This window comes from Aristolochia californica, unplaced genomic scaffold (assembly GCF_029961685.1).
Source record: "Aristolochia californica isolate CCGP_79_NKW_82.1479 unplaced genomic scaffold, dmAriCali1.0.hap1 SCAF_6, whole genome shotgun sequence".
Taxonomy (NCBI): domain Eukaryota; kingdom Viridiplantae; phylum Streptophyta; class Magnoliopsida; order Piperales; family Aristolochiaceae; genus Aristolochia; species Aristolochia californica.
The window spans coordinates 40,003,838-40,075,118 of record NW_027182257.1 but is presented as its reverse complement, the minus strand read 5'-3'; the positions used below and the strand labels follow the sequence as shown (position 1 = coordinate 40,075,118).

Below are 71,281 nucleotides of genomic sequence, written 5' to 3'. Positions count from 1 at the left end.
CCTCTACACGGTCCATACTTGATGGAACTCTTGGTGGACGACTTAGTGTGCTAACTTAAATGAACTCAAGTTATGTTTAACTTTTGATACATAGACTAGATTCTACATTTAAGCTCACACAAGGGCATTTCAACCATACTTCTTTAGCCAATCCATTCTTGCGAGTAGACCTTTCCCTAAACACAATAAGGGTTCGTATAGAAAAAATAAAAAAAATCAATAAGCATCATAGATGGATTCATTTCACATTTAATAAAGTAAAAAAAAAATTGGTTGAGAAAAACAACTCTACACCTTTTGTGAGAGTATCTTAGGTGAAGGACCAGTGAAGTAATAATACGGTTGTGGAAAAAGATTAGAGAAGCCTGAAGAAACACTGAAACCTAATTAGAAATAGAATGTTAGTTGGCATGCACAATGCTCTTATAGTTTGCAACTTGGAAAAAGCATGAAAAATAATACAAATCATAGTAAGGAAACCTATGAAATTGCATAATGAGAGAAGAATGTGTTTAGAAGTTATGTTAGTTTCTGCATCAATGAGCATTTATGAATGGTAATTTGCAAATATGACTCTCTAAGATTTTATGATTTCGATACAACTAGTGACATGGTGTATTACCAAATTTCCCCAAATTCTAAAAAAAAAAAAATCCTCATATGGAGAATAAAATCTTCTTCAAATCTTACTTAATTACTTTTCTATTGTCATCAAAAAAATTTGTTAGATCTTCTCTATCATATATTTTTCATTTCCATTTAAAAAAAAAAAAAAAACTTACCTATTTGTGATAGAAATTCTAGTAAAGAATCAAACTACATGTCTTCATAGAGCAACCTTCAATCATTGAGATGAAAAGAACATTTTGTTCCACTGTGTTTTCAAATGCTAAAAAGCATCTAAAGGATCCTCAAACTAAGAATAGTTGAACCCATAAAAAAAATTCAAAGTTCACCCCTAATGATGTAAGCAAGAATTGTTTGTTATCTTCTCATGAAGACAAGAATTTAAAGGCAAGCAAGACATAAATCTTTGTTACTTCTTTAGGTTTTGGGCCCTCATCCAAATTGCATTATGGAAAGAAATTTCATCAACTCAACATGTTTCTTAATTAATGCACATGAGAAAATCACTTATGTCTTAGAATCTAAGTCCCTAGAAGATGCTCTATCAACAAAAATCAAGCAAACTCAAAATCCTTAAGTGAACCATAAAGATGAATGAGTTCATCATCGAGAGAAAAGATGAATAATATCTAACTTTAGTTACCAATAAGTGCAACTATATTGTGAAGTCTAGAGAACCTTATGATGCAAGTGCTGTCAAAAAATGCAAAAAAGGTGAAACTATTAGGTTTTAATTAAAACTCAAAATTTTGCCAAAACAAAGTCAAATTTCGGTGTATATACTCATTCTCAATATACAAAATGATTATGTGAGCCCAATAAAATACTTCAATTCCTTTAGGATATTTATTAAATGGCTTATGAGCTTCCTCGATATGATCACTCATTGAATTAGAATTTTAAAAAATAGGTTAATAAGTCTTGGGTTTCTCTCGTATAATGCTTCTAAAATCTAGTTATATATGAAGACTATCTTTTTTAGGTCACAAAACTCTAGTATCTAATAATACCAAATCTCTATTAGAAGATAGGCAAGAGTGACTGTTGAAGAAGTATTAATGGCATACCTTGTATTTAACTTGTTACGTGGTATATCTTATAATTATTAAGTATTTTAGTTTCTTTTCCTTCATATCATGTATTTAAGTATTCTGCACATCGTTACAAATAAGAAGTATTAGGGGAGAGGGTGCTCCTCTTTGTGAAACGCTACTTCTCTCTCCCTTCTCATACCCTTGCTCTCCTTCTCTTAGCTTCTTATCTCTTTCTCCTCTTCTTCTCTTTCTTTCGGCCTCTTCTCTTCTACTCTAAATTCTTTTCGGCATAAAACCCTAGAATCTAACATGGTGTCTGAGGTGGTATTCTAAGGTTTTATCAAACCACTCTAAAGTTAAGTAAAGAGGTGTGGAAGGGGCATCTACAACAAGCCATTGAAGGAAGACAGTGGTGGAAAAAATTCCAATAAGACCCTTGATTAATTTAGGTTCTTAAGTCATCTTTACTTTGTGTTTTTAATTTTTCATTGTTAATTTCTACTGCCTTTAACACATAATTACAAGAGTCTTGTGGGGGTGAAGGAGAAAAGACCTACTCTTTCACCTTTTGTTGCCTTTAAAGATTCTGATTTCACTCCGGAGTAATTTGCAAGAACCGGAGAGAGATTGGGGTGGGCATCGGGTCGGGTATTGTGGGAAACCTACCAGATCTTGTCTTTTCTTCCCCATTTCATTCCTGTAGTTGATTTTTGGAAGATGACCTGCTGCCACAGAAAACCCTAATGGTTCTCTGTTTTGGCTTCCCCAAATCGCGATGCTTTGTTGCATAGGCGAAAGTCGGGTATGTGATTGTTAGGTTCGTATTTTTATTTTTCTCTCTCTTCGATTTTGTTCTAGGATTTTGAGTATGGGTAGACCAATTTACAAATGGGAACCCAAGGTTCCTTTTCAAGGGCGGGCCTTGAAGGGGAGCTTTATGGTTAGTTTCGGTGGTTTTCTTTATTGGTTTCTATTCCAAACGGATCGAATCTTCTTCTTCCTTTTTCTTTTTGATGCTTTGTTTGGAGTGTTCTTCTTTTTTCCTGTCTTTCTTCTCTTATTCTACTCAAATTTTGTTGTTGTGACTATTGAAACCGTTCATGTTTTTCAAACCATTCCAGTTGGACGAACCCGACCAGATTCGTTCTGCTTTTTTTCCCCATCCATTCTCCTACTGCTGCCACCAATTTGGAGCTGCTAAACCATCAAAATTTTGCCACAGGGATCTGATTTTGTGGCATGATCAAGATCGATTTAAGAAATTTTCATTTGCCTCCTTGCAACTTTGCAAAGTTTACCTCTCAAATTGTGACTCATTTGCTAGCCATTTTCTCTTTTAGTTAAAAAAAAAAAATCTCTCAAATAATCAAAGAATTTGGAAAGAATAGAAAAGAAATGGAAATGAGGAGATGATTTTATCAGGGTGATTTGTGATCTTGGACATTTCATCCTTCCCCTTTCTTCGTTGTGCCCTATATCCTCCTCAGGTATATCACCCTTGAACTAGAGTTTCTCGGATTTGACCCAGAACTTGTCGATGAAATCGTCGCGTTTCTTATAGGATGAATGTCCCTTTTTGCCACAGTAGATTCGGAGAGCTTGAAGGGTTTCCGCAATGGCCCCCCCTTGTGCAGTCGAAGGGGTTCTTGCTCAGCGCGAAAGCCATGAAGTCCACCCAATCTCAGACGAAGGATCCCAATGTCCCAATGTACCTCAACACAAAAGGATGGATCATCAAACAAAACCAAACCAACTCCCAAAGCACCGTCCAAACAAATGTCTGGGACGTACTTAACGCCTTGGATTTGAAACTCAGGCTCTGTTTGGACAGATTCGCAACACGATCCAATAAATTTATTATTAAAACCAGAAAGGAAGAAAAGATTACATGACAGAGGAACTGAAATAGAGTAAGGAGGAATGAGTGAACAAGGCGGAGAGATGCACCTGGAGAAGACGGAAATCTCGTGTCTCCCTTCTTGCTCGGCTAATCCTGGTAAGAACTTCGCGATGTAGTTAGGTGGGCTTCACGGTGCTTTGTGCAAGAATGGGACAGGAGTAGAACCATGTGATCAAGGGGTCGGGGATTGGTCCTGTCAGAATTATAGCTTGCTACTACTGGGTTAATTTTATGGACTCAAATCAAGTTATGAAAAAGTGTGCACTTATATACACAAGTTTATATTTAATTTTTTTATAATAAATATCTGAGAAAAGAGGGTTGCACCCAATAAATAAAATTTTATGAAGGTTATCTGAGATCTTGGATGGTGATCAGGTTTGATGTTTCGAGTTTCTTAGGGTTTGAGTTTTGAGATCCAGGATTGTGGTCATGTTCAGGTTTAATATTTTTATGTTTAGTACTTACTTTTTTAGGTTAGATTGAGGTATTTTATAATTAGAACCTCTAAATATTATTTTAGAATAATAATTATTATTACTATTATAATAAATTTATAAATATATTTTATAGATAATATTAATCTTAATTGATAAATAAAATTTTATTGATAATATTAATCTTAATTGATAAATAAATATTTATTGATAATATTTTAATAATTATAAATATTTTAGTTCTTAGGCTTGTATATATTTTAGTTCTTTTCTTGTGCATCCAAACAAGAGAAACCACATTTCTCTTTTGTTTTCTCTCTTATTTTCCATGGGCATCCAAAGAAGAAGAAAAAAAATCTCTTTTGTTTTTCTTTTCTTTTCTAGGGGTTCCAACTTCCAAGTATACCCTAAGGGCATGTTTGGAACTCATAGAAAAGAAAAGAAAATGGGAGAGAGTTATTTTCTGTTCCAAACACAACCTCCCCATCCAACCAAAATTCACATTTTCTCTCTCAACACTTGTAGGGTAGTTTGAAAGTGTTGGGTATGTTCTTCATGACCTTGGGAGTATATCAAGATATTATCTATAAATACCATGACAAACTCATCCAAATATAGTTAGAAATGCAGTTTTTGAGACATCCTCATTTCTAATTTTTAATTGATGGTATCCCGATCGTAAGTCAATCTTTGAGAATATTTGTGCCCCCTGTGCAACCGATCAAACAAATCATCAATTCTTGGTAATGGATATTTATTTTTCATTGTCACTCGATTGAGTTGTCGATAATCAATGCAAAACCTTATTGATCCGTCTTTCTTCTTTATAGACAATATTGGCGTGCTCTAGGGGGAGACATTAGGTTGAATAAATCCAAGCCGAATGGACCCAGCAACGCTCAAGGAGGGACATATTTCATCATTTTGTGAGATAAAAATTATTAACTAATCTTATTTTTTTCTCTCAATGATTTTCTGCTGCCAAATAACGAAAAATATTTTCTTTCATTTTCTTTTATGTAAGTTCCAAACATGCTCTAAAGATAGAGTTGGAGATTAGGCTTGGGGGTCAAACCCAAACCCAAACCCAAAGCAAACCCCACCTTTTTTTAGTATAAAAAATGTCTTATATTATAATTTTATAAAAGACGCATATACATATAAATTATATAATACAGAATACATTAATTGTAAACATTCTTACTTTCCCGGTTCGACGCCTGGTTCAATTTGAATAAAATTATGCAAGCAAACTGTTCATTCTGACGATTTGACTTTTATTTCGGGTAGGCTTCGGATCAACAATCCGAAGTTAATCCGCTTGTCCGGTTGAAGGAGTGAAAAGAAGTAAATTTTTATAAATAAACAAAATAGAAAATTCATGGATAAGAAGCTGGGAGCACGAGCTCGACCTCTTTGCGTGTCCCCTTTGGCCCTTACGGCTTCGCCTCTCGCCTACTCCGTCGTCCGTTGTTCCCTGGTCGTGATTGCCGACTCTGTGTGATCCTGGTTCAGGTTAGTCTCCTTTTTCTGCTTTGTTATTTGTTTATGTTTCGCTGTTCTCTCTCCTCGACTCTTGTTCTCTCAAATGTCTCTAGACTTCCTTGCTCCGTCAATCTCTGCTAGTGTTCCAGTGATTTTTAGGAATAATGTTGCTTGGTAGACATTTGGGTGGGGGTCATTTGGGGAAGGAGAGAGAAACTCCTTTGAAAAACTTGTTATGTGAGTATCCAAGTACTCTGCTCATTAACTCAAATTTCTAAGGCATCCTGCAGTAATGTAACAATGAACAAGCAAACCTGGTTGCAGAGTCTCTTGTTGATTATGGTCGTGCTCTTTCTTCTGGCCGGTGTCTAGTTTGGGAGTCTCTCATTCCATGGAACAAATTGAGAGACCTATCTTATCAATGGCGTAAGATGCCACAGATTATTTGAGATGACTAGTAGTGCTTGCACCGGCTGCGACCTACCTAGTTAAATTTTACAAATGGTACCTGCAAAACCTTTCTTACCATAAGATAGTAACATGACCCTAATCCCTCCTGCTGGTGACCCATTAATGGAAAGGGATTACTTAGATTTAGCTTAAATTTAATTGTTTTTTATACTTTTGAGCCATGGTTAGTGGATCATGATGAGAACATGCAAAAGAATGTCACTTAGTATTCCTAAGTATTGTTTTTGAAGTGTTTATTGATTAGGATGGTAGTGGGTATTCTATTTATGTAATAATACACTAGTTCCCTGAGTATGCATAACCACATCTCATAACCAAAATGGAGCTTTACCTGATGCATTTTGTAGTGTTAGTATTTATGAAAGTGTTTTTAAATCTCATGAGTACTAGGTGTGGTCAAGGAAGAAAAATTGATATGGTGTGGGCTCTCTCATAATTGATTTATCAGATGGGATTCCTAACTTTATTTCAAGAAGCAAATAAATTGGATAGGATATAACTATTTAAGAGAACACAAGTCTAAAATATATTACCTAGTTAAATGTAGTGAATTGAGTGAGTGTGTTTTAGCCATTTTTATTAGAATTCGTGTTATGCTAGGAAATATTTGCGTGTTTCATGGACCATTTACATGAATTTCTTGCATCGGGATGTTTTCCTTGAATATGCTCTCTGGAAAGGATGACAAAGATTATGCATTTAGTTGCTCCATGGTTATATTATTTTTTGCAACATATGAGAGATTACCATTGCCCTATACTTGTGCTTGTATGTTATTCTGGGACTAACTGCAGTGTCCAAAAGATTATATGTCTGATTCTTTAAATATAGACTTCCAATTAGTTTTGCCTCTTCTTGTTGATCACTGAAAAAAGGAAGAAAAGTTTTCAACTCAGTTGCAAGGTCTCACTTTCTGAAACAATACTTTAGTGCTGCCATGTATTTTGTTGTCAGCTTCTAATTGTTTTTTATGTATTTTTTTTCTGTGCAAAGGGCATGAGCTCTGCTCCTTATTAAAGTGTGACATTTTGAAGAAATTGGAGGCTGAGTTTGTGTTGATTTATGTGGTAAAAGTATTGGTGGTGGCCTTTCCAAGCTTTCAGAAATGTAAGCTTGAACCATATTTTGTTAATTTTTCAGTTGCATGCTAGATATTGTCCTTTGATGAGATTATAGAAAGTTCCCTCTTATTTGTATGAAGGGATCAAATTGTATGACCCTACTAGTGATTAGCACCTTGTTATAGGGCATAATTTGCCTCTCTAGCTTGTATTTTTCTGGAGGGTTTTTTCTTCCCTCCCTAATTTGTTCTTTCTTTTTTCTCCTTAATAAAATCGTCACCATTCAATATAAGTATATATATATGAGCTTGCTAGAATAGGATACATCATATCAGAGCTGCATCCTTGAAATAGATCCTGAATTTTCTTAAGTCATGTAGTAGTAAATTTTACATGAAATAAAGGAGTGCAGTCACCGGTAACTGATCTGCTTCTTCTAGTTCTTCTTATGCTGATCCTTGTTTTCAGTTTTTACTTTTTTATTGCTTTCACCAAACCCAACATAACCCACGTCTGAGATTTGGGCCCAAAATCTCTGGTTAAGAAACCCCAAATGTGGCCATTTATGGCTTTCTTTTGATTATCGTTATCCGCTTTCTGATGATGATTTAAGACATTAATTACATGATATTATTTATTTTGTCTTTGTGCATGATGAGCCAAGGAATTTGCCCATGTAGGCCTACCAAAGTTACTCCAACACTTATCTAAGAAGTGATTCGAAGGCCACAATGAATAAACTTTCTGTCACTTTTTTTTTTTTGAAATGGTGCTGATTTTTATTAAGACAAAGGCTCAAAAGAGCAAATTACAAAGGAAGGAAGCCTTCCCAAACAATGAGAGATTGTTGGGAAGTTCTAAATTTTGCCAATTTATCAGCCAAAGAGTTGGCTGATCTAGGAATGAGATTCCAATTACAATGGATAGATTACACTGTCAGCAATACAATTTTTTATGGGCCAGTAGTGCCAAGGGGGGGAGTTGTATTTGGAACACCAACTGATGACAGTCTTCGAGTCTCTTTCAATTATTAACTTGCCATGGAGACGTTACTTGAAAATTTGGATTCCGAATAGAAGAGCACTAACTTCAGCAGTATTAACATCATCAATGCCCACCAGTCCAGCATACGATAGAAGAGGGTCTCCATTGTGACCTCTGAAAACACTGCCTGCTCCAGCCGGCCCAGGACAGTCAATAGTACTACCATCAAAATTGAGTTTTATGCTGTCACAAGGGAGAGGATCCCAAATGGCCATAATCGGAGTCCTGCAGGGGGCAGTCATATGGGCGATCAAGCTCCAAGTTTTTCGAAGGGAAACACCCGATAGAGCGGCAAATTCCTTCCTTGTATGAAGCCAGCTCGAGATAAGGCCAACAACATGTGAAGCCGTGTTGTTCGGGGTGCAAGCTTTGGAGTTGAATCTCCGGTTATTTCGCTCGAGCCAAATGCACCATGGAACATGTGCAAGACAGGCCGTTTGTCACTTTTTACCATTTCCTCGGCCTTGTCCTCTTCCTAGACCTTCTTTGCCTCTACCTCTGATATTTCCACCGCAACCTCTAACTGACTCTAAGTGAATCAGGGTATTAAGTGTAGAACACCTTTAACCTCTTTACTTGCCTTGGATGTAAATGTTGTCTCTACTCGCATAACCATCTGAAAGGTAGTAGAAAGTTATGGGATGTCTTCTAAGACGAGTAATTGACGCCTGACTGCATCAAAGTCTTGTCCCAATCCATCCAAAAACTTAGCAACATGTGACTGCCCTATTGCTTCTGGAGTTCCTTTTCATTAGTGATGAAGGGATGAAAAATAGTGATTTCTTGCAGAATGCCTAGTAATTCACTGCACTAATCAGTAACTATGTTTTTTAGACCACATTTCATTGACAGTCGCACAAATCATAATCTGATTCATTGGCTTTGAATCAATACTATTGAGTGACCAGGTCATGACTCGGCTATCCTCTGCTTCCCAATCATCAGTAAGAAGAACTGGTGGATCATCCCTAATAAACTTTGACTTGTGTATGGTTTTGGACAAACATGAATTGATTTGGACCGACTAAGATAGTTTTGTCCATTCAGCCTTTTTTGTGGTAATCAAAATTGTATCTTTACCTTCAAAGCCTCCAAATTGCCTTGAGGGGGTGATAATTTTACCAGAATCTGCCATAGGTACAAATAACAACCAAACTAACCAACCAGAAGCTTCACCAAAACAAGATGCATGCACAGACAATGTGGGCCCGACTCCACAAAACTAAGGTTTGATAAAATATTCTCAGAGATATTAATAACATACGTTAAAGTATGAAGTATATAGAAATTCAGCCTTAAAACAGCAAGCAATTGCACAGAATAGGCTGATGTGAGCCTACCAAAATGTGACAAAGGCTCTAGACACAATATTGGGTTTGTGCACCTGGTAGATGGGAGAATCCCACGTCAAAACTCCCCCTTGGAGTTCTAATCAAACATAGGACTGATCAATAGGCAGTTGAAACCATCAACATGAGGATTATCGCAGAAAAGAATTCAAAAAATCAGACCTCAACTCCCAATCAATGTCAAAACCTGAAATTGCTTTTTTCTGAGAAGATGTTGTATTAAAAAAGGTAAGGAGAAGCACTTCACGGACTTGAAAATCAGGATTTTATTGTTCTAATACCATGTAAAGAGATAATAAATAAAAGATTGAGAGAAGAGAGGAAGAGGAAAGAAGGGAGAAAGGCTGCTGAAAGAGAGCGTGAGTAGTGCTCTCGTTAGGGATCAGAAATCGACCCCTAATGCTTCTTATTCACTTAAGTGAGTTTGAGGTACAATGACATATTACCTCTCTTACAGTTAACTACTTATAACTCCCAATCTACACCTCTAAATAACGTAAAAATTGGACCATAGAGATATCTAAACGTGTTCAGCAAGATGGTACTCTCACTGACATACTCAGACCATGTAAAAGACCAAACTGCCCCTTGTACTACTTTCTAACACTATGAATGCTACTCTGGAATTGCTGCCTGTTTCTTCCCATTGAGATGTAATTCTTTGAAGTATAGGAGAATGTGTGAGAGATACACTAGCTCCTTCTTTCAAAGTTAGGGCGTAAAAGAAGTAACTTTGTAATCCCCATGGTCTTTTGTCTTATATCTGTGGTGAAATTAAAAACTAAAAGTAATCTAGTTGACAATACACACTAGGGGTTGCCACTAAAGAGTCTGATATCTTGGCTAATGAGGATGTCTCACCGGTCAACTCTAGAAGTGGGGGAATCCTCCCTATTGTAGCTTGAGGACTTATATGTCCTCCTTAACCTTGCCCTCACTGTCAAACATATTAGATGTTGAATTGGCTGAGGAACACACATAAAAAATATTTGGAAGGCCTGATATATGATTTCAATCTATATGGAAAATATGATTCAGACTCCCAAGGGCATTACAGCAAGTGTGTCCATTTGGGATTCCAATACCCATTAAGAGTACAACAGCTTAAGCTTCTTTAGTGTTTCCTACCAGTAGGCAGAAAAGTTAGAATTGGTTTTGCTTTCAATAGATGGCTATTATGAAAAGATGGATGTCTATATAAAATCAATGCAATTTCAGTTTGCATTTCCATATTGTGGGTTGAACCAAAAACCGATATATTTGCAAATTTCCTATGTTCTTGAATTATAAAGAATTGCAGTAATTCTGGATGATGGCTTTTCATGTCAGTTTTCACAAAATGTGGAGTTGGAGCTTCAACAATTGTTTGTTTGTGTCAGTTGGTGGGAACTGAATATTTCATGATTATTGGAGATTGATCTTACTTTCAGTGACAATTTTTTTCTTCTTTTTCTTTTTTACTTTCAAATTTCAATCCTTGTTTGATTCCTGGTCAGAGTTTACCAATTTGATAAATCTTTCCTTCTATCGGTAAATTGAGCAATTTATTAGAGGATCACTTGTGGTATATGCAGTTTTTAAGCATTTCATTAGCAATGGGGGAATGATATAGAACATTATGGCACTGATAGCTTATCAGCCACGGGTATGAGATCCAAATTCTTGTTTATTTATCTTTTATTAATTCAAGTTGGGGGCCTTCCTTTTAAATGTGTCTTATTTTGTTTCAGGCTGCATGTGCAACTTCTTCCCCTAAGCCAGTTCAATGGAACAAATTATTGAAGTCGAGAGGTTGTGTGTCCTTTCGAAATTATACAAGAACAGAGGGGTGTATTTCTTTGCGGCGGCATGTGAGTTTGAGGTGAGAGATGGTTCCCTTGTGCCATCGTTTCTTATCCAAAAACCGAGCTGGCTCTTTTGCTTGTAATAGTATATATGATTGTTGCTGTGACTGCATTTTTCAGATCTGTATGAATGGAGTGATATAATAAGGTTTCTAAAAATATTTTTTTAAAATAAATAAATTATAAAAGTTAAATTTCTGAAAATGCTGAAGATTATTTGCAGTCTCTTCATTCCTTTTGAGATTTACATTTTCCAGACTACTAGAGCCTCCTGTAATTGCTGGTTGGTAGAAGAGTATGCAGCCCTACTTAAAAGTACTAAAGACAATATGATTACATTCTTTGGCTTTTTAAATTATGTAATGGATATGTCAGGTAAAAGTTGACTTGGAGCTTTTCTTTCCAAGTTGAAGTGATCTCTCCTTCTTTGGAAGAATAAAAAGGTTTCCTAGAATGAAAAAAATGTAATTTTTATGTATTAACCAATGTATTGTAGTAATATATTAATCAATGTTATCTGTGGAAAAAAATCTATGTGAACCCAGTATAACCTTCTTCAGTCTCTACCTAAATAAGATTACTAGAATTCAGCAAATAAAATTACTGAAGAGAACTCTAATTGCTCTTGCTTCAAAGAAAGAGGAAAGAGATAGGAAACTTGAATTCCTTGCATGAGGATACCCATTGGCCACTCAACTCAGTAGAATCATTGCCTTCTTCTACTGAGTCACTGGCAGGATCGCGAAATACCTGTCTTCTCAAGGGACTTCACCTGGTAGTTCATACTGTGGGATTGCTTCATACAGGTGCACGCCACTTTCAAATCTTTGTTGAGATGGTCAACGCCTTCCTTCTACCAGTTCTGAGCCATTGTTGTGGCCAAGGAGATACGCAAAGTCCTTCCTTGCATTTCCTGAAGTATCCCTTGGTGAATCAATTGGAATCAGGTCGTGCTCCCATTCATACACCTCTGCCATCCTGCTCATCACCAGTAGGCTACCTTTATTCTTTTGTATTCATATATGTAGAGGATGAAGCCTCCTCCTCGTACAGTTTAAGAAGGTCCTTTGCCTTTACTAAATGTGTCTGGTATTCTTCCATCCAAGGGTTCAGTGTAAGTGCTGTTTGACCACCTGTACCACTTGGGGTTCTCTTCCAAGAAGAAGATTGTTCCACCTAAGTTGAAAGACACCCATGAGCAAGCCAAAGCCAAATACCAACAAATGCAGGGCTGAAGTTTCTGGAGCATCACTGGGGAATATGATAGGAAACTTGAACTTCTTTGAGACTATTGCTGGACAACCGTGGAGATAGCATAGTGGGGGATCACCTGGAGCTGAATAAGCTGCTGTGTGGTCTGTCAGCGGGAAAATCCCAGCTCAAAGACTGCTGAGAAATGACATATTGGTGAATTGGCAAAAAGATGAGTGGTTTGGCCATTATTCCAGCAATTGAGCTACATGTCTCATTGTGTTAAAAAAAATCTCGACATTGTGGTAGATTGTTCCCTATTGCTGGAATAATGTCTCATTGTGGTAGATTGTTCCCTATTGCTGTCTCTTTCTTCATCTAGGAAGATTGCATTTCTTCTATGCACCGATTGGGCTTTTTCATTTCTAGTAGTCTCCAAATTTCAATAATTTTAAAAGGAAGACAGTTGTAAGGCCTATTCTCAAAGAAAAACAAAGATTTCAAGGTTATTCCCATATAATAGGCTTATTTCCTTGGAAGTACAAAGATTCCATGTTTACTATGGACTGATTGGGCTTGTTTTTTATACTTTAGGATTTTTCTTTTATAAAGTTGAGAAAGGGGATTCTGTGTAGAGAAACTCCTTAGTGAGAAAGAAGTTCAAGATAGTTTAGTTTACAAACATGAAGCGCAAAAATTAAAAGAGATGCATGTGCATAAAACCCCAATGATCAAAGGGGAAAAGAGCAGCCAATAGTGAGTCATTGCTGGATGCCCCTTCCATAGCCAATTTGTCAGCAATGTCGTTGGCAGGACCAGCAATGTGCTGCCATGAAGTTGATAATGTTCTAAAAATGACATTTATCTTGTCAAAGTACATAAAAAAACACCCCAGGTGAGAGGAAAATTTTCTAGCATATAGCTGGAAACCTTGGAGGAGGGCTTTTAGTTCTACAACCAATGGCTCGAAATGACCAAAAAGGGCAGAGAAAACAAAAAGAATATTATCCGCAGAGCCCCTTCTAATTCCTTTGCCAGCCAGTCGGGATTGCCCCACCAACTGCTGTTAAAGTTGAACTTAAGCCAATCCTTACTTCAGGATCTTAATTTTGGAAATAATAACTATTAGTGAGAATAATCCTACATGGGTTAAATCTAGGAATACTCCTGTAGTTATTTTGGGTCAAAAACCTTCAAATTTTGCTTGGTCATTTAGGGATGGGCCTAGACCCAACTTTAACGTGGTATCAGAGTCGGGTGTCTATTCTATGGGTTAGTTTGTTCCCGTTGAGTTCGTACCCTGTTTATGTTGTCTAAATTTTATATTATTATTCTTTTGTTTAGGTTTTGATGAGAGGGGGAATGTTAGTGAGAATAATCCTACATAGGTTAATGTGCAAAAAAAATCTGTTGGTTATTTCTTGGGAAAAAACCTCTATACTTAGTCTAGTCATTTTGGGATAGAACCCTGCTCCGATTTTTAGCAATAATAACATAATTCCAAATAAGTAAAATTTTATTTATTTTAAAAATCTTTCACCTAGTCATAAAATAAATATATTTTGTATTTTTTCATGCTGAATATTACTAGTTTACCTATTCATGGCTGGACGGTTTATGGAATAATACATTATATTAAAAGTTGCCCTTTTTCTGGAAGTGAGCTATATTTATGTGTTTTTTTTAATCTATTGAAGCTTGAAGCCCACATTTCAGGAAAGAAAATCCGATTTTATGATTTTCATTCTTTGTATGGTTGAGGATAGGTTAGGTGAAAAAAGGCATCCATTCATTGAAATAAAATGTTTTCAGGGATAAAATGCTGTGTAACTTTCTGTCCTTCGGGCACTCTGTTGACTTTGATATTATCCTGAAGTAGTCTCAGGAATCATAGATGCTCATAGTTCTTTAAGCTGTTGTTTTGGAAATCGTAGTTGTTCATAGATTTAATTAATTTCATGGAGCCCTTTGTGCCGTGATTGCTTTCACTCCAGTAGCTGTGTGTTTCCAACTTTTTCTACATTACATTTGATCTTGTGCCTGTAAGTATAGTATTGGATTCCAGTTTGAACTTTGTGAATTATCTTGTTAGAAAAACATGTAGGAAGATTTTCAGGAGAACTGCTCTGTTAAATAATTGCATTATTTTGACTATCATCATTGTCCGTTTCCAATTTCTTTCACATTAGTTTTAGCTTAGTTTGAATGTTGTGAATTACCTCATTAGCGAAAGACATTGGATGATGTCCAGGAGTACTGCTTGATTAAATTATTACTTTGTGCAGTGGTCAGGGGCAACTAAATCTTTCACTGAAGGCCAAACCTATTAAAATTCTTGCATTTAAAGGTGGCGTACAGAAAGAGGGATCTGAAGGTAGATCCAACAGCTCCAAATTCCCGAAAAACTCAAGTCAGTTCTCTTATGCAGCTCAGGAAAAAGAAGAAACTACAAGTTCTGAAGATGTAGCTAGAGTTCCTCTCTCCTATGCATCTAAAGAAAGTGGAGAAACTGTAACAGCATCTGTAGCAATACAAAATTTATTTAAGAAATGGTTGCTTAGGTTGCAGACACAGACACCTAGTCAGACTGAAAATGGGATGTTTGAGGGACAACCTGAGAATGAGATTTCACCGAGTCAACCTGCCTCGCTACAAAGGGGAGCAAGTAATCTCATAAAGGCTGCTGTGGCACACTTCTTTGGTCTTGATGCAGCAGTCAAATTTCCTCTGCTTATCTTGTAAGTCTAATATCCACCTATTACTACATTTTAATTGGAGTTGCTCTTTCATGAAGAGTAAGAACTAATCACTTGAATTGGTCAAGTTTCTTTGGAGCAATTCCGTGTCTCATTCATGATAAAATCTTTGGAGCAACAGATGTTCCACGTCTCTTTCATTGCATAGATGGACCTTTTATCACACTAGGTTGAACAAGTTTCAACCCTTCCAATTGGCCTACATACAAGTCATGGCCCATATTAGGTTCCAAAACAGTCAGATTTTATGCCATTCCATGTTGTTGTCATCTAGTAGATTTCCAACGTTGTCATGGTTGCAATGTCAACATGCTTCATTATTTGGTTTTATCTAAACATTTTGAAATTAAGATAGATTTGACTTGTTGCAGCATTCCTTGGTACTTGACGATCAATGTGGCTTATGGAGCAGAGGTTTCGAGGGAGTTGACCCCTTTGTGGGTTTTTGGACCATTAATTGTTGCTCTCTACATAAAATTGGTTCAGGGTCTCTGTGCTCTCTATGTCTTCACCTTCAAACAATTCATTAATCTAGTAAAAAGCCTACCAATTTTCTGTTTCTTGATACACAAGTACATATCTGAAGGAAAACTCAAAGAATTTATTCTTGCTCATGTATGGCAACCTGTGGAGAAGATCAAGAACTTGGATTACAAGGAATTGTCAATGAAGAAACTTGAACAACTGAAGGAATGGGCAGTAGAGAAGTATCTTGATTTTGTTGAATCAATATGGCCATACTACTGTAGGACGATCAGATTTTTGAAGAAAGCAAATCTTATTTAAACACAAGGCTAGCTGTAAGTGCAGACTAAGGCGAACCGAATTTTCTTTCATTGCTTCTCTGGAAGCAATTTTTCCACAGATGCTGTCCGGTTTCAAAACAACTCTCTGAAATTTGAGATATGGAGTATCAGGAATCGACATATGCAGCTTACGTCATTTGGGTCAGATTTTTGAGGAATCAGAAATGATACAGATCAGAGTTTTCAAGGCAATTGGTTCATTTTTTTACTGCAGAGGATTGTTTTTGAGTCTGTAGAATATTTAGTATTCTGCCCTTATGCCTGAGATGGTTTCTCTGTAGTGAATTTTTGCTTGGATGCAATTGTGGAAATTTGCATCACATTTCATCCTTCTTCTGTACTCGTACTAGCATCAATTATTGTGAACTGGCATTACTCAGATTTCTAGCTTGTCCATTTCATCTGATTAGATTATTTTTCTATTATCAAATAAAAGACAAAAGGGATTAACCGGTTAAAAGGGTCTACCGGTATTTTTTCAGAAGGTAAATATAATTATAGGGTTACCTGATAATTAACCATTAACAGTCCTATTTAGAAGCTTCATTGTGTAGGAATGCTTCAGAATGAGCTCGAATTATACGGTGACAGTGTCTTCACTCCTACGGCACCCTGTGTCTTTTACAACCAGCGCAGTGCTTTTTAATCCAATGTCTTATCAATTCCAGCGTAGTACTTCTCTCTCTTCTGCAATGAATTACTTTTCAGTATTTTGTTTTGTATAATGAATGAGAACTGTTCTCTCCGTAGCTATGATTTCAGTCAATTATTTTCATCCATTTATTTTCAGAGCAGCAGAAGAAAGAGTAAGAGACTTGGCTGTTTAGTGAGAACGACTGGACAAAGTGAAAACCAGTTTCCAATTGAAATCAAATGCTGCAAATAGAATGAAAATTAATAAACCTTTGGAGTTGTCTTAATATCATCATTACTGTCCGGTAAATTAGAGGCAAAGCTTTTCTATTTTAACCGTTTAAGCTGTATGAAGTAACTACCAAAATGAATCACTAGTCACCATCCATGTTCATGTCATGTCATGTATCCATGCATGGCGGGGGAAAAAAGTGAGATCCCATTAAACTAATCACATCAAAGCCTCCCTTACCTTAAAAATCTTCATCTCAAGCAAGAACTAGGGTTTGGTATCTCATTTTGCTAGCCCTAGAGATGTTAAGGGCACATGGGGACCTTAATTCTCAGGTCATATATTACCTTAAAAAAACGCTTTGAGCCAGCCTTGGCCACACCCGCAAGGAAAATTCTTCCATCTCAAGCAAGAACTAGGGTTTGGTATCTCACTTTGCTTGCCCTAGAGATGTTAAGGGCACATGGGGACCTTAATTCTCAACTGTGGGAGTAGGACCCGTTTAGTGAATGTGATTTGAATCTCATTCATGCTTCACTACGTGTTCAAACATGGGAGTCATGTTGTTAGTTTTTTTCAAAAGAAAGGAAAAGACTCTCCATTATTTTAAGTGGGGGAGGATTACAAAAGGAATGTACACAAATGAAAATCTTTATGGCTCTAGGGGGGAAGATGATGAGAAGATTGGGACCCTTGCCATCTTATCATTTGATGCATATGCATTGGGATTGACAGCTCTATTGATCCTATAAATGATGAGGATGTGAGTGTGTGATTTTTTTTCATTCCTCCCCACTTTCTTCAGCCAGCTAATGAGTTCTACAACAGCATATATTTTTATTTTTTTCTGTAAAGGTAGGTGGTCCCCTGGAGAGAGAAGGAGAAGAAGAAGAAGAAGCAGAAGAAGCAGTAGCAATTATAATTATTTTCTTTGATCTTTATGAAATAGTGGGGACGAAATGATATAAAATCCCTGTACATCACATAGAATGATTAGCTCCATATTCATTCTGTGATGTAGGAATATAATGCATGGAGAGAAGTACTGTGAATGGATTTATATTCTCAGAACCCACCAGAGAAATGATACTTTCAGATCCAAAAGGTTGACCTCCGAAATCTCTACAAACCTCCTCTTCTTGCTTCCTTAATTGATTATAAACAGCTTTTAAGAGAGTTAAGAAGACCCAGAACAGATTTCATCTCTTTTTCAAAGAAGATGAACAGAAACACGATATTTTCTGTTATTTTCAAACTCAAAAGCCCCCATATAAAATAGTTGGAAAGAGAGAGGTGATGGCGAGAGGGGTATCTCTTGGGATCCATAAAGAGGTAAAAGCCATGGAAGGGGGTGTAACTAAGCTTTTACGAATAAATCAAAGAATGATATTGCCCCATGTGACCAAGTTGTGATTGAGAGATAAAGACTCCTGCCCTTTCCAAAGGTGGTGCCTAATCACTTCCTTTTTCCCAAGTGATTCACACACCATCTGACCATCTGACCACCTGACCATCACCCACCTTCTCGTCCTTCAAAATAAGGTCTCCCCCTCCCTTCGTTTCCAGCCCACCCTTAACAACACAACCAGGCGCCCGACATGTAGAACCCTTTTGTCACTTTTTTGAGTTATCTAAGATGGTTAATAGGAAACCTTGCCCATGTGGGTCTGCTCCATCTTCACCATGTCCACATACCATGCATTAACGTGGCCAAGTTGGTGGGGGGATGCAATTTGAGGTCCACAGGAGAGAAAAAAGAGGGAGGGTTATAATGGTAGAGTTTGATTGCTTGATGTGGACGGCTGGATAACCCTAGCAATGGGCCCCTTTCTTCTTTTTTACAAATATCTGAAGTATATTTTTTATCCCTTCCCTACCCTATACCTGCCTGCCACCTTTAAATATTGAGGTTTATTAAAATGGGGTCCATTAAAATAGTTATTGCAACAGTACTAATGGACTCAAATAATGAACCCCCTCCCATGTACAGTTTCGTGCTTAAGTACACACCGTTGGATTTACTATTCAGCTATGACTATTCCGGCCCCACCAGACGAGTGGTCTAGATCAGACCAAAAGTGGTCCGTTTCGTGTCCCTCTTCTTCTCTCTCCCCTTCATGTGCATGTAATAATGCTGCTACGTTATTTGTCACAACTGATGAATATAAACAGCTCTTTTGAGATGGAAGTGGACAAAGTGAGCGTCTTGATCACTTCCATCAATCGTTTTACACTTGCTTGTGCATTGAAAACTCTCATGGTTTGGCAAGCAAGGGACAAAAATAAATGCTGCCAAATGGGTGTTCGTTTAAAGTGATTTTACAAGTTCTAAATCAATGGGGAGACATGAATAAATTCAAAAAGTAAAGGAATTTAAGAAGCAATGTCTGTTATTTCTCAAATGAAACCCTAAGAAGCAATGTCTGTAATGTGGCAAACTTTAGGTTTAAGCATTAGTCATTTAAGCATAATTCGGTTGGATTAACGTTTAATCCGATCGCGTCAACACGTGTGATGGGGGGACCAGAAGTATAGGTATTTGGTCCCATCAAATGGTGGAATTAGGAAGGTTTAGTACCCATCAAAGGCTTGTTAGGTATGACAAAAAGAAACACTGGGCATTGCAATGGAAGAAAAAAGCTTGATGTAAATGTCCCCCTTGTAAGATTGATAAGAGAACGAAAGCTAAATGAGTTGTAAGGAGGTTCAACACTAGAACACTTGTTGAGTTGAGTTTTAGAAAGAATCAATCCTTGATGGAATTAACTAAACATCCTTGCTTACCACCAAACCCTCCTCAAAAGTCTAGTGTTTGTTCCGATCTGGTTGCAAGAAGGCATCTTCGAGTTACAGTCGACAAGCAAGACAAATACCCATTTTTCTATTTCTTCCATTGAAGAATTTCCACTCAACCAGATGATTAGATAAGCAGGCCTGGCCACAGCCTGGCTCCATCACTTTCTTATTTGAGTCATGGAATCTTACTCTTTGGGGAAGAAGGTTTTTGGCATACTTTAAGGTTTACCCTGTTGGATTAACACTAATTAAATTTTACTTAAAGCTGAAGCTCACCAAAGGTAGGTGTCTTATTCAACTTTTTGTTTGACAACTCTATGGTCCAAGGTTGAGTGAAGGATGATTACTTACAAAGCTTAGAAACTACTCCTCTTCACCCTGAAATAGTAAGTTTCCCTTTTTTTCTTTCTAGAGGTATGGTTGATCCAATACGAAAAATCATTTGGTATGAGAGAGTCCTGGGTGATTAGTCACGTGAGCCGAAATTCCAGCGGACTTAAATATCTGGCTTTTGTTAAATCTTGGCTGGGAGTTGGGGACTCTACTCGTCAAAATTCCAAATAGGGAGACTACCAAAAAAAGTTAAATGCACAAGATCAAATGATGAAGTCATCATATCCTTTATGTGGGACCATCCCATGCTACTCTTCCTTAATTAACCGATTAACGCTCACCCTGTTTTAAATATTTTTTACAACTCGCCCAGGCCCACCACTAATCTCAGGCTCAGTGAGTTAACTCACCCTTGTAAAGTCGGCACGGGCACGTGTGCCAAAAAAGTTTGATGAGAGATGAGCCGTTATGGGAGGTACTTTTGGTAACGGTAATGGGCGTGCGTGTCTTCCTTGGGTATCACAAACGTCTCTATTTTGAGCCGTTATGGCATCTCTTCTGCTTTTCCATTTTACAAATTCATATTTAATGTACGCCTCCACTCATCCCAACGGATTTTACTTCGGTTATAGCTTTTTGTAGAGTTAAAGCGTTAGTCTCTCCTTTGGGCTGATTCAAAACTCGGCTCGGATCAGACCTGACACAAGTCACGGGTTCACTCGGATCTGAGAATAAGTTAGTTGGTATGTGCAAAGCTGTAAGATTGTAATTGTAGTGTGATGGACCTGATTTTTTCTCTTGATATGTGGATCTAAATTAGGTCTTAAAATAGAATATAATATATGTTAAATAGTCTCCAAAGGGAGAAGAATGAAACATTGGAAAATTCTTTGATCTTTGTTATTGCTTTGGTTACTCCGTTTAACATCGTATCAGAGCGGGAGAAGTCTTCTGCCGTCGTCGTGGACGAAGAAGTTGTTCTATAACCGAAGACCAGAGAAACAACTTTGTCACCGGATGAGGAAAAAATAAATAAAAACAGAGCAAGTCTGCTCCGCCGTCACCGTGAACGAAGAAGACGGTGTGCGTTTTATATTTTTTTCATTCAATCGTAGCATAACTCCACCGAATTCCGCCATCCGAACTCCACTGGCACAACCAAACTGCCTCTGAATCACCGCTCGGCTTTCTGGCGCATCACCAGCCCAACGAAGAGGAAGAGCTTCATTTGCCATCGTTGTCACAGAAGACTTGCGAAAGTTCCAAAAGCTGCCGACGCCGAGCCACCGCTCGGCCTCCTAGCAAACCGTACTGTCGCCGACGAAACCAGAAGGACTGTTGTCACCTAAGACGAAGACGACCAGGTACGCGAAAAAAAATTGCTTAACTTAGGTCTGATTTGATTATTCTGCTGACCCAGACCCGAACCAAACTACTTCCCGAACCAGACCCAAAATTTGAATCAACCCAGAGACAAACAATAAGGAGCTATCGTCCAATCTCTCGCAAAGCTAACAACCAGGTATTCACTCACTGTGGGGAATAAGGGCATTCGCAACAACATTGTTACAAGATTATTGGTTATCCAGAGTGGTAGGACTTCTAAAAAAAACTCGAAAAAAGGTTGTTGGGGAAAAGCTGCTGTCTACAGCGAATACTGTCCATCCAGGTATTATCGGTAAAGCATTAGTATTCTCTGCATATTTTAATAATAGAACTTGGATTATTGATACGGGTGCATCCGATCACATGATGAGAGATTCCAATCAGTTAAAATTTGTCCTACCTTCTCCTCAATTCATTATTTATACCGCCAATGGTAGTACCTCTCCTATTACTAGGGAAGGATCAATAATCTTGTCGAATAATCTTACATTAGATATTGTCCTTGTTGTTCCATCTTTTGAATACAATATGTTGTCTGTTAGCCAAACTACTTCAACTCTTGCTTGTACTATAACTTTTTGGCCCTCCTTTTGTGTCTTTCAGGACATTCTAACCCGGAAGATTATTGGTTATGGTGTTAGACGAGACAAACTCTACTATTTGGAGTTGACAGAGAATGAGGGATCGAAAATAAGTCAAGCAAATCAAGTTAGTAGTGAAGACAGTGCTCAAGCAACTATATGGTTATGGCACCGAAGACTCGATCATCTTTCATTTGGTTATCTTAAGAAATTGCGAGCACAACTCTTTTCAGGTTTGAATAATTTGGATTTTCATTATTACACTTGTGAACTAGCTAAAAGCCATTGTATCTCTTATTTACTGAGTTTGAATAAGAGTTCTGAACCTTTTGAAGTTATTTATTCTGATATTTGGGGTCCTGCAAAGGTTCCCTCTATTTCTCGAGCTCGGTATTTTGTGACATTTATTGATGAATACACTAAAATGACATGGGTATCCCTGCTTATAAAAAAATGTGATGTGTGTTTAGCATTTCAGAAATTTCACCTAATCAATCGAACACCTTCTTGAGTTATAGAATTTCAAACTCCTCTACAAAAATTGCACTCCCTAATTTCCATTCCCTATCTTTCGAATCTTGAATCCTGGGTTTTTGGGTGTACTGTATATGTTCATATCCCAATAGTCTTGCGAAATAAGTTTGATCCATGTGTCAAATTATGTGTTTTTGTTGGCTATTTTGATTTTCAAAAAGGATATCGGTGTTATGATCCACACACCTGTAAGTTCCATGTAACTCTAGATGCCTCTTTCCATGAATTAAAACCTTATTACTCAGGGGGAGTCTCTCGGAATTCTCTTCAGGGGGAGAGCTCAAGTGAAGAGAATAGCGGAGGGGTTGAGTTTATTAAGTTAGAAGCAGTGAATGAATTGTTTAATCAACAAGAGAATGGTGGAGGTGTTGAGTTAGAAGCGGTGAATGAATTTTTTAACCAACCATGCCGTCATGATGTGCAACAACACTGTACTCCCAACCATGAAGCCGAGAGTGAATCATTAATTGCTCCTGAAGAATCCTCAGAGTTGCCTCCATCTGCACCATCAACTGAAGAATAATCCCAGAATGTTCCTCCTCAGGTAAATATGAATCATGTGTTTGATGAATCTATTGAAACATGTGTTTGATGAATCTATTGAAACATGTGTTCCTACATAAAATATAACTCTTAGATATCCACAAAGATTGAATAGGGGAGTTCCAAAGAAACAGTATTAACCTGTCTTGAAGCCAAGACCAAATACTCAATCAACAACTATGTGTCCTCCCATAGGTTGACTAAATCGTATGCATTAACTATTGATCAATTATCCAGGGTTTCTATTCCTAGTAATGTGAAGGATGCATTAGCTAATCCAAAATGGAAAAAGGCGATGAACGAAGAGATGGAGGCTATACAAAAGAATGCCACGTGGGAACTTGTTTCACAGCCTAAAGGAGTGAAAACAATTGGATGTTAATAGGTGTTCATGGTGAAACTCAAACCGGATGGAAGTATTGAAAGATATAAAACTCGGCTAGTTACAAAGGGATAAACGCAAAGATATGAGATAGACTATCAGGATACTTTTGCACCAGTAGCTAACATCAATACAATTCGCATTCTTATATCTATAACAGCAAATTGAGATTGGCCTCTACAACTATTTGATGTTAAAAATGTTTTTCTCAATGGAGACTTAGAAGAAGAAGTCTACATGGAACTACCACCCGAAGTTAAAAGTGGTTCTTTGTGTCAAAGTGAAGGCTATAAATTGAAGAAGTCATTGTACCTGCTAAAACAGTCACCTAGAGCATGGTTTGGGAGATTTTCGGCTACAATGAAGGAGTTCGGCTACAAGCAAAGTAACTCAGATCATACTTTGTTTATAAAACACAAATAAGGAAAAGTAACAGCTGTAATTGTGTATATTGATGATATGGTTCTGACAGGAGATGACCCATGTGAAATGCAAGTGTTACAAGAGTATTTAGCCACTAAATTCTAAAAAAAGGATCTCGGACAACTTAAATATTTTTTGGGAATTGAAGTTGCAAGATCGAAACATGGAGTCTTCTTTTCACAGCGAAAATATGTGTTGGATCTTCTAACCAAAACCAGAATGCTTGACTGTAAACCAGTAGAGACACCCATGGAAATGAATCATAAGTTCAAAATTCTCCCAGATCAAACCCCAGTAGACAAAGGGCATTATCAGCGATTAGTTGAAAGATTGATCTACCTATCACACACAAGGCCTGATGTAGCATATGCAGTGAGCGTTGTGAGTCAGTTCATGCATGCACAAGTGAAGAACATATGGAAACGATCTATTGAATTTTGAGATACTTAAAGAGTGCTCCAGGAAAAGGTCTATTATTCTCAAAAAAAGGTATCTCTAATATTGAAGGATATCAAGATTCTGATTGGGCAGGTGACTGGACAACCAAAAGATCCACGTCGGGTTACTTTACTTTTGTGGAAGGGAATCTTGTCACTTGGAAATGTAAAGAACAAAAGGTAGTATCAAGATCAAGTGTTGAAGTTGAATTTCAAGGTATGGCTCATGGTGTATGCTAATTGTTATGGATAAGGAATATACTGAGGGACTTAGGGATTGAATATGCAAAACCTATGAATCTCCACTGTGATAACAAGGTAGTCATCGCAATTGCACAAAATCTTGTTCAACATGATCTCACTAAACATATTGAAGTTGATCATCATTTCATCAAGGAGAGCCTCGATACAAAAATTATACAATTCCCATTTATTCAATCTGAGAGTTAGTTGACTGATATGCTCACGAAGGCAGTATCAGAGAGGGCATTTCATGGTATAATTGATAAGTTGGGCATGACATATATTTATGCCCCAACTTGAGGGGAGTGTGTGCAAAGCTGTGAGATTTTAATTGTAGCGTGATGGATGGAAACGAAATATTTTTGGGATTTTTTCTCTTGATTTTTGGATCTAAATTAGATCTTAAAATAGGATGTAATATGTGTTAAATATCCTCCGTCAGGAGAAGAATGAAACATCGAAAAATTCTTTGAATATTTGTTATTGCTTTAGTTACTCCGTTTAACAGTTGGTCATCGGGGTCGAAGTACTTGCCCCAAAGTACCCACTCAATCGCATCAAACTCACCTGACTCGAGTCTTTAAACTTGGGGGTCACCTACATTAATTTTTATCCCAGATATGGTGAGGTACATTAATATCCACGTAAGATTACAAACTTTTGAAACTTGACTAAGTTCACTTTACTGGATCTCACATTCATAAATACGTACATACATGTAGGATATGTAGGTTGTGTTTTTTTTAGAAATCTTTCGTTTGGTCACTTAACATTAGTCTTATAACAATATATTATAAACTGTAGCATTCTATAAAACTAGCTATTTCTAATCATAACATATATTACAAAAAAAACATAAATATGTATTAAAATATGATTAATTTTGGTATTGTTGTGTTTGAAGGGTTTAGTTAAAGAGGGAAAAATATGCAATCTAATGGTGTCCCCATGTGGCTGATAACTTTCCCAATGTGAATTGTGAATGGATACATCGATTACAGAATGCACATTAATCCCCAATAAGTTTATGTTCATGTGGAAGAAGCCGTAAGAAGGTGAAAGCTCCATTTATTTAATGGCAAATGATATCCTGTTATAGGAGTTTAGTTGTGTAGATAGTGTCGGAGCTAGGGAGCATATGTAGGGTTCGTCAAGGTGGGGATTTGGAGGGAGATGAATCTCTAGAATTTGTTGAACAATATCAATCAACCATAGTCGATTGATGTAACTTTGATCCTCATGCATTTTGAATTGTAGGTGTGTAATGGGGCAGAGCCAAACATGAATTTGTAACAGTTGTATTAAGTGGAGTGTTAAGCGATGGGGACATAGACATTGAAGCGATGATATATCGGATGTGTTTTTTGTATGAACGGTAGTTGAGAGCATGTTTGTATCCCAACATACTTGCCTAGTGAAGACCACCGTAATGGGAAGAATGTTGAGAAAGGGCCATGGGGCTCCTACCAATACCACAAAGACGTTAGATAGACATTTGGCTCACCACTGGGACTAGGGGTAGCCACAGGTTGGGTCAAGGTCCGATGTTCTTCGTCCCTATGCTCCTTTTCCTGAATAACTTCCAATTATAAAAACGAAGAGTAATTACGTAGGGCCCACCCCTTCTGGATTACAACTGCTAGTGTGCCCACACGTGGCTCCAGATTCGCTCATCTAGAGACTCAACGACGGTTCCGGTGGAAACGCTTTGCCTAAATTCGAGCGAGGGAGGGCCTTCCGATTCAGCATATAGATTGTATCGGATGAGAATCTATCCATATGAGAGGAATCGCGGCGCACGTGAGACGAATTGTCTCGCACGTGTAAAAACAGGCAATCGATCGCTTCCTGGCTCGTTTTTTTGTTTTTTCCTTCTTCCCGCGCTCGGCGCTCACTTCCTCTCGTCTTTATTCTCCGCGTCGTGAACCGTGCAGTGACGCACATGCTGCCGGCCAGATTTATACAGTTTGTCGGAATATTTTCTTAAATTTACCAAATTACCCCTTTACGTGGATGATGACGAAGAGATCCCGCCATTTTCCAGGTAATTTGATAATTCACTTTTGGTTTCTACAAAAAGCTTCAATTCGACTTCACCCTTACATTTTACCTACAAAAAAAAAAAAATTTACCACAGTAAAAGACTTCCTATTAATATTAATTCTTTATGTCAATATAATCCAATTAAATTTATTATTTATGAAGAAGCTACCTTTCTCTATAACATAATATTATGCAAATGGTATAGAGGGAATTAAAAATCCAAAAACTTCAAAAAAAAAAAATATATGAAATACTCCGGTAAAGAGATAAAAAATTTCATACCAGGCATGAAAAGGGATGATATAATTGCACCAACACATAATTGTGCGCCAGCATATTTGGTATTCATTCTGGACATAGCAAAAGTTATTTTGTCTCCTACCAAGTTCTTAACTAACTGGCACAAGATAAGTAACATCATCCTTATCGGTTCCTCCATCTTTCTTCAATTAATTCATATGAATCTTTCAAGAGAAAAATATTAAAATTTATATTATTTTTCTTTTAAAAAATAAAATTTTAAATTGTACAAGTTTATTTTATTATTTATTAAACTTTAGAATTAACTATAAAACTGGAAAAAATAGATAACCATCTTAACCAATATTAGTAGGTGTATTAGTGTTTTATCGTGCATTCTCTTAACACTCAACCTAATTCTTAATTAACGGTTCATATTGGAGAGACGAGCAAATCTTTGATTTTCAAGTGCCCAATACCCTTGATTAATTTTTGGATAAATTAATATTATTATAGAGTGATATTTTTTGGATATTAATAATTATTTTTAAGTAAATCGTTTCTGCTATTTGAGGATTCTTGAAATAGAGAAATATTTTATTCTTGAAAGACGAAAAAAAAAATAGTAGAAAAGATGAAGCATGGAGCTGTGGAGCGCTGAGGGTCATTTTGGGGAAGAAACATAGGGTTGCAGACGTTAGATAACAAACTGGACGTGAGGAATGAAGTGTCGCGGTAAGAGTAATTCACAAAAAGTGGTTAAGGAAGCAACTCCACCGGAGCCTCAGCGTCGTCTCTGGATTGTCGCTCCTCGAGGCGACATAGGGTGGAGATCCCGGGGCCATTTGTGCAATAACAGCGCTTCACTGAAACCCTGGCGTTATCATCTACATATACATATTTCTCCTCCGATCCATCTCAGATCCGGTTTTCAAGCTGCTTCCCTCTTTTTCTCTTCTTATATTCTTCCTCTTTCGACCTCTGTCATCATCAATGGAGTCTGCTTCTCCACCGGCAAGCGTAGCTCTCCTCTTTCTTTCTGTTAAGTGAGAGATAAATGATGCACACGGAAGCGAAGCAGTTAGATCCTTGTAAATGGGTTTTGTTTGCTTCTTCGTTTTTGTTTTTTTTTTCCTGCAAAACCCTGTAATCCATGATCTATACTTCTTTCATGACTTTTTTTTTTATTATTATTTTTTTTGAGAATGGAGGAAATATAGTTGAACTTACCATGGACCGATAATATTTGGTTTCAATGGTGTATAGTGGATGTAGAAAAATATTCAATTAAAAGGAGAAAAATCAGTGTAATGAAGTGGGAATGGGGGAGAAAAAGCTGTTCGTGCAGATAAAAGAAGACGAAAACAAAAGAAAGAGAAGCCTTTAAGAAGAAAGAGATAAGAGGCAGCAATAGATTCCTGATAAGAAATGTACAGGAAGAAACAGTGCATTCACCACATCAAAAGCTTCAAAAGGAAAACGAAACTCCGGTAGTAGCAGCGCCTTTGTCGACTAATACCCCTATTACTGTCAGACCTTCTCAGTTCTCAGGGACAGGCAAGCAAGCAAGGACGAAAGAAATGCAACAAGGAAAGAGAAGAGAGAGAGGGACGGAAGACACATTATATTTTATATAGAATCTTTTTAAATAAAAATAAACAAAACAAGGAAAAAATTTCATTTCCAGACAAAATAATGCTTCTGAGATGTTGTTCTTGCCACTGCTTGCTTTCTGTTGGTGGTGCGGCTGCTTGGAGTTTGAGTCCACTTTGATCTGTTTTCATATATACCGTCTCTGGCTGGCGGGTTGGCTCGCTCTCCTGTCCTTCTCTTTCTTTCTTTTCTTCTCTAAGTGACTCTCCGCTGCGTGCTCCTGGTGGCGGTGAGCTTATTCTGGGCATCAATTTCCTCCGTCCCTTCATTGGAGTCGGATCTTTTATTCCAAAACAAATCAATAAAATAGCAAGATCGAAGCAACACAACGAATCTCGACCTCAAATGAAAAGGCTGCCTAAAATAAAAGCTTCACTGAAGAACAATAATAAGGAAGAAGAATAAAAAGGGAAGAAAAGGGTGCAAAGGGGATGGGGTTTTGTGGACGGGAAAAAAGGTTATTCAGCTTCGCTTTGGGTTCCGTGGATGTGTTTTTTTTTTTCTTTCTCTCTCTTTGAGCTCTCTGAACATAGGTACATATGGTACAAATGGAAAGAGAAGGGAGGATGAATCACAGATAGAGTGAGAGGTGGTCGATCTATTGAACCATGGCCAAGAAAGAACCCGCCGCCGCAGCCACATTTCCTCCACCATTAGATGAATTGGTATTTTTCGTTTGGAACGGAATCTGATATGCCATCTTTCTATCTTCTTCATCATCTTCGTCTTCGTAGTCTTCTTGGTCGAGATTGTCACTATCTTGATCCTCGAGCTTATCGTAATCGTCCATTACGGATTGTCGCTGGTGCTGCTCCATCAGCTCCTTCACAATGTCTTCTGGCTTCAATCCAAAACAAGAATCAATTGAATTCCCCAAAAAGAGGGGAAAAGACGAGGAATTATTGAAAGTTAGACGCAGCTTTGGAAATCGAAGCAATACTTACCTTCTTAATTGCTCCTTCCTCGAACAAGCTCGGCGTTAGACCTCCATTACTAGTCTGCACTTGCAAACTAGACCCTCCCGTGCTGCTGCCATCGGTGTTTCCGCCACTGTTGTTATTATTGTCGTTGTTGTTGCTGCTAGTCTTGACGTCTGTCTCCGTCTGCGTTTGAGTACTCCCCTGGGGCGGCATGATTGCCAGAACGTCACTTCTTTCTTGTGCGCTGGGATTGGGATTCGGTGGATTCTGCTCAATTCCTTGTTCTTGTTTGCTTTGGGTACCCGGCACCGCACTGCTACTTCCTCCGCTGCCGTTGCCGTTCCCACCACCGCCTCCACTGAGTATCTTCTTCCTATAAAGGGCATCTAGCTGATGGAAATATGGGCAAGTTTTGGCGTCTTCAGGCCTCTTCTTATTGCTCTCTTTTACCTTCTTGAAGTACTTGTTGATGTTTTCCCATTTTTCCTTACATCTCTTCGAACTTCTGTTGTAACCCATTCGCTGCATCCCTGTCGAGATCTCTTCCCATAATGGACCTTTAGGGCCGGCTTCTTGGTACTTCTCCTCTAGTCCGCTCCTCAGCTTGATCAATGCGTGGACTTCTGTCTTGGGCCAACGAGATGACGCCGGATCGAAGCTGCCAGTCGTCACGATTTCATGCTGTTGAAGCAGTTGATCTTGGAGTGGTATTACTTCGGATGAGGAGGATGGCAGATGGTGACGAACGATATCAGGAGTCTGAGACGGCTGTTGCTGCGGCTGCTGTTGCAGCTGTGTCTGGTGGTGTTGATGATGGTGTTGCTGCTGCGTGGGCGGCGGTGGCGGAGTAACTGCTGGAATTGCGACAGCAGTGATGGCCTGCGCCGGTATCTGTATAGTCTGGCCGGTGACCTTTTGAAGGAAGGCGATGACGGCGGTATCCCTGGATGCAGCCATGGCCCGCTCTTGTGCCATGAGCTCGTGCTCCCGGCTCAGCCTGGCCATCTCCTGCCGCTTCCAGGCCTCTTCTCTTATCATCCTATCCTGCTCCCTCCTTTCGATTGTCTCCAAAAATCTCTGCTGCATCGCCTCCTGCCTCTCCATCACCTGTTTCATTAGTCCTTCGAAAAAGGCCATCATTTTCCGGTTCCCCGAGCCGGATCCCGAAGGTCGTTTCCTCTTCCGCGTCTCCATGCTGGGACCACCCTCCTCCATGATCTCCTCTTCGGAGTCATCCTCCGAGGAAGAAGAATTCGAAGAGAAACTGATCCCACCGGCGGCCCCGGAAGCAGAGACCCCGATGGAGGGCCCAGCAGTTAAATCGGGAATCATCCTCGGCATGTTGAGTTGAGCTGAAGGAGCGGAGGGGAGAGCGGGTTGCAGCCTTCCGGAGGATTCGACAATGGGATTAATTCCGACGGAAATAGGAGTGGCCGCCAATGGGTTGGAAGAAGGTGTGTGGAGGGCGGTGTTTCCTGCTGCTGCTGCTGCTGCGGCGGCGGCGGCACTGGTGCTGTGGAGAGCTTCGAGCTGGCTGTAGAAGCGATAGCTCTTGCCGGCTTGGCGACCTGCACGGCCCTCCTTGGTTCTCTTATAGTACTTGTGGACGTTTTCGAACTTCTCTTTGCATTTCTTTGCGCTCCTGATGTAACCCAGCTCCGCCAACTTCCTGAAGAATCAAAACCCACCCACCACCACGGACGAGGAAAAAAAGAAATGCACCAGAGAAAGAAACTATCAAATATCTGTGTCTGAATGATTAGATCTATACTGGTATTTATAATACAAAAAAGAAAAAGTAAATGGGAGCGGAAAGAAATGCATGCGGTTTTTGTTATCTTTCTTCACCATTTTTTCTTTAATTTAGAACTATTTGGCGTTTTTTTTTTTGTAAATAAATGAATTAAGCGTAATTGGGATTGGTGGGTCTCGTTGCACTGGATCTGGGCTACTGTTATCGAATTCAGAGAAAAGAGATGCCGAGCTCGTGAAAGAGCGAGAAGCGGCGGGAGAGATCTCAGATTTCTCAGAAGAAACGCAGCAAAACGTGAGGCCAGAAGCAACAGTTTTTCTGAGAATCCGTAGTACGAAAGGCCAGATCGTTAGCTCAACCTTTCACTAATCTATTATCTATTCCTGTTGCCGTGAGCTGAAACCCAAGAGAGCAGGCAGAGAGAATTCGACTTTCTGGGCTGCCGTCGAGCTCCGACAGATCTGTGGAGGAATTCAGCCGAGTATAGAAAGCGGGAATGGAAAAGCGAGATCGAAGGACTAGACCCCAGAAGTTGGGCATCTGGGTATCGTGAAGATTGGAATTCTGTTTCGGTTTTCTGTAGAAACGACGCTGTAGCTAGCTACTATTTTCTGTATTGGCTTTTTACCTGGAGACGTCTTCCCAGAGAGGGCCTTTCAGAGTGGCGTCGCGGAAGACAGCGTCCATCTCCGACCTAATTTTCAAGAGGGCCAATGTCTCCTGCCGGGGCCACCTATTTCCGGTGGTCCCTCGCTCGGCCTCTTCTCCTGCTAGCGCATCCTCGTCGGGAAAATTGTTTGTGACCGGAACCAATTCCTCGAAATTCCTTGCAGGCGGACGACTGCTAATGGGCGAGGCGTCCTCCACCAGCGGCTGTTGTGGCTGCTGCTGCTGTAAGTGCTCGGAAGTGGAAATTCCGAGCATGTGGGTCCGTCCGGTCGAAGCGGCGAACTGGGTCATCTCCGGCGAGACACCGTACTGAGACCCACCACCTGGTTGCATAATTGTGTTGCGAGAGAATTTTTGTCACTGTTCAAGATTCGAATACTGGGTTCTTCCTCTCTCTCCCTTTCTCATGAGAGAGAGGAAGGAGCAGAAAGGGCAGAATTGGAGGAATTGGAAGAAGGGGGGGAACTCGGAACAGAGAAGTGGAAATTGGAAAGGGAAATCAGTACAAGAGGAGGTGAAAAAGATAGAGAAAACTGGAAAGAGAGAGATAGATAGATAGAAACTAAGGAAGTGTATGGGAGAGAGAGAGATAGAAGAAAGAACAGAGATGAGAGAGAGGTCCTCTCACAACTTACAACAAGCGCTTACTGAAAAAGGAAAAAGAAAATAAAAATTCCTCTGTATAATTTAAGGGCATAAATGGATGAAAGAGAGTCTCGGAGTAGCAGAAGCGCGACGGGAGCCTGAACTGAAAAACGGGGTGCAAAAGGGAGGTAAGAGGAGAATGAAGGGGTAGATGATGATGATGTTGATGATGTTGATGATGGTGATGAAGATGAAGATGATGATGATGATGATGAATCGGAGGAGAAGTGTACAAAGATTTCAACTGTAAAAGAAAGGAAGTATCTATCTCGCTTCTCTCTTCGATCGCTTCGGCGTAGAGAGAGAGAGAGAGAGAGAAGACAGGAAAAAAAAAATGACAAAAGAAATGAGATGCTGCGTTGTCAGCGGCTTACTTTGCAGCTAATAATAGTTAAAACTTGAAGGCTTGGGGGCGTATAATGTGTTGGGCAACCGCTGGAATCCGAATATCTCCGGTTAAACTAACTCTCCCCCTTAGTCACGCTCCGGTTAAAAAAATCCAAATTTCCCTTTTTTTTTTCCAATTAAATTATTGCAAAAAACAACTGGCGAGATTGATCTCTCAAAGTAAGGGATCCTATTCGGCCTCCCACGTCTCCTACCCTCTTCAAAGCTTCCCCCTGGCCCACTCCCTCCATCTCACGTGGTTCCACCGCCCTAGCTTCTCATTGGCGTCTCACCGTCGGAGCGAGTTCCCAACCCATCCCCGGATATTATTGAGAGGGAGGAAATCAGTAAAAATTGAAAAACTGAAATGAGTTTCGGAAATTAAAAAAGAGAGCGGAGGCAGACAAGAACACATTGCTACAGCTGTAGAGTGGGGTCCAGCTAGTGTGAGAGAGAGAGAGAGAGAGAAAGGGGGTGGAACGTGCCGGGCGTTCATCGCGGATCCCACAACCCCCAACCGCCAGCCATCCCACCCATGCCCGAATACCCTTACTGCCACGTGGTTCCTCTATTGCGAATCCCTTCGGATCTGATTCCTCCCTGTTGTTTTCTTTTATTACAGTGAATTTCCGTTTTGGTCACCTGTTTCTGCTCCTTTTTACCACGAACCACCAGTGTGTTTTGTAGTAATTTTAGAAACTTAGGAGGGGGGAAATTGAATTGTTTTTCATTGCCACGTCGGCGAAATCCTTTTTATGGTAATTTTGCATGTTACACGGGTGGGTTTTAAGTGGGAGTGTGTTTTTCCCCTCTTGCCCTTTTTATGCTTATTTCTAGTCGAAATAATTCCACCAGGTGTGTCAATTTAGGCAACGCGTTCAAATCGAACGACCCGACCGCACTAATGATGCTCATAAACGGGGCCGGAATGACGGTCCGACCTTTTTCTGAAGCAGGTCCGTGTTCGGGTTCGAAAACAACAGGGGCACAATCGTCCAAATCACCCTCCTGCCTCTTTTCACATGGCAAACGTAAAAACGAAAATGAAAGGACAATAAGAGCCCCCTTTTTTTGTCAATTTGGGGCAAAATTCACAAGTGAGAGTGGGCCATGACTGTGAGTCATCGGATAGGCACGTCGGATGTGGACATAATAGATAATGCAATTAACTTAATCCTTTTATCTGAAAATGGTACCGTGCACCTGTTTGTTTCGGTTAAACGAACCAAATTAGGAATATCGGGGGGTGAAGCAATGTGAATCGTGGCACAAAGTGGGTGTCACGTTGCGACATGTACCCGTAGATGGTCTCAAACTAGATATTGGTTCTAATCAGAAGATTGATTGATTTTTTTTCCCAGTTTGGACGTATTATGGGGTGGTGGATAAATATGGAGAAAAAAATAAAAATATCTACCCAGCTCGTGGGTTGTTGCATGGCGGTAAAGTAAGTTGGAAAAATTAGGAATTTGTCGTTTGAGTTATCCGGACTCAATTCTCTTGTCACTTTCTCCGATTTCACCCCTACTTTGCCTAATTAGGACCCGGCCCACGTTCACATTCAAATCTCGCTTTGCTTCGGTGGGCCAAGGTCTACGTATGTGGACGAACTCTAACACGTGTTTAGTGGTTAATCTCATCAAAGCTAACGACGGGTAATTGGATCAAAAGATGGAGGGTAGTTCTGAGTCTCTAAAAGCCAAGGCCGAAGTTCCGAGCGGAGACCGCCACGTCACCTCCGGCTTTCCAGGAGAAAGTTGACTTCGATTGCCCACACGGGACGCCAACAAGTTCAAGCCGCAATTTTGATGAGAGCCGACGTGGCGAATGTTTATAGGCTAGTAAATACGTTAACATCCACTGGGTATTAGAGAAAATGGGAAAAGGACGTGTAAAAGCGGACTCTCGGAAAGGAATAAACTGAGTTCCGGGTTCGGACCCGAGAAAATAAATATCCTCTCCGAGTCAAATCATTCTAATTTGTAAACGCGAACGTAAAATAACATGTAACGGCCCAGTTGCTTCACCAATAATGAACCGGGTCCTTTTCAATCGTCAATCGTGCGCGGGAGAGTTAGGAAAACTCGATCTTGGCCGTTGGAGGGTATATGAGACCCCACGCAAACTGACAGAAGGTCGACGTCATCGCCGGTTCTAGTGGGGCAAAAACTAAAACCCAGCTCGACAGATCGCCGGAGGGTACTAGCGTTTTCAATTTCCTTAAAGCGGCGTGGGCTCAAAGGAAGTTCAGTGGGCCCCGGTTTTTGAATTCAAAGCGGCCGCGCAGGGAGGGGGGACCACAGATGAAATACGAGATTGATTGGAGTGCTTAGGCGGAATTATTACCTGGAGTAAACACGGCCGTGCGCAGAAGATGGAGGTGGGGCCTCATGATCATGGCTGCCTGATATAGAAAAGAAAGATCAAATGATTTCGGTAAACAAAATCATGAGACACGTGTAATTTCGGTTTTTTTTAAATAATTTCTAATTTCTACCCACGCGCTTAATTACGATCAGTACAGGTTTGAATTATCGAGTTAATTGTGTCCTGCATTGATTTATCAGATTGATGGAATTGAGACCGTTCGATCGGAATTTCAGTTTATATAAGGGCTTGTTAGTACAGACGATAAAAATCACGAAAGAAAGATGAAAAACGATAAGAAAAAAGGAAGGAAGCGAGAGAAACGAGGGAGGGAGAATACGGGAAAAGGAATTAATACTCATTCAAGGGAATGAGCAGATAGAGGCTGTAAACTTCCACAAGTGGTTGCAACTGTCTCCCCACGCACCACTGCGTATAAAGCATGATGTCGATTTTCTTCCTTTGTTTTTGTTGGCTTTGTTTTTACCGTCCAAATGTGAGAGGAGGGAGGAGAAAGATTAGGGGAGAAAATTAAAGAGGGAGGGGTTAGGTGAAAAAAATGGAGACTGGAAATTAAGCTTGGATGTGAAGGTGAAAGAAAGATTGGGTGGCTAACCACTTGTGTGGTTATGGTTTATCCCTGTACCTATCTTAATTTATTTCATGCATTTTTTTTTTCTTCTTTTTCTACTCATTTAAGCCTGTTGACAGATAGAAGTAGAAAGGACGGTGGATAATAATGTGTGTTGACAATGATTAATGCCCACCCCCAAATGCAACTCACATCTGATGGAAACACCCTCCTCTTCTCTTCAAAATTGAAAATTAAAGAGACGCCACAGATTCTGTCTTACTCTGTGAGTCTTCATGCTCGGTTGGGTAAATCGATCCCGCCCTGTATCAACTGGACTTTGAAATTTCAACATTTCAAGGTCGCGTCGTGGAAACTCCGGGGGAGACCACAAAGAATTTTGTGTCTCTCCACAAAAGGAAACTCGTATGAAAACTAACTGGGATGATTGAAGAAGATCTGAAAGGCTAAACGGAAAGCAGAAGTTGTTGAGAACTGATGATTTCGGTTTCAAGATGCTCTTTCTGAATTGTTCTTCAGTATTGGATATTCTTCAGGCAGCCAATGAGCGGAACTGAGATATTGACGTTGAGAACAGAAAACGCTCTGAAGATACTCCTCTGAATTGTTCTTTAATATTTCTGCAGACCACAGGGTATCTACCACTGCTGTCTCAGAAGGCAAATATTTAATGGTTTTTAAGACAAAATGACCCAATCTTAGGACTGAGATATTCAAGTCAAGCAGTTGGAAAATGACAGCTCACATACTGGAAACAACATCCGTGATTTTACAAGTCGTCCTTCACATCCTGGAGGTAGTGAAGAGGAAACCTTTCCTGCCCATCTTTAACAATAATAACCTTCCATATATGACCAATCCACCTCAACTGATTCGTACTATTTATAAGAAAAAATACCATCATTTAAATTAAACAAAAGTACCATTCTTAACAATAAAACAGAGCCATCTGAACAAATACATCAAACAAGGTTGGTAATATGAGATTTGCAATTTGTTGGAATTGTTTAGCAGCCTCAAAATTGTTCTAGTCCTTCCGCTACTGCTGTTATTTTATCACCAGAACTTGACTGTTTTACTGTCCATCACTTGAACAAGAATGACTCTGAACATTATTTTTAACAGTGGTAACATTACTTCAGTATAATTAACACGGTTACTTTGTGTAAGAGATCAAAATTTAGAAAACGTTATGGTCAAAAGATTGATTCATCCAATGAGCTCACCAAGTTAACCAGTATATGGATAACATTCAAGCAGCAGCTACTGTTCACCTCATCCCATACATTCAATAGTCACCACTTTCCTCTTTCCCTCCAAAGAAGGCAAACTACAATGAAAATGTATTTTGTTGGCAATATGCGATTACATTAGGCCAAGGAATGTTTTATATCAAAGCCAATAAGCAGTGGAAAGGAATTTCCTTTAGTGGTCTTCAACTTGTATGAGGACGATGCTTACATACTTGTTAGTAATAGTTTTCATACAATACATACCACTTTCTTTTTCAAATCACGTATGGCGTTGCATGCAGGAATAGAATAAAGACACCAAATAGTTGCTGTAAACACCTGGACGTTAAAGCCACATGCAGGAAGTAGGAGAAATATGAGTTGTAATGGAAGCCTTGCATAACAAGGTAAGTACTGATGGTGCAGGGCACAAACCAAGGAACTGGATATTACAAGACTCTGATTTGATTGTCAACAATTACACTTGAAAAGTTCAAATAAGGTCTTAAAACAGATCTTGTGGCTTAGCAACTGAGTCAAGGACAACACGCAAACATGTAGCTAAAAAGTGAAAAGTCACTAACTTCAAACAGTTGGCTCATAACCACAAGTGCAAATTAAACTTATTTTCGAAATTCATTTCAACATAAGACTTGAATAGCAATCAACAGTAGTAGCTTTATGACTACTTACTGTAGTTCATGAGCAAGTTACCCACAGGTGTTTAACCCTAGGTAGACAGGTTCAAAATAATGTCTTACAAAAGATCTTGAGGCGTAGCAACTGAGTCAGGGACAACATACAAACATGCAGTTCAAAAGTGAAAAATCACTAACTTCGAAAAGTTGGCTCATAACCACTACTGCAAATTAAACTTATTTTCGAAATTTATTTCAACATAAGACTTAAATAGCAATCAACAGTAGTAGTTTTATGACTACTAACTGTAGTTCATGGGTAAGTTACCCACAGGTGTTTAACCCTTAGTAGACAGGTTCAAAACCTTGAGGCATACAAAACCCATGAAAAGAAATAAAGACACCTTCTAACATGAACTATCAAAGGCAGAATAATTTGCCTTGGATACTGCACAGATCATATAGGATAGTACTACAGGATGATATACAACTGCAACATATCAAAGCTAGGGCCATTTCCTAGTCTATCTTCCCTAATATATGAAACCCAAGGTTGGACGCCAGCACTAATCTACTTATCAACTTATCAACTTAGGCAAGGGAAAAAATGTGTTACTCACGACTCCATGCCGTCAACACACAAAATCCTGGTATTTACTGACTTCATACAAATATAAAATTTTCAGCATTTGGAACTTTCCCCATTATTTTAGACCAATGGTATAAGAGAAAAAGAACACTTTCCAATAAAAGGGCAAAAATTATGATAGATAAACATTATCTTTTCAGTACAAGAAAACCCTCATATAAACTACTGAAGTCAATTAGCCCCAAGCCATCACATGAAAATATGATCCGAGCACCATCCAATTTGAAGCAATTATAAATTCTAATTATCCACTTTTATGAGCATATATGTGCTAGTATGTAGTCTTCATGTCAAGATTCACTAACATAAATTCCTAAAATGCAAACCAATATTTGTTCTAGTAAAGTATTTGTCTTAATAACTTTTTACTGCATTACCCTTGCTTAGTTGTTAGTTATTAATAGGGTGTGTAGTTGTAATTTGTAATTTACAGATTTCAGGGCTCACATTGGATCAAGCAATTTGATTCCGTTATCCACCTTCAATAAGGAAACTAGACTGTTAGGGTGTAGAACAATGGACACAGCTATATGTCAAAATGGCTGCAGCTACAGAAAGCAATGAGCCCTTTCCTAATCTCAAAAGACTCAAAATTGGCAAACTGATTTATCTTACAGTACTAGACTAGCTATCTCCTTTTTGGTCATAAGCTCATAAGAATTTTTAGATGCTATCCATTGCTGCCGCCATGAACATATGGAAAGAATGAACCCGAGTAACTTTTGAAGATTAGGAGAAGTCCATTGGTGGTGTAATAGAAGCAGTTTTTTATTGTGTGCTCTTCAGGGCAAGCAAGCTAAACGAAACCTCCCATCTTCCATGCTCCATCATCAGAAGAAACTGGAAGGCAGTCATCAACTTGGTGGATCACAACATTTTGAATCTAGTAGCTCGGTCTTCTCCTCTAATTGCTGGGTAAACCTTTAACTTTGATGCAGCTCTTGGGGTGATCTCGGATCGTTTGGAGGGGGAAGAATCATTAGAGAGTCATCAAGTAACACCCTTCTTATTTACTCTGCGACCTTCTGTAAATGCGAGCTACAAAAACCGAGTTGAGAGCTGTCCTTCAAGTCCTCTAACTCTACGATTGCAGATTTGGACTCCCCTTGTTGTGTAAGGAGGCACTACAGTGGTTATTAGTAGGGTGAGTTGAACAAAGTGTCCTCCTAGACACTTCCTTAAGGTCTTTAATGAAATCCAGGACATATATAAAACTTCAATATTACCCACTCGCATACACCTATACGTGCAACCGCATGGCAGATGCTTTGGCTAGGGATGGAGTTAAATCAGCAAGCCATAGCAGCTTGCTATTGAAACCTCTCTCCCTCTCTAACCTATATTTTTTCTCTTTCTAAATGTTGTTGCTTTGCCCTGTACTCGTGCTCTTTCTACTCTTTCTACTCTATTGTAACCCAACTAATAGCGGTTAATAAAGGTTGGCATCTTTTTCAGCTTGATGTGAAAAAAGTTTTCATGTATGGAGATTTATATGAAGAAGTTTATATGGAGCAACCTCTCAAGTATGTTACTCAGGGGGAGACAGGGAAGGTATGTAAACTACATAAGGTCATTTATGGACTTAAACAGAGTCCTAGGGCATGGTTTGAGAAATTTAGTATTGTACTAATGCAGTTTGGGTTCCACTAGAGCTATTGTGACCATTCTATGTTCATACTTAAGAGGAAGACCGGTGTAGTTATTTTGGTGGTCTATGTAGATGATATTGAACTCTCTGTTGATGACCTTTAAGGCATTACCAAAGTTAAACAGTAGTTGGTCACATATTTCTAGACGCAAGATTTGGGTCCCCTCAAGTACTTTCTTGACATTGAAGTTGCGTGTAGCAAACAAGGTATTGTTCTCTCCCAGAGGAAATATATATTAGATGTGCTGCAGGAGTATGGTTTGTTGGGTGTTAAACCAGTAGATACTCCCATAGAAGTCAACCATAATCTTCATAACACACAGGGTCCTGCTCTTAAGGACAAAATTCAATACCGATGCTCGGTAGGTAAATTGATTTATGCTATAGTTACCAAGTCAGATATTTCATTTGTTGTGGGAATTGTGAGCCAGTTCATGAAAAATCCGCGGAAAACACATCTAGAAGCTACTCAACGGATTTTAAAGTATTTGAAGGGTGCACCTAGAAAGGGTTTGTTGTATAGTTAGAACGGACAAATTGATGTACTTGGATATCCTGATGCTGATTATGTTGGGTGTAAGATGGATAGACTATCTACATCAAGCTACTATTATTTTGTTGGAGGAAACCTCGTAAGCTGAAAAAGTAAAAAACAGACAGTTGTGGCTAGATCTAGTGCAAAGGCTGAATATCAAGCAATGGCTCTCACAGTTAGTGAGTTCATGTGGATTAAATCTGTTCTTCTTGAATTTGGTTTCCAGCTACCAGGTCCTATGGTCATGAAGTGTGATAATCAGGCAGCCATCTTTATTGCAAGCAACCCTATATTCCATGAGAGAACTAAATATATAGATGTTGATTGTCATTTTATTAGAGATGCGGTGATACAAGGAAAGATGATAACTCCATATGTGAAGTCTTCAAACCAGTTGGGGGATGTGTTTACCAAGCCATTGGGAAGACGTGAACACATATCCTCCTGTGACAAGTTGGGGTTATTTGATATCTACTCTCCAGCTAGAGGGGATGTGTTAAAATATCAACTAAAGGGTATTTTGGTCATTCCATATATTATGTTTTTTATCTTATATGATGTTTGTTAGGTAAGCAATGCCTTTGTATGCCGATCGTTCAATTTTTATTCATTTTAGAGGTGTATTTTAGGAGAAAGTTTATGTTTTGAGGGGTATTTTTGTCTTTATGTAAAAATCACTAAAAACCTTGATTAAAAGAAAAAGGGGGCATCTTTTTTAGGTACACACTCCAAGGCAGCAGCTTCTGCTCCTCTCCAAACTCTTCTTTCTTATTTCTCTACTTTTTCACCCAAATATCAGATTTTTTAGGGGGCATGGTTAGAGATCAGGCAAGCTCCTCTCCTACTATGGTCTGTAGGGCATGTTAGATTTCAATAAGGCAGAGGTGCATATCCTCCTCGGTGCACTTAAAAAATTATGTTAGACATTACTCTCTCCAAGTGATAGTGGAGGGTTAACTCCAAGTCGATGACCCTAGCAACCAATTCAACAAGCGATTTGACCAAGAATTCTTGCAAATTGAAAGTTTGATCTATAGTGTGTCGATTGTGTGATCTCATGTGCCTTGGGAAGTGAATTCGCTTGCAAACCACTTTGCACCAATGGGCAATATGCACTAAAACCTAGTGATTAATTCTAGTTTTCCTGGTAGTTCTTAAGTGTTCTTAGCCCTATGTGTGGGCTCAAGCCTCTCTCTCGAACTCCTTGATGTATTGTCAGCTTTGTTCCTTTACCTAAAATTTTGCACTTTCTTAAAACAAAAACCAAAAAAAAATATGCCCTTCCCCTTTGATTCATTGGCTTTGCTTTGATGTTTATTTCTTCTAGGTTTTGATCTTTGTAGTTCGTATTTGTACCTGTCCCTCTGAAGTGTTTTTTCCTTAATGAATCATCTCTTCTCGTTTTCTTTGGAAAACAAAGGGGGACTTCAATGAATTCAAGTAGGGAAGCATTAAGGTATTAAATCAGATTATGAACAATACATGAGAATAAATCTACCTGGGCTTGGTAGCAGTTACATATAATCTAATTTCCCTAGAAACACTAAGTCGAAAAACTAAGAAAACAACCACAATCACAACTTACACAATAAGACTTAAAAGGAAAAGCTTGAATGAGAAAGATCCAGTGGCAGAAAAATTGCTTTTATACTCTATGATTGCAAGGTTACAAAGTTGAAATTACTCTGCCAAGGCACAATAGGTTGAAGACTCTGGAGTTTCAATTTGATAGGGCATTCCATAATAGGGATAAAGAAAAGGTGTAAGAGGTTTAGAAATCCAAAATATATCCCATATATGGTTAATCTACTCCATTTTTTTTGAAAGAATAGAATAAGGACTGCACTATAAAGGGAAAAATAGATCAAAGAATTAGAGAAAAAGAGCACAAGAAAGAGACAGGAACGCAGCCATAAAATTTGAGAATTCATGCTAATCGTACCCAAGCTACAGTATTTTGGCAAATTCCAAAAGTTAAACTAGAATAAAGGAATAGAAAAAATAAAGAAAATATGAGAGACAGAATAGATGGGAAGAAAGAGAATATGAGTAGAAAAGAGAATGCATCTCATCCTAGCCTTGTACTCCCACCCAAGAGAACATCACAACAGATTTTGTCAGAATCATCACGATTCTCATTCAAAAACTGATTTTCACCAGTTACATGAAATTTCATAAAGCTAAAAAATCCTAAAAACCAATGCAAGATTACATCATTTTAATGATCAACATCTAAGACGCTCATAGAAACATAAAAGAGTACATGGATGGGTCTAAAACCAATCAGCATAAGGCCCAAAGCTCTAAATAAGCATAATCAAAATGGCAAATAAAAACAACTAAAATATAAATTAAAATTACAACTAAACAAACTAAAGTGATGAACTAAACTATCAGGCTCCTAATTGAGGCAAATAGCTGCTAATGGTCCTTTTCATTCCTTAAAAGAACTTTAAACTCTAGGTCAACATTAAGCAAGCTAAGCACAGCCAGGAAAGTCAGTTGCACATTATTCTGTGACTATTGGAACAGTCTCTTTACAGTGAAATTCATGGCAGGAAGGCCTGTACAAGCTGGCTACATGGATTACTGCCAGGTTCTGAAGACAGCAGATGCGATTGTTTATGTTTTCTCAACATAATCCAGATAATAGTCCTCATCCAGATTGTATCAAATCTTTCTTTTGTCATGGTTTCCACGGTAATACAAAAAAAAACAAACATATATCTCAATGAACTTGTATATTTTAAGGTTGTCAAAAGTGTACTGATAAGGGTTGTACTATCTTTTGGTATACCCACTTCTGCAACAGCTGTCCTTTTTTGGTATGGTTATTTGAATAAACCTTTTTTTATTGTCATCGAATCAAAATCCTTTTGACATGGTTGGATTTATGAAGCCCTAGATACTGATTATTATGATCTTTCACATTGACCAACCTTGCAAGATCACAGAACATTGACTTAGACTATGTACCAGCAGCAACAACTGGAGCTGTCAAAAGATCCGGATTCAATTCAGGTCCTAGCCCAAAATCTTGGATATTACCCGAAATATAGTTCCCTCTAACTAATTCGGATTTCTGAAAGGATCTAATACAAGTCCCTTGATGGAACCAGAATGATGAGATTAGGATCTAATAAATATCCAATCTGAAATCTCAACCATTAAATGCCCTAGCTTCCCTATTCCCACTGCTCTAAAACCTCTTTCTCTCTTCCCGAAAATCTCTCCTCTGTAGCAACCCTCCTATTCCTGCTTCTCCCTGAAAGTCTCTCCTCTGCAGTGACAGCCCTTCCTCTGCAGCGATAGCGCTTCAGTCTTCTCGTTCTTTCTCACTGGCTACCAGCTTCCAACTTCAGATTTCTCTCTCAAGGTGCACTCTCTTGGCCCCTACCTCTCTCAGCCCCTCTATCTCTCAACGCGTCTCTATCTCTCAAGCCCCTGAATCTTTCACTGTATCACTTTGTTTCTCCCACACCATCCACCCTCACTTATCCCCTTGCTTCTTAGCTTCTTGCATTTCTCTCAGCTCTTTCTCTTCTCTGACTATTAATTCTTACCATTTACTTAGATTTTAATCTTTCCTTTGCTTTGGATTTATGTTGTTTATGCAAGCCAAAAATTGTGGGTTGGAGGGAGAGAATGGAATGACAAAATGCTGGATTTCGTTATTCCAGAACATTTTTCCTTCCCCTAAACACTTATTGGATAATATTAATTTTTAAAATATTATTTCGAGTCTTGTTCAATATTATTTTTAGTTTCTGGATTTGGATACTATCTGGATCCAAAAATTATCAAACGGGATTGAAAACAGATATTGGAATCTCGATAATTTATATATTTTCCAAATTTTGGATATGCAAATACTTTCGGATCAGATTTGGAACTACAATATTCAATCCGAATTTGATCCATTTACACTCCTAGCAACAACATAGACCGTCTTTCCTTTTTTTTTAACTTTTTTGTTTTTTACTTTTATAAAGGAACACAACACCCTCACATTCACCCAATGACCCAATCATATGCCTAGATATCATTACAACTATATTTGTTTGTTCCCCCAAAAATTGTGAAGATGCATTTCTAAAGCAAGAAATAAAATCCAGAGCATGGTCGCCCAAATACAAGGAAAACAAATAATATAAAGAAAAAAAACCATGAACCTAGACCTGAAAGCCTAGACTATGGAGAAGAAACATTTGAGGAATCTCCATTAGTAATGTGTTGCTAGGAGATCAATTCCTTACAAAAGAGTACAGCCAAATGGTTGGCTTCTCCTGACATGCAAACAAGCCAGAGTGAGGTGGCATAAATATTCATGACCTTGTCAGAGAATGCTTGTGTACACACCTCCAGTGAGGTGATCAACCTACAGCCTAATCAACCACAACTGTACAGTCACCTTCCATCATCAGCATATCAGAGAAGATTATTCTGAAGACCATCAGACCTTTAAGGAGGCTTTCAACTCAGCCTCAGTTGAGACCACATGCCCAAAGGGAAAGAATTTACCAGTCTGCTCCCACATCACTATCCTAATGGTACACTCACCGTTACAGAAAATTTTGGGAAGAATTTACTGGTCTGCTCCCACACCACTATCCTAATGGTAACATTCAATCTTGAAGGAAAATTTAGATTACCATTGTCCAAGCACCAATCCCCAGAACTCTATCCTGGCAGTCATTGGCCTTTCTTTCATTCCAAAAAACATTTTAACAACTACTAGTATCTACTAATCATACTCCCTCCACACACATGCAAGGAAGGTTCAAAAGTAGCTTCGTAGAATAACTTCCCTCCAATCTTTAGTGAAATATTCTGTCACAATTTTGTCACCCCTACTCATACTAAAAAACTTTATATATAGTTCATACCTACAAGAAAAATTGTTTTCTTGATAGAAAATGGACCCCAGTGTCTTCCTCATATCCTTTGCAGTATAACAACTAATAGCTTGATTTCTGAGAAGAGGCTGCATAGAATTCAACATCCACGTTTGCACCTAGTGATCCTCAGCATCCTAATCTTTAGTGATGTGATCAGAAGGATCCTCCCGGATATACTTGGCTTTCCTTTTTGCAATCAAAAACTTCTTGATAGCTTGAGATGAGTTCAAATAATTTGCCCTATGTGGCTTCACAAAAGTTAGATCTGAGCATAATCTTTGTTTCCTGTAGACCCAATAGTCATAACAAGAGTGATAGCTTCTCTAGAATCTACAGGCTAATCAATCGTCTTTCCACTTAGACCCTTTTATTCCTAGCAAGAGGATCAATAGATTATACAAGCTTATATAATCGTGTACTTTTGATTTTTAAGAAGTAGACCTACGACCTGGGATGTCATCAATGGGATAACCCACTTACTCTTATGCGACTAAATATAAAACTCCATTTTTGGAAGTTCAACTGGCTTTCAAACTGTCCGCTAAGAGGCCACTCGGGTTTGAAGGAATGGAAAATTGTCAAGGATGACTTATTTGTTGGTGAAACGAAGGGAGGGAAACCACGCTAGATGCAACTAAATATAAAACTCCATTTTTAGAAGTTCAACTGGCTTTCAAACCGCCGCTAAGAGGCGGCTCGGGTTGGAAGGAATGGAAAATTGTCAAGGATGACTTATCTGTTGGCAAAACGAAGGGAGGGAAACCACACTAGATGCGACTAAATATAAAACTCCATTTTTAGAAGTTCAACTGGCTTTCAAACCACCGCTAAGAGGCAGCTCAGGTTTGAAGGAATGGAAAATTGTCAAGGATGACTTATCTGTTGGTGAAACGAAGGGAGGGAAACCATGCTAGTGATTCTCTGAGTTGGTTTGGATTTCCAATGCCTTGAGAAAAAGTCGAGATAGATGAGAGCACCTTTTCCCATAATTACTAACAACAACCAACAAAACAATAATAATAATAAGAAAGTCTTTTTCACCAACACCTTGTGTCAAACACCTTGTGTCAAACACCTTGTAGATCAAAAACCTAATATGTGCAGTTATGTGTGCACCCCATACGTCACAAACTCCACCTAGGGTTCGCAAAAACAAAATTTTCATACCCAGTGATCGTCTTGTAGTAGCAAAAGGAACAAATAACACCAACACTAGCCTCACTAAAGTTTCCGCAAGCAATCCTATGTCCCATGTTAGGTGACACAGGTAAGAGAGCTCCAGATTGCTCTTTAGGACTTTATTCGATCCTTATAGGATCACAAAACCACACAGTCAAAGGAGAAAAGAACTAACCTTTAACTCCGGTGAGCACAGCCAATTGAGAAATTCAATCCTAGAGGAAACTTGTAGACTTCAAAAGAGGAGAATTCTATGTGAAGTCTTTATTTACAGATCAATCCACTCTGATACCATGTAAAATAAGAAGAGAGAAGAGAGATTAAAGAGGAAAAGATGAAAGAAGAGAGGAGAGGAGAGGAGAAAGAGGGCTTGTTAAGGAAAAGTTGACCCCCCATCTCCCTATTATTCATTCAAGTTGCTTATAAAGACTAAAAGGCCCCTATAAGAGGTCTTATACATAAGCAAGAATAAAAAACAAACTTTAAACTATCACGAATTTACACAATGACCACATCAACTTCATCCTCCTAATATGGGCCCTTCTAACTCCAATATTAAAGACTTACTCCTCCTCCTCCTCCCCCCCGATACACACGAAATTACTAAAATACCCCTGAATTCTAATCACTATTAGATCCCTCATGCCTCACAATCTTTGTGCCCCTTCCTGAGAAAATATCTAGGTACAATTTATATTGTACATCATAAAGAAACACCAAGATATCACAAACGAAAAATATATTAGAAAGAACAGAATGGCAACAAATCAATCTCAATGAATCACCACTAATCCCGTCTGACCTCCAAGAATATAAAGCTGGAGCTACTTGACATTTTAAAGCATTCACAAGTATAAAATCCCTTTTTGTTCATTTTTTCAACAAGTCAACTATCAGATTTTGGTTTATGATGAATTACCTTCTGAACAAAAAATGAAGGCAAAGAATGCATTCTGAGCTTAAATCATCCATGTTGTTTCTCTTCATCTAGAATGTGTACAAAGAAGTTGACTCAGTCACCCGCAAGATTATTGTGCATGATTGTGAAAATGCCGAGAGTCACTTTGGTCATTCTCTATAAAGAATGAAATCCAAGAGATGGATGATAAGCACATCAAAAGGGAGGCCACGGGCAAACGAATGACTTTGATGTCCAGAGAGGAGCCATAGACATATCTTTCCTTCAACTATCACACAGAATCAACACCTGAGCCAAATATTCCCCTCTCACACTGCCCGACTTTCACTTCCAAGAGTTCATCTCCTGTTTGATTCACTTTGCAGCATAACCTCCGAGGCACCTATTCATGTAAAAAAGCAAGTTAGTTCAATAATAGATGAACAATAAAGAAATATGGAAGAAACTATTAACTAAGAATACATACCAAATGCCACTTCCTGTTGAGGGGAGATGCCATGACATGAACACTTTTCACACCGTGGACCGGAATAGATTGAGGAAAACAAAAGACTTTCCTTTTCAAATCATCTTTCACTTTAGCTCGACCATATGAACCAATGGTTATGTTTTCTTTTCTCTCAACATCCTTTAAGAAAAACAAAATAGGCTTTTTACATACTGATCTAGGAACTTCTCTGGTGTCAAAATCAAACTCACTCCTATGACTAATTTTGTTCCACGCAGAATATGTCTGCTCAGCTCGGTCCAAATCCCTTGCAAGAACAATGTTGGGAAACACTTGAACAACATAACCTAGTGAGACTGAGAATGTTAGATGGTGAGCATGGTCATAACATATTGCCCGCTGCAAGAAGCTTCTTGGTTCAGTTTTCATTGCCTTAATGAACAACTCAAGGCCTTCAAGAGAACTAAGCCCAGGATATATTGGATCAACAGCTTCCACATGATGGATTGAGATAAATGGAGCAACAGGATGTGCAGCTAAAAGGCCATGTGCATTTCCTCGTATATCCCACTGCAAAATATCAGACTTCAAATTAGAAGGCAGACATTAAGAGTTCAGTATGAACTATTTCTCTAACTGATGATAGTTTAGACATCTTTCCGTTGAATAGACAAAACGACATGACACAGCCAAACTTAATATCCAGTTAACCCTTCCGGAAAATTACTGGGAGATCAAAACGTTACAGAACTGACTAAAAAAATAAATAAATAAGATAATCAATGTTAGCAAGGAAAAAAGAGCATCCAATTGAGTATAAACAGAAACCGCAAGAAAAAATCAAGACTGGATGGACCTCAGAATTTTTTCAAGATCCTTGATAACAAAGAGTAAAAGCAAGCATTAAGCGTACCAAACTACAGGAAAATGTTTGAGTGGAAGGACTTCAGAACTTTTAATGACCATTGATAACAAAATGAGTAAAATGCAAGGCATAAAAGCTCAATAATCCACCAACATGGACACGAGGAGCTCCCAGAACTCCTACTAACAATTTTATTTTACGAATCAAATAATTTCAAAGAAACGCGAGCACGAGAAGAATTCAAGAGACCTTCGTAACTGGGCATAAGATTTATGAAGCAGACAACTTTCATTCACAACTAGTGACGAGCTCATTCCGAGAGAGTAAAAAATGGCATAACTAAAAGCAGGAAGGGTTTAAAATCGGCAATATAAGCATGCGAATCACCTGGTGGAAACCGTACTCTCTGGTGAGTGGAACACCGAGCTCGGAAATGCAGGCATGCAAGCGATCATCACTCCCGTAGAGCTTGGGATACCTTTCGAGGCAGTCGTCCTGGATTGTGGAGATCGCCTCGGCGAGCGGATAACTAATGGCGATCCCTCCCCCGCCGAATGCCATGGAGTGACTGAAGTAGGTGTTAGCAGAGTGACTCTCTGAAGAGGTGCCGATGTAGACCATCTCGGTGGGATCGTATTTAGCGAGGACGGCGACAAGATTATCTGCGTTAATAATGGTGTCATCATCGCAGAGGAAGAACCACCGGACTTGGGGTAGGTTAAGGCGGAAACACTCCGACACGATCCGAGAGATACGGAGGCCGGAAGGATGACCAATGGGATTTGTGTACCGAAAGTGGGAGATATCCTCGGAGACCTGAATAGGGGGGAGTGCAGGGTCCGGCGAGTACTCGGGTGGGAACTCTTCGAGCCAGACGTGGCCGCGCATCCGGTCGGGACGCCACCACAGGCGGAGGAAATTGGAGCGGCGCTTCCAGAGCTGAGCGGAGCCGGCGATACCGAAGACTACGTGAGCGAGGGAAAGGTCATCGGAGGAGCCAGCAGCCGCGGGGAGACTAGCAGAATTGGGCGGGTTAGGGTTGAGGCCGCGAGACGGAGCATCGGGAGAAGAGATTGGGCGGTGAAGCTGGCCGTAGTGAGGCCAGTGAGAAGCGGAGGACGTAAAGACAAGGGAAAGCCAGGCGAAGGTGGCGAGGAGGAGGGAAAGTATAGTGATGATGGCGGTGGTGATACGGCTGTGGCGCCATCGGCGAGAGCGGGAGCGACAGAGGACGCGAGATGCGCAAGAGGAGGAAGAAGCTCTCTCATTCGCCAGCATTGTACTCGCCTCCACCCGCCGCAAGGCTCATTTTCCGCCGGCAATCACAACCGGGTGCCGACGACGAAGATAACCGCAATGACCGTTTCCGTTGCAGGCCGAGAGGCTGTCTGTTTCCGTTTATTGAGGTTTTTCAGTTGGGATTTGATTTCCTGTCAAGGTCTGAAATAACGAAAGACAGAAAAGACGAGGAGATACTATCGGAGTGCGAAATGCGAATAGGATTCGGGGAGAATCGGGAGATTTCCTGCGAAAGTTTGGAAATTAATTTGAAGCGATGCGCGCATGGGGTGGCAATCGAGATCAGTGGGAGGAGAAAGCATGAGGAGATGCAATTGATTCGATTCGTTGAACAATTTCTATTTTTATTTTAAAAAAGATACAATTACCAGATAGCCCCCCCATAAATTCTCAGATTCAAATTTCGCTAGTCAAAACTGAACACAACCATGATATTGTTAAAATCTTTAAATCCAAATGTTCGTCAGGCTACTAGCTATTATGGAAATAGCATGTATAATAATATAATTTATTAAATTAAATTAAAATATTTTTTGTAAATGAATGGGCTTGCAAAAACAGACTTCCCATTCATGTTTTTAGAATTAAAAAATTACTAAAGTTTACTTTAAAAATTAATTAATAGATCTGTTTTATCACCTATTTTAAGATTTTTTTATTATTTTCTAAAAATCTGAAAAATCAATTTTTATAACTTCTTCACGAGAGGCAATATGCTAATTCTTAGGGTGTTTTGTGTAAATATTCATGTGACGTGTTACCGAGTAGGTACAAGAATGCTCACTTGCGGAATGTACGAAGAGAACCCGTGCCTCGTATTAGACAGGGACATTTTCGATTTATGGTAGTATTTTAAAGACACAAATACCCTTACTACGATTTGTAATCCCAGGCAAACTCTCCTAGAAATTGTGTATAATCCAAGTAGGAAACAGAAAGGAGGACACAAATGCCCTTACTAAAGACGCCAGAGGGATAACATTAAGATAACATAGACATCTAGAATATTTTTGGTGACTTGAATAATCTTTTGAACACATTCGATTCAGACTTTAAAATGCCACGTCTCGGATCAGCAGCAGAACACGTGGAAGGGGCAGAGAGATGAAGTTCGAAAAGAATACCAAAAAGTGCCACGTGTGACGCGACCGTGGACCGGGGTCGTCAAACTTGTCGAAACCGTATTGGGCCAACAGGTTGAAATTGAATCGGGTGCAATTGGAACCTCCCCTTTTTGGAGTTTGAAAATGGAAAACGCTATCGAAAAAGTGTTCCAACCCCTCACTATTGTGTGTAAAAGGAATTGGAAAAAGCTATTTCAAAAGAGAGAGGTTTATATTAGTAAGTTGAAATTAATACCTTATTAGTGTATATGATATGCATTAAATTATGCACTCAGGCACATATTAGTAACTCTATAAAATTGATAAATTGGGTACTTGATGGTTTAATGCATATTTGTCTTTATTTTAAACTTCATGTTAAATTACTTGTAAGGGTACTATCGTACTTTCCATTCCCTTTTCTCCAGTTCATGTCATATGTTATAGTAAATCTGAAAGCGGTTTGTTATCGGATTTAAGCTTCTTGGACTTTTCGGGTTCAACCTTGCAGAAACCACTACCCTATTTATATTTACGACACTTGGTGACCCTGAGTGGCTATGGCTAATTTCGATCAATTATAGGTTTATACGTTGATTTGAACATGACCCATTGATTCAAAGAAACAAAATTTCAATGAAAAATCCAAAATTTTCAAAGCCATCCCACCCACTGATAGGTTTCTTAGGGACATGTATAAAAATTAATAAATTATGAAATTACACAAAACTAATACTATATTATTATAATTAACTGAATTGACCTCTAACAATAAAATAATTTGAATTATCACTTTTTCTCTTTAAATTTTATATGAATTTTAAATTATATCATATTAGTAGACATCACAAGGAAAGAAAAACTACAGGGTTATGGGGAAGTTTTATCTCCACTAAGAGACATTTTAAGTCCATATAAAGACTTCCTCAATTTGCATACAGATTCCCCCTCAACCACAAAACCACGTGGTTGATGCATATATATTTATTTTTTAATATCCCCATTCAAGAAGGTATTTTTAACATCCAATTGATATACCGACAAAGAGGAATTAGCAGCTAGAGATAATAAGATGTGTATCGAGTTTAATTTAGCCAATGGGGAGAATGTTTCCTCATAATCTACTGCATAACATTGACTATATCTATTGGCAATGAGTTAGGCTTTGAGGCGAGCAACAGAACTATCCGAATTGTGCTTTATGGTGAAATCCCATTTACTGCCCGCAGGTTTCTTATTGGGAGATTGGAAATCATATATGAGGTAGTCGTGGCAGTAGTAATTGAAGATGCATGAGAAGGGGGAGGGGGGTTTTCTCATTTTGAATTGAGGCTTGATTGTCAGTGACCCAATCTGGTTTGCCATAAGCTTCCAACAGGTATCTACTAGATGGTTCAATCCACTACAATGAGTGCGGACCCAATTTTCTGACCGTGAAGAACTAGAGCCAGTTCTACCACCTCTATAATTTCTACAGTGACCTCAGAAGATGTGGCCCAAATTCCTGAGTACATAACATATGATACTTTAGTATGAGAGGTGGAGGAAGGATTTGGTATACGAAGTAATATTGTACTGATGTCATCAAATGATGGAAGTACAAAGGAGTTGAGAAGTTAACCACTTCAAGATATGGTTGGATGTTTGACAGATAAATAGCAGTTATTAAGGCTTCCCGCTGCTTTTCTTGAACATAAATGTCAATGGAGTAAGGTTGAGGAATCTTCCACTCTTTTATTATTCTTCTAAATCAAGTCAAGTATTCATGTAGATTGTCTCCTTGCTTTGCATTGAACATGGTTTGGAACACATCGTACAACTTCAGTTAGTTTTCTGTACCAGAGTATAACTTAACACAAGTATCCCAAATTTGTTTTTCAATTTTCTATTAATAAGCCAACTAATGACTAATGTTTCATTCTTGAGCCATTTTACATAAGAACTACCTTATTCATAAATAGGTGGAACTGGTTTGGTTATGTGGTCTAAGGGGTTTTGAGTAATGAGAAACTTCTTAACTAATTGGGATCAACTCAGATAATTAGTAACCCTCTCAAGGGTATGGTGGTAATTTTAAGGATATCACTCTTGCTTCCCATATAGTCTTCAACCATTATAATCAACAAGTAAAAAACTTCTTATGTGTAATATAGAAATCCAATAAGTAGGTTGAGAAGCAATCGATGCAAATATATGAATCAATTTGAGAAGAGTGGAGCAACTTGAATGCAAATAGTATGCGCCATAAATTTTCTATCCAAGAGAAGTCCAAGTGACGAATCATAGAAGATAGATCTCATACTTTTATCATACATGAACTAAAAATCGTATTGGAGAAGGGTCTTCAACCTAGAGAATAGGTAAGTTATTATCTTGTTTTAAACAAGCACTAAAACAAGAATGGGAGACTAATCACGTGTTGTTCACGCCAATTAGAAAGGATAACTTTTCAATTAGGAGATTATCTCAAATCAAATCAAATCTATAATTAAACTTGAATCAAATCAGAATCCAGATGTGAAATCAAATTAAATCTTTTAAAGAGGGAAACTTGCCTTTTTATCAAATGTGCCACCTAGCAAGCAAAACAAGCACAATATTTTATTCTTCTTTCCTTATACTGATTAGGAAATAAATACCACCGAACCTTTTAATAAAGGAAAACTCCAAATCAACTAAAACAGTGACACTTTCTTTTCTTAAAACAAACAATTTTCGGATGGCATTCAAAATGAAACTTTTCTTCTCTAATTATGCGCCAACTTTGGATGATAGAATCGTGCCTTTTTGGCCTTTTTTTTCTTTTTTTCCTCAAATATTTTAGGTAAGATACCAAAGAGGATAAGACAAACAATGAAATACCAAAAAACCGTTGCAAAGACCAGCCACCTTTAAAAAATAATCCTTCTAGGTACCCTCTCAAACAATCTTTTGCTGAGCTCTTTTGGAAGATTTAAGAAGAGCAACAACTTAACCGATATAATAACTCAAAAAAATGGTAGAACCTTAACTCATAATAAACCTGGATGCCAATAATAGATATAGTGAACCTTGATTCATACAAAAATTCTAGCCACAAAAATCAGCATAATATGCAAGAGAGAAATAACACAATCGATCTTGCATGGGGAATAAAAATTGAGCATAATCACCATGGACAAGCCACTTTCAAAACTAGGAATCTAACCACCACTTTCTCTTTCAGATTAGATGAGAAAGCCATCCATAAACCATCTTGATAGAGATAAAGAACTATCAACAAAAATCTCATAAGAAAAATCTTATCTTAGCGCAACTTCAAGAAAAAATTGTTTCATCAATAAGAAGAACTTTACGTGAAGCTTGATCAATAGAGCCTTTCAAAATTTTATTTTGACATAGGGATCCTAAATCCATTACTCTAATACTACGTTGAATTTAGGATCCCATGACAAGGTCTTCGACCAAAGGAAGAGAAGAAAGGAGAAGAGAGAAAGAAGAGAGATGGAGAGAGAGAGAGAGTATGGGAGCATGGGAGAGGAGACAATTCTAAAAACGAATTTGAGAGAGGAGAGGGGAGACTAAATGATCTAGTCCATGCTTGAGTCTCTATTTATAGTTGTGGAGGAAAATTTACAATGATTATAATTCCCTTAGGGTTACAAGCTTTGAAAATGAAAAGACATAAAAAAATATGAGACCTTTAAATTACCTCATTTGCCACCTCCTTGAAGTGGGGAAGGTAATTTACATTGATGCCACTTTGAGGTGTCTTCCAACAGATGTAACCAAATAGTATTACTATATTAGAACATACAAAGATTAGACATACATATTTGCCAATAAGTTGTTCAACAAAATTATCTAACAGCAGACACTCTATTATTCCAAATGTATACTTTATTTTTTATTAGACCTTCTTCATATATAATAAAAAATCAATATATATGAGATAAGCTTTTAAAATATTTAAATTTATATAATAAATCCAATATAAAATTAATCTACACTTGTAATTTGGTTCTCCTTTGTTAGAATTGAAGGATACTATTTTGTGAAAGTATCGTTCTTGTCTGAGTAGCATTGTACAATATATTTATTATTAAATGTTACAACACAATTATTCTTTTTTACTATTATTTAGTATGTTACTTTGTCTTATTTTATATTACACTTTCTATTTTTACTCTTATTTTATTTTCTTTATATTTGTTAATAATCTGATTTTTTTTTGTTTTTTCATGTTTTATTGTCCATTTTTTGTTTTATTTAATTGTTCCTCTATGTTATATTTTGATTTGTGATAAGGTTAAATTTTTTTTAATATATATTCTCAAATTTAAAAGACCCCATTGATTTATTGCTTTTTTTTTCTAAGTTACTATTATTTGTTCTACCTTATATGAATTTTATATTTTAATTAAACGTTATTTTATTTTATTATTTTTTATAATAAAAAATAACACATAATGAACATATAACTTTTGGTAATATAATTTCTAAGATTCACGTTACAGACAACTACAAAGAGCTAAAATAATAAAAAAAAAAATTAAAATAACAAACATAGTTAACAACTATAATGAAAGTTATAACAGATATATAATAATAGCAACAATAATAATATAAACTCATACTGGACAAGAAATAAAATTATTATGTTAAATAAAATGTATTAAAAATATAAATAATAAGTTGTTATGGCCTTAAACATATAAAAAATGATTAAACATGTTTAAATTATAACATGTCGTAACTTAAAAAAGAATATTAGTACACCAAACATTAAACAAAAATTGACATGTTAAAAATGAGAAAAATATAAAAATTACAAACGTATTACATAATAAAAATAAATAAATCAGAAAGTAAAAAATAGTAAAATTGAATAAAAGTATTTTGCTTAAAAATAATAAAAAATAGAAGACATATTCTCTTTAAAATATGAAAAATAAAATAAAATGATTGACTATTATTTTAGAATCAGATAAAATCATTTATTTGAGTAAAATTAGAATATATAATTTAAATAACTAAACTATTATAATTTTAAAATAAAGAAGTTGCTTACTTATTATTACTAAATATTTTTTACTAATTAAATCAATGTAAATAAAATTAAAAACCATTTGTTAGATCCTATTTTTATATTATGTAAAATATTATTAACTAAATTAAATAATTAACTATTATATAAAGATTAAAAGACATTACAAAACACCTTATTGCCAACAAACGACTTTTTCTCAGCCTCTGAAACTCACCCAATTCTCCACGACAACGCTGGAAGAAACGACTTTAATAACCTTGGGAGAGGAGTGCATCTCTTCCTCTGAGTTTATCGATCTGTCCTTGCTTTCCCTCTCTTTCTTTCATCTCTTCCCGCCCTTGATAGTGGCAGACGTTTTTTCTATGATATCAGAAGATCATAGCCTCCCACTTGCAAAGATCTACTTCAAAAATCATTACTCACAGTCCTCGCAGATCTTCGTCTCATAAACACTTGCACTCCGATCATTTCAACCCCTTTTTTAATGGAGTTTTGATCTATTCTATAATTAGGGGTGTCATCGAATATACCTAAACCCGAACTTGATTTAAATATTTTGAACTTAAGGTCAAGTTGAGCCTAGCCTCGTGCCTAAAATTGTAATCGAACCTGAACCCAATAATTTTAACCAAGTTCGAGCTCCAACCTACATTTAAAACTTTGCATAAAATACAAGTCAAATAAATTGTATATAAAATTATACATATATTTTACATAAAATTGGGTATAACTTCTACTTAAAATTGGACATAACTTCTGTATATTAACTCTCCATAAAATTATCTATAAAATTATTCATAAAAATTACATAATTATGCATAAACTTTATTCAATAATCAAACACAAAAATATTCCATTGAAAAACAACACTAGTTTTGTCCATTTGTACTCAATAAGATCGTTCAGATTCAAGGACTGGAAAACCAGACCATGGAGACAGAGAAAAATTTAAGTAAAATGGTTTTGGATTACTTAGTCGTATGCCCATTTTTGTTTTTTCTTTGGAGTATGGATTCATACAGCAACAATTCTGAAATGCTACCGATATGTTCTTATGAAAAACTTGAGTAGAGTTAGCATTAACAGAATGCCTCATGCAATTTGAGTCTTTTTAAGAGCCACGAGGAAGAGACAGTCGAAGTTCAAGAAACAATTTTTTTTTCTCACATGCTTGTGATCTCACACGTGCGAAAATTGCATGATGTCTTTGTGCGCGCAGGAGGGGGGGGGGGGGGGGGGGGGGGGGGGTAAGGGAGTATGCGATGAAGGCGGCTGGCAAATAGTTGTCGACGGCAACGAAGGTGGCCACAATAGTGGACGGGAGGGGCCCGGTGGTGATAAGGATCGGCGACGACAGATGAGGAGAGGAAGAAACCAAAGTTGAACTCGAAGACGACTCCCAGTCCCGAGCCCTCGTTAAGTTAACGAGTTGGCTTGTGAGCTTTCGAAGTGAGCCATGGTTCAGTTGAGCTCGACGACGATAGACGAGGAGATGAAGAAATCAAACTCGAAGACGACTCCCGGTCCCGAGCCCTTGTTAATTTAACGAGTTGGCTCGCGAGCTTTCGAACTGAACCATGGTTTAGTTGAGCGACTCATTAACTATAAATCAAATTGAACTGAGCCGAGCTTGAGTTGCTCGCGAACTGGCTCGGTTAGCTATCCATAATATTTGAAATAAGAAATGACAGAAATGCAATTTTAGATGGATCCGTTTTGAAATGCTTCTCTAAAATTCTTCTACAACTATTTCTGCTCGTGGCCTATAAAAAATGCACTTATAGAGTTCAAGCAACAGTTACTACTAAAACTAGTAAAGCCGCCACTGAAGAATCTTAATCTCTTCTCAGTAGAGACAACCCCAATGATTCTCTAGTATAACATGTTATTCCAGCCTCTTCTGGCTGGATAATCACCTTGAGATACAGACGATGAGTGGTTAGAAGTTTTTTGTTAGAGTTTAGAACAGTGGAAAGTCCAGTCCGTTGACATTTATGTTTTAAAATGTAAGGTGGGATACCAGGTTTGATGACGACCACTTTTCATAATCTTTTAAAGGCCAGACAGGCTTAATGGATCCCAAAAGGTTGATGAGGCCTCCTCCTTTTGTAAAACAGATGGACCTCTCTTCTTCTGACCAGACCTGAATTCTATCTCTCTCAAACCAATTTACGGAGTCAGTCCTATCTACCTTGAAGGCGAAGCAATGTAGGGTTTTCTCTCTTCCCTGACGAACAAAAAGATATGCCAATCTTTATCACAGTTGCTTTTGAATTGATAAATGAAGCCACCAATAACACCTTTTCAATGATTGCCCCGGTTTGCATTGTTTATCAAAAGAGGAGGCTCACCTAACAAAAAGAGAACCCTCCCATGAATGGTTGTTCAGTCATATCCATTTCTTTAACAAGCAAAAGAGAATTGATGTGCTATAACTTGAGCCAAAGTCTCCACTTCCACCTTCTGAAACGGGCACGAAGACCCTTTTTCTTTTTCTATAATTTATAATAATTAATAGTTTGGTCATAGCATTTCAAAGCATTACATGAATATTATTAGTAAATAAATAAATAAACCTAAAATACCAATGTTTAGCCATTGATCATAGAGATTGAATCTAATTTTCTTAATTCAAACCGTGCAAAATGACACAGGGTTGCCCATAATTGAAGTCATATTTTATCTCTAAGTCGAACTTAGAGATAGATAACTTAATACATCTTAATTCGTATCAAAATTTTAAGGGTGTTGATAAGAGACTTGTTACCAATAAGTGGACCCTCAATGAGTGGGTTGACAGACCCTATTACTCTAATAAATTGAGGCTTTTTCATTAAGAAAGTAAGTGGTTGGAGAAGCAAATTAGATAGATAAAATTAAATTCCCCATAACAAATGTGGAAAAAAGAAAATGTTTTAGGTGGGAGTCTTGGTAGATGTTTAACAAATCAGTCAAAATCTTTTTATAGAAAATTAATTATAACAATATCTTCTATTATCATGTCTCACTAATCCCACAGACCACCAGTCCCGTGTGTTCCGCACCCATCTCACTAAACCAAGTAGGTAGGGGACAGGCGAGCCTGCAACCACTGATGGGGTTCGATTATCCCTTTGGCTCCCCTGGCTAAAAAAGTCAAGACCTCAAACGGAGGGGATCAGGAACAAAAGTTGGGACCGCTGTACCACCAACTCCTCCGACGATGCCTTCTGGTGATGATGGTCCGCGCTTTGAGCTTGATGACGTGTTATATTGATTTTTTTTTTTCAACGGCCCCACCACTATGGGTCGTCATGGTACCACGTCGTCGAGTGAGAATACTTCACAAGTCACATGCAGATAGGATGATTTTAGCGTTCTGGGGACCATTGCTAATCCGACGACTACAATTATGAGGGGCTCTTAATGATCATAATCAAGATTGCACAGTCCGAAGACACGTGTCTCTCTTTAAGCCCGGTTCAAACCCCCCCTCCCCACGCATGTCATTGTCTCGTCGAAACCTAAATCAAGATATTATTTAGCTCGGTTGGCATCAACTCCTGTCTGTGACCCCACAGACCTCGCCGTCGCTGTTGCGTTGTGCCAAATACTAATCCGCAACTAATCATAAAAATGTTAATTAAACACCCTGTCTTTAATCATATCCCGCCTTTTTCGCTCTTTTAATTAGTTTACTTAAGGTAACCGAACTAGCCGTCGACTAGGTTCACAAACTGGCATTTGGAATTCCTAATCTGCCCTCTATTATACACCTTTTTGTTTTTCTCGAAGGGTTATTTTAGTAACATCGGTCGGCGTTCAATCCATTACGGCACGACAACTCATGTTTAGAGTGAAGAGTTAGGACAATTCAGGCGTCGGAATTTTCGCCGTCCCCGCAAATCCTGCATAAATTCATGGACGGACGTGATCGTCCGTTATAGTGGACCCAGATCTTTCTATTTTTATTACAAGGAGGGATTTTCTTATTTTTTGCGAGTCACGCCCAATTATTCCATCCATGGAAAGCTGTGACATTACACGTGGTACAGGGTTCTAGTGATACGATCATAGACGGGTCCACCGCAAGTCGACGTCAACGAGTACGAGATGAAGGACGTTCATGATAGAAACAGGTCCGACGGTTGAGATCGCTCATCCTTGTTAATTTGCCAGGTATTTCCAATTAAATATTTTGTTTACTATCTCATTCAATACCTGTCGGTGTTAATAAGCGTCTTTTCTTCGCCCATTTCTGAGCTTCGAAGATAGTGATTTTACGGTAAATGTATCCGGCTTGATTTTGACAGACCAAAAAGCTAGTATACCGGAATGGGGAAATAAAGGCACTTTTCTTTTATTATTATTATTTTTTTAATCTAAAATGTACTTCTTTTATAGATTTAAGTAGGAAGCACGTTATCCTGTGGGGCCTTACCAATTTGAACTCTTCACTGGCGGCAGGTTAAATTAGCAAATAATTTCTTCTAAACCACGAGATATATTTATTTTATTTTATTTTTTGAAGTAAGACACGAGTAAGATTAAAAATTGAGCTAAAAAAGAGGACTGCAATTCTCCTTATCCTGAGACGCTGACTTGTAAATTTTGTTCCTATCCCGAACTGATCGGTGTGGATCGGCGTAGCTGGAGAAACGGACGGTCGTGATCGAATGGAGGGTGAGGATTATTTTTCTCGTGGGAGAAAGAAAATGTGAAAAGGAAACGTTGAGTTCAGCGGAGGAGCTCCACTGACTGTAATTTATTACCAATTAAGCTTTTGGCCATTACGAATTTACGGCGTCTTCGTCTGATTTCTCTCTGGCTCTACAGTACGCGTTTTTTTATAAGTCTAGCCTCAGTCCCGTCGCCATTTTTGGTTCGCAGTGGTTGACGATCACTGCGCCACGGTGACACCGCCTTTGCCTGAGAAAAAAATAGAGTGGAGAACGAAAAAGTAGTTGAAGGAGGGGCGGAGAGGAAAGGGAGAGCAGGGCTGCAGGAGGGGAGAAAAAGAGAGAAGCTAGGAGCGAAAAGAAAGGAAGAAAACCCCAATCAGTCACTTTCTCACGCTCCAACGTCGTCGCTTCGTGTCCGACACGCTTTTTTTTTTTTTTCTTTCATTTTTTTGGTTTCGTCCTCGGCTAGTACTGTTCCCGACATCACTCTCTATCTGTTTCGTTCGCACGCTGTCCTCAGCCTTCATCGGCGGAGCTAGGGTTTTTGAGATCTGGCCGGCGATTTGATTTGTGGAAGCGGAGACTCTTCAGCTGGATTTCGAGTTGAGCTCGGGGGAGCTTATTTGCAGGTTTGAGTTTTTGTTTTGTCTTTGATTTTTTTTTTTTTTTTTTTTTTTTGCGGGCGCAATCTGGAGTCTGTACAGAACTTTGAGATTTCCCTGTTGTTAGGTGGATGTTTTTCGATTATTAAGGTAATTGAAGGTTTTGTTTATGTGCTTGTATTGTTTTTATCTTCTTTTTTTTTCTGATTTTTGTCGGTGCGATTTTCTATTTCTGTGTCGTTAATGTTTCTGTCTGAGAGGATTTATACATCCTTTTGGTTGATGACGATCTGATATTTCCATTGCCAGAGCTAGATATATTTGGTGGATTTGTGAGGGACAGAGTTTGTTTTGTATAGTGAGTCGTTCTGAAATTTATTATATTTTCTGTTAATGGGTGCTTATTGTCTGAAAGATTCGATGTTAGTTATTAATTTCAATTATATTGATTTTGTTGGCATATTTCTGTGAGGTTGAATGCAAAGTTGCTTTGTCTCTGAAAACAATTCGCTGGAAAATTATTATTATATATTTTTCATCCAGCACATTCTCAGTTTCTCAGCTTTTCCACAGCACACCCCGCCCAAGAGTATTGGGATTAGGCTCAAAAAAATAAAAATAAAAATTGATAGTTCACAAGTGCCTGATTTCTTCAGTTCTGCAGAGAGTATGACGTGCAATAGCTGAAATCTTGGGAACTCATATAGTGAATAGCTTTTACAGCTTCAAATTGGTGGTAGAAAACCTGAACAATTGCCTTCAGCTCCCTTTTGCTTTATAATGCTGTGGTACTGATGTACCATTCTCCCCTCTTTGTCTATTGAGGTAACACTAAGCAGAAGTCAGTACCAGTTCTTATTTGCTTGGCGATGATTTTCACATCCAATGTTAATAAAGACTTGCTCTTTTACTGGATGAATGTCATCTTTCGTCTAAATGGTTATAATATGGTTTAAATTGTTCAACAAAACGTTTTTGGGTGCCACTGAAGCAAAAAGATTTATTTTTTTAAATAGCAAAAAAAAGTCTTAATCATGGATAGGTTTCAGTATCATGAGATCTTGGTTATTAATAGGTATTTCTTGTCACCAAATTTGCAAATTGAATTCTTTTTGGTTCCTGCATCTTTGGTGATGTCAACATCTTTTTTGGGCTTGCTTTTGGATAGGTCAGAGCAGAAGCTTTGGGTGGGTAAAAGTTGTGTTGCTCTTGCCTCTAAGAGTCTGGATTAGCAATTTTGCTTCTACGGCTGGTTAGTAAAACAGCCATCATACGATCAACTTATCTCATATTTTTACTCAAGCAAACTACTTAGCATATTGAGCAGTTTTATGGGTTTTTAGTGCCTGTAGAGGTTGTAAGCTGGAATTTTCAATATTCTTGTATGCATCAATGTCCAAACCTATTCCTTTGCCTGTGTCATCTCCAAAGTTGATGACATCATCATAGTTGCTGCTTGATTTGGGTATTTTAATGTTGAATTGAGAGAGAGAGAGAGAGAGAGAGAGAGAGAGAGAGAGAGAGAGAGAGAGAGAGAGAGAGAGAGAACCACTGGCTACCATTCTCTCATGTTCTGCTTGATTAAGGCTGCTGGAGCCCTCTAAAAGAGTGCACTAGTGGGTCTTGCATGGACCATACTCAAATCATATAAAAAATGCTCTTTTGTTTTCTCATTTTTTTTTTTTAATTTCTAATTTTCTTTTTGCTGGACTTTTTATACAGCCTTTAAATTCTTGTCCCCACCACCTCATCTTCCGTAAATGATGCTTGCACTCTCTAATACTAAATTTGTTTACCATGTATCAATTTAGACTCTAACACAAAAATAAAGTTGGAATGTCTCCAAAATGAGAAATGGAGTTGCGATGGAATAATTTACCAAGGTTGAAATGCTGCAAGTGCAATTCGTCCCATCATTGTCTGGCCTCTATTTGTTTTCGTGGAATTTTTCAGTGCCATTTTGTGTACACAATAAAAGTATTTGGAAAAAGTTGTAATTTCTTAAAAAATGTTATGTTTTTTCTAACAATAAAAAGGGTTTGTAGCATCTTACTTTTTTGCAAGGCATTAGTTCTTGCTTTACATTACTTGTTGGACTTGGCTCAACTCGATTTCTGCACATAGTGGGTTCAACGTAGAGTGGCAATGGATGTATGGTATCCTTATATGGGAATAAGTTTGAGAAAATATTTTCTTTTATGTATTTTGTTAAAATACCAGTACAGGGGTATTTTTGTCATTTTATATATTACATTTTTCTCTAATAGTATGGCTGTTAGGTAGACAAGGTCTTATTTTATCCATGGTTCGATTTTAATTCAATTTAGACATGTATTTTAGGAGATTTGTCATTTTGAGTATTGAGGGGTATTTTTGTCTTTTTGTAAAATATCACTTAAACCCTGATTAAAAACAGAAATGACGTGCTTTTCTGGCATGTTCTCCAACGCAGCAAGGGTGCTCTTCTCCCAGGTCTCATTTTCTTCTCTTTTCTCTTCTATTTTCCCCCCAAATCTCATATTTTTCATATTTTCTAGTTCAAAGAAATGGTTGTTGTTGGAAATTGGTGTTTCAACAGTTGCATTTGCTCGGTGAATGAGGCTGAGCTTTTTTTCTTTAAACTTGTAAAACTTGTGTAGTCATGGAGGAGCTAATTCTGTTGTACTTGCATGTGCCAGAAAAAAAAAAGTTGGTCATTCGCATAATTTTGTGAACTTTTTTGCAACCATTGTAATGCAGGTTTCACTATTATGCTGGATCATTTTTGCTGGATCAGTGGAAGAAACATCTATTCTAAGTCACAGAAGAGGTTCATTCTGGGACATACAATTTGTGGTTTCACTTCTTGGTGGCTTCGTTAAAGCACTGAGATGCAGAAGACTGGGTATCTTCCTCGGAATGTTAGGTCCTTGAGAGTATTACTGCCACATCAGTCAGTTGGTCGCCTGGGCAATAGGTGTTCCCAAATATCAACTGGGCAGCAAGCCTCCCCAACTGTGTTTCCAGAAAAACGGGGAAAAGTAAAATCTTCTAAGCAAAATGCTGTTAATATAACTAGTGAAGATCCAGAAAAAGTGAAAGTGCAAGAACATTGTATTGATATAGGAGATGAGCAGTCTGATTTGTTGGGATATGAAGTGTTTTCCGGAAAGTTGATACTGGATAAGAATGGTGTAAGTACTGATGTGCAAGCAGACACTAAAAACCAGATTACACTTGATGCAAAACTTACAAGCAAGGCACTGATTTGGGGTTCTCATATTTTGCATCTGGATGATGTCATCTCTGTAAGTTTATAATATATGCTTTCTCTCTCTTAAATATAGATGTGCCTATCTCAATCTAGCATACCCAATTCTCTCCATCTCTGTCTCTGTCTCTGTCTCTCTTTCTTCCTCTCTTGCACTCTCTCACTCTGCCGTGGTTTGACTTTGACAGGTTTCTTACAATGCTGGTGTTAGGCATTTTACTATTCATGCATACCCCATAAGAAGCAGATCCTGTGGTTTATCTTGCTTCTTTAAGCCCCAGAGAACACGTAAGGACTTCCGTTTTGTGGCTTCCAATGTGGAAGATGCCATGCAATGGGTTAGTGGATTTGCTGATCAACAGTGTTATGTCAACTGTTTGCCACATCCATTGGTGTCTTCCAAGAAGCAGGGAAGCGATATGGTTGCTGTCGATTTTCCATCTGAACCACATATTAAATGCAAGAGCCCTCCAACCGTGCTTGTAATACTAAATCCACGGTCTGGGCGTGGTCGCTCTAGTAAAGTATTTCATGGAAAAGTTGAACCAATATTTAAGGTCTCTTTCTCCTTGATCAACTTAGTTTCCAATCTGATACTATTCCAAAACATTCTTATTCTCTGCATCTGCTTTAGTGATCACATTGTTTGCCTACCGACAATTGCTTTTTTTTTTTTTAAAAGTTGCCTACCCACAATTTCATGCAGGTCTCTTGCGCTTAATTATTATTATTATTTTTTTGAAAATGCTCTTGCAATTAATTTTTAATGCAGAATCTATACTTCGGGTATTTCCTTCTAAGATGCCAGTTATTTCTGTAGGATTAGACTTTGTTTGTAAGTTCTGTATGTATTACATATTGCACCCTTTTGTTTAGATAGTCTATAGAAGAAAACTTTTAATAGCCTCTAGAAGCATCCACATAACCTGGATGTCATCTGACTGACAAAAAAGTCTACATAGGAAAAATAAAATAAAACTGCATGCATCAATATGTAATTGCTAAAAGTTAATTGTGAAATTCACTAGGGTACAAATCTCGCTATAAATTTTATTTTATATGCCAACATTAAAGCCTTTTATACTTCTATCATTCCTTTAGTATGCTGTTTAAAAGCATTTATTTACTATTTAGTACAACTCTATGCCAGTATTGTGCCTATTCTTTTCTTATTACTTATGTTGAAGTGTTCATTAACCTAAAATCTTCTTCTAAGAGGCAAACACCAACAAAATCCATGAATTCCACAATAGTGGGACAACCATTCACAGTAAGCCCGAGGAGACTGGAAGTTACTGGATTAGAAAACTGGATGGTACATATAATTTTTGCTTAAACCTTTTGGAAACTTTGGTGACCTCTGGAATTCTTTGAGCACTGGATTGTATGATATGGTCACGGAAGTTCCTTATACCTATTGGTTTTCTTTGTGTTGGACATTGTTTTCATAAATTTTAAAAACTGATTTTGAGTTACATGTGGTTAATTTAATTTGCAAATTTGTATCAGCTGGCAGGGTTCAAGATGGAAGTTGTTAAAACGACTTCTGCTGGTCATGCCCGAAACCTTGCTTATAATGTTGACTTCAGTACATGCCCAGATGGTATTATTACCTCCTGTTTTATTATGCATGTTATATGTTTTCTGGGAATCTTTGGGTTCTTATCTTTCAGCTTTTTTTGTTTTTTAGGAATTATTTGTGTTGGAGGTGATGGAATTGTAAATGAGGTTAGTTATCTGCTGCGCTCTCTCTCACTTTGAAAGGCTCTTTCTATATTTTGTGTGTTTCAGATTGTATTGGGAAGGCATTCACTGTCCTAGTTGTTGCAAAAGCTGATGGAATTGTTAATGTTTTCTTGAAGATATGTTTATTTGTAATGTTAATCAAAGATGTATAACAGGTCTATTTTTCTTGCATCATTATTCTTCTAGTTGCTTTGTGGCATCAATATGTATCTTCTAGTTGAGATCAAGATTCATTATTCTCCCAGTTTTCTTATTTATTCATGGTTTCACCAATGCGAGCCTTGGCTTAATTTTTTTTTAATTTGCTAATGTCATTTTTTGCCATTTAAAAAATAAAAAATCGAAATTCCAACACAGTTTATATTGAATGGAATTTTGATCTTCAAGAGATCAAAAGCTAAAAAGAACAATGATTCTGGCTCATAGTTGTGGGGCTGCTAAAGTTTAGATACATATTGATGTATAAATTAAGAAAGCTTTCTTCCAAATCCATCCTCTCTGTTTTCTCTTTAAATCTTCTAGTATAAACCACTTATATGTCATGAATTTAGATTTAAGGATAACTTTTCCGAGAGTTTAATATTTGAAAAGAAGGATAATGGCCTATCAGCCCCTTCGATCTTGCAGTAATTCTATGAATCCAAACTCTCTTTGAGGTGCAACAGTGTGCTGAACAAATGAATGCAGCCTAACGACCTTCTGTTTCAACTAGAACTCTCTGTGAGCTAGTTTGCATGGGCTTGAGCAAGGCACTGAAATTAGAAATTACCACGCCTACAGTTAAAATTGGATAGCTAATGGTGATTTTTCTTTCTCTCTCTCTTTTTTTCTTTAACTAACTTATAACTGCAAGTCCACTTGCCAATTGAAAATAATGATATATTTTTTTGGTGTAAATTTTGATGTTGTTTTTATTTTACTGGTCAGAGATACTTGAAGTTGTTCTATGAAATAACGAGAATTTATTTTCCGACTGTTTAAGTTTCTTAACTGTTACATGATCAACATGTTCATGTAGGTTCTAAATGGTCTACTTAGTAGGCATGACCAAAAGGAAGCAATATCAATCCCAATTGGAATTATTCCTGCGGGTTCTGATAATTCACTTGTTTGGACTGTCTTGGGAGTGAGAGATCCCATATCTGCAGCAATAACTATCGTAAAGGTATTGAAATTTGTTAACAATATAGTTTTTCTTCTCCATGACTAGAGTGCAATTACTCCCAAGACTATCGTAAAGGTATTGAAATTTGTTAACATTATAGTTTTTCTTCTCCTTGACTAGAATGCAATTACTCCCAATCTCTGAACTTGCTTTTTCATACATGGGTTGTTTTCTTGTTATCTAAGTTTCCCTGGAAGTCATCATTTCAAAAAAAAAAAAAAAAAAGTTTCCCTGGAAGTCTTAAGCTGTCATTTTAATTTTAACTTTCATGGAATTCCGATCTTACTGCTTGTTACTGTCATTTTAATACTGTTGTCCAAGTAATCCAAGCTACACTTCTTCTTTGTCTACTACTTCTTCTTCTTAAAAAAAAAGTAAACCGAACAACACCTGAATGGCAGTGTTTTCAACTCCACATGAAGTTCAAGGGGCCCTAGTCTGCTTTTGGTCCTCTTGATTCAATTGTTCAATTTGGATGCCAGTATTTTATGATGCTATTTCAAATAAATATTTTGTTGATTTGTATGATAAATCAACCAATTTATATTTCTATGTATGTTATCTTTCTAGGTTAACTCGTCATTGCCAAAGTAATGTGGGAGACAATTGAATTTTCTTTTACAAATTTATATGCCGTAGTCACCATCATAAAATTTTCATTCATTTCTTAATTGAATATTTTTCTTAATAATTTTGGTGGACAGGGAGGGCTTACTGCTACAGATGTTTTTGCTGTTGAATGGATACAAACTGGTGTAATTCATTTTGGGATGACAGTTTCTTACTTTGGTTTTGTTAGCGATGGTAAGTTTCATGGTTGAAATCTTTGAGAATTTATATGAGCTGGTCTTTGTCATGTCTCTTGCAGAACTCTATGCATTCTTTTGTGTTACTTGCACTGTTATTGGTCATTTGGGTGGTTTATAGGGTGAAGTCTTAGATTCATGTCTCACCAGGGTAAGGGTGTGTGTGTGCATGTATAATCAACATTCAGAAAAAAAAAATTCATGAGTATCTGTAGTTCATTATTCTTTTAATTAAAATGAGATTATTTGTTTGGTCATAATTGTTGGTTTAAATTCCTTGCCCAGTTCTCTTGAGCAAATGGAAATTCAGAAAGCAGTTTATTGGACCAGAAAAAAGATTAGTTGGAAAAAATTGTCCGTGCCTCAAGTATTACTTGAAAAAAAAAGGAATATGAACATAAGTCCATCAATTTTTAATTTAACCATGACTTGGAACTTTATTTCTTCACTCTACATCTTTTTCTTGTTTCAGCCATTCATGTTTGATATGCTTTTAGATAATTTCCTTATTTTTTTTAAATGATAAAATGGAAGTAATGTCATTGTTGTAAAGACAATGAAGTGAGTGACACTCTTATAAATAGAGAGACTCTTTAAAAGAAGCAAAAGTTGGGTGCAGCCAAAGTTGGCTGGACTATAGCTCCAGCGTTCTTTTCCTCTTGCTTTCCTACAGCTACGGCCTGACATTATGATTTCACAACTATTTACTTGTTAAATCTTATGATGAACAATACATTTCTTGTTGTTGATTGCACTGTTTATAATTTTTTTACCTCTGCATTAATTTTCAGAATAGTTTGACTATCCGTGTTATTCCATGAAAATGCTCAAGAATGCTGTCAACTAAAAATGGAAAATTCGATTTTAGACTTAAAATTCATAATATAAAAAGAAAAGGTTTGTTTTCATAATGTGTGAGAGATACAATTATTGTTGTTTTGCAGTCCTGGAGCTCTCAGAGAAATATCAAAAGCGTTTTGGTCCTCTACGCTATTTTGTGGCTGGGGTTCTCAAATTTTTGTGCTTGCCAAAGTACAATTTTGAGGTAGAGTATCTTCCATTATCAAAGCCCAAGGAGCAAGTTTCAACAGAACATGAAGTCCATGATATCTATCCGGACATCATGAGGAGATCAAATGCCGATGGAATCCCAAGGGCCTCTAGCTTGTCCAGCATAGATTCAATAATGACGCCAAGTCAAATGTCTGGAGACTTGGACACCACGAGCAGCACGCTTGCCAGTAATGAGCCATCTGAGTATGTGCGGGGCCTTGACCCAAAATCCAAAAGATTATCCATGGGAAGAAATACTCATCATACAACTGAACCAGAAGAAGTAATTCATCCCCCAATACCCCTTTCTACCACGCCTAACTGGCCTAGGACTAGATCAAAGTCTAGGACCGACAAGGGTTGGACTGGGTTAACTGCTGTTAATGATTCTAGAACTTCATGGGCTAACACATCTGTGAATGACAAAGAAGATATTTCGTCTACCATGTCTGATCCAGGCCCCAATTGGGACACCGAGCCAAAGTGGGATACTGAACCAAGGTGGGATACAGAGCTTAACTGGGTAGATGAGAACCCAGTGGAGCTACCACGTCCCCTGGAAGATGAAGTACGCTTAACAAAAGAGGTTGTACCGAAGCTTGAAGAAAAATGGGTTGTCAAGAAGGGGCAGTTCTTAGGTGTTTTAGTGTGTAACCATTCGTGTAAGACAGTACAAAGTTTGAGCTCTCAGGTGGTTGCACCGAAAGCTGAGTTCGATGACAACACTTTGGACTTGCTTTTGGTTCATGGCAGTGGTAGGCTGAGATTGTTAAGATTTTTCTTGCGATTGCAATTTGGCCAGCACCTGTCACTCCCCTATGTGGAGTATGTGAAGGTACAATACTTATTTTGTGTGCTTCTTCTATACTTGTTCTATATTTTGCTGCTGCTGAAAGTCAATAATATTTCATTTGTGCTCCAGGTCAAATCCGTGAAGCTCAAAGCTGGTAAAAATACGCACAACGGCTGTGGAATAGATGGTGAACTGCTGTCAATGAATGGGCAGGTGATCTCATCTTTGCTTCCGGATCAGTGCAGACTAATTGGCCGAGCTGCCAAAGAACATGTATAGGCATTTTCTGGTGAGAAGAGTCTTCATCTGCCTTTGTGTGCTCTGTTTTCACTTCTAACTACTGCTCTTTGAGTTGTAGAAGTGGAGTATTCAGAGCATTGACATTTTGAAGCATCTCTATATAGAAATGTGTTCTATATCCTGCATTTCCTTTTGCACCTGTTCGTTTCCTCCCGAGTTTCCTGTAAATTTACTGCGATTTCACACAGCAGCTAGGAGTGATTTTTTGTCCTTATCTGTCGGTCACCTCTGCATTTGTTTAAAACAATTTGCTGTTCAGTTTATATTAGTGGGAGCGATCAAGACTTTTTCCTTTCTTCTGGGTTCTCCCGGCATTGTTTGGTTGAGGTACAGTTGTATTATAAAGCATTTTAGTATTCAATTGCGCACATCTTTCTTAACCCTGATGCACGTATAGACGATGCCATATAGAAACATAGTGTTTATCTCAGAGGCTCAAAAGTCGGATTAAACATAGGTTTCAAAACTGTTTCTCAAACTTGTGGACTTTCGTCGTCGTCGAGGTACACAACACAACAAATTCGGTCACAGAATGCTCCATATATGTGTTCCATCGATTGGACGGCGCGAGTAGTTGTTTGAATTTTTGATTTGACTGCGTAATTTCTTACTTTTGCGACGACGCTGCTGCTCATAATCTCCTCGCCGTGCTCTTAGAATGTGCTC

The 71,281-nt window shown here is 38.1% G+C and overlaps 4 protein-coding genes across 7 annotated transcripts; 2 read left to right on the top strand and 2 right to left on the bottom strand.

Annotated features, from left to right (window-relative positions):
- Positions 1-5,425: 5,425 nt before the first annotated feature.
- Positions 5,426-16,411, top strand: LOC137934917 (uncharacterized). Of its 2 annotated transcripts, XM_068779505.1 has the most exons (6): positions 5,426-5,513; positions 6,948-7,061; positions 10,983-11,053; positions 11,139-11,269; positions 14,729-15,181; positions 15,571-16,411. In XM_068779505.1, exons 3-6 carry the CDS (start codon positions 11,027-11,029, stop codon positions 15,983-15,985), a joined length of 1,026 nt encoding a protein of 341 aa, XP_068635606.1. In that variant the 5' UTR covers positions 5,426-5,513; positions 6,948-7,061; positions 10,983-11,026; the 3' UTR covers positions 15,986-16,411. The 2 variants fall into 2 exon arrangements, with proteins under 2 accessions (XP_068635606.1, XP_068635607.1); XM_068779506.1 differs by lacking the exon at positions 6,948-7,061.
- A 12,009-nt stretch (positions 16,412-28,420) lies between these two features.
- On the bottom strand, positions 28,421-32,763 carry LOC137967226 (trihelix transcription factor GTL1-like). 2 transcript variants are annotated; one of them, XM_068813742.1, is made up of 3 exons: positions 31,766-32,762; positions 29,409-31,053; positions 28,421-29,305 (listed from the first exon to the last, which is right to left on the bottom strand). In XM_068813742.1, exons 1-3 carry the CDS (start codon positions 32,137-32,139, stop codon positions 29,063-29,065), a joined length of 2,262 nt encoding a protein of 753 aa, XP_068669843.1. In that variant the 5' UTR covers positions 32,140-32,762; the 3' UTR covers positions 28,421-29,062. The 2 variants fall into 2 exon arrangements, with proteins under 2 accessions (XP_068669843.1, XP_068669844.1); XM_068813743.1 differs by having other exon boundaries at positions 29,211-29,301; positions 31,766-32,763.
- Positions 32,764-37,310: 4,547 nt separating this feature from the next.
- LOC137935007 (uncharacterized) lies at positions 37,311-50,367 on the bottom strand. Of its 2 annotated transcripts, XR_011109222.1 has the most exons (4): positions 49,196-50,367; positions 47,962-48,513; positions 47,496-47,877; positions 37,311-37,368 (listed from the first exon to the last, which is right to left on the bottom strand). XR_011109222.1 is itself a non-coding variant. In XM_068779630.1 (3 exons), exons 1-3 carry the CDS (start codon positions 50,084-50,086, stop codon positions 47,767-47,769), a joined length of 1,554 nt encoding a protein of 517 aa, XP_068635731.1. In that variant the 5' UTR covers positions 50,087-50,367; the 3' UTR covers positions 47,074-47,766. The 2 variants fall into 2 exon arrangements, 1 of the variants encoding a protein (XP_068635731.1); XM_068779630.1 differs by lacking the exon at positions 37,311-37,368 and having other exon boundaries at positions 47,074-47,877.
- A 10,699-nt stretch (positions 50,368-61,066) lies between these two features.
- Positions 61,067-70,912, top strand: LOC137934115 (sphingoid long-chain bases kinase 1-like). Its single transcript, XM_068778349.1, has 9 exons — positions 61,067-61,529; positions 64,242-64,789; positions 64,941-65,309; positions 66,262-66,355; positions 66,443-66,480; positions 67,517-67,663; positions 68,368-68,467; positions 69,414-70,357; positions 70,445-70,912. The coding sequence occupies exons 2-9, from the start codon at positions 64,373-64,375 to the stop codon at positions 70,592-70,594; spliced, it is 2,259 nt and encodes a 752-aa protein (XP_068634450.1). The 5' UTR covers positions 61,067-61,529; positions 64,242-64,372; the 3' UTR covers positions 70,595-70,912.
- Positions 70,913-71,281: the final 369 nt, after the last annotated feature.

Excerpts from the sequence above, each read along its gene's own strand:
- LOC137935007 (XM_068779630.1), bottom strand. The coding sequence starts at position 50,086 with ATGCTGGCGAATGAGAGAGCTTCTTCCTCCTCTTGCGCATCTCGCGTC. Across the intron at positions 48,514-49,195 it reads GAGAGTACGGTTTCCACCAG|TGGGATATACGAGGAAATGC; the intron begins GTGATTCGCATG and ends GATATTTTGCAG. Across the intron at positions 47,878-47,961 it reads TCAACAGGAAGTGGCATTTG|GTGCCTCGGAGGTTATGCTG; the intron begins GTATGTATTCTT and ends TTACATGAATAG.
- LOC137967226 (XM_068813742.1), bottom strand. The coding sequence starts at position 32,139 with ATGCAACCAGGTGGTGGGTCTCAGTACGGTGTCTCGCCGGAGATGACC. Across the intron at positions 31,054-31,765 it reads CTCTGGGAAGACGTCTCCAG|GAAGTTGGCGGAGCTGGGTT; the intron begins GTAAAAAGCCAA and ends TTGATTCTTCAG. Across the intron at positions 29,306-29,408 it reads AGGAAGGAGCAATTAAGAAG|CCAGAAGACATTGTGAAGGA; the intron begins GTAAGTATTGCT and ends TTTGGATTGAAG.
- LOC137934115 (XM_068778349.1), top strand. The coding sequence starts at position 64,373 with ATGCAGAAGACTGGGTATCTTCCTCGGAATGTTAGGTCCTTGAGAGTA. Across the intron at positions 64,790-64,940 it reads ATCTGGATGATGTCATCTCT|GTTTCTTACAATGCTGGTGT; the intron begins GTAAGTTTATAA and ends TGACTTTGACAG. Across the intron at positions 70,358-70,444 it reads CCTATGTGGAGTATGTGAAG|GTCAAATCCGTGAAGCTCAA; the intron begins GTACAATACTTA and ends TTTGTGCTCCAG.
- LOC137934917 (XM_068779506.1), top strand. The coding sequence starts at position 11,027 with ATGGCACTGATAGCTTATCAGCCACGG. Across the intron at positions 11,270-14,728 it reads CGGCGGCATGTGAGTTTGAG|TGGTCAGGGGCAACTAAATC; the intron begins GTGAGAGATGGT and ends TACTTTGTGCAG. Across the intron at positions 15,182-15,570 it reads AAATTTCCTCTGCTTATCTT|CATTCCTTGGTACTTGACGA; the intron begins GTAAGTCTAATA and ends GACTTGTTGCAG.